At 55.1% G+C, this 69,441-nt stretch overlaps 1 protein-coding gene across 5 annotated transcripts; it reads left to right on the top strand.

The window, feature by feature from the left end:
- Positions 1-38,029: 38,029 nt before the first annotated feature.
- CDK18 (cyclin dependent kinase 18) lies at positions 38,030-68,441 on the top strand. 5 transcript variants are annotated; one of them, XM_045182574.2, is made up of 17 exons: positions 38,085-38,210; positions 52,018-52,160; positions 53,994-54,143; positions 54,274-54,413; positions 55,019-55,144; positions 55,923-55,979; positions 56,733-56,847; positions 57,036-57,130; positions 57,380-57,442; positions 58,104-58,227; positions 58,327-58,447; positions 59,207-59,304; positions 59,501-59,606; positions 59,729-59,771; positions 60,463-60,553; positions 60,918-60,995; positions 61,631-68,441. In XM_045182574.2, exons 3-17 carry the CDS (start codon positions 54,020-54,022, stop codon positions 61,663-61,665), a joined length of 1,416 nt encoding a protein of 471 aa, XP_045038509.1. In that variant the 5' UTR covers positions 38,085-38,210; positions 52,018-52,160; positions 53,994-54,019; the 3' UTR covers positions 61,666-68,441. The 5 variants fall into 5 exon arrangements, with proteins under 5 accessions (XP_024427358.1, XP_071075823.1, XP_045038509.1 ...); XM_024571590.3 differs by lacking the exon at positions 52,018-52,160 and having other exon boundaries at positions 38,030-38,210; XM_071219722.1 differs by lacking the exon at positions 52,018-52,160 and having other exon boundaries at positions 38,080-38,210; positions 54,337-54,413.
- Positions 68,442-69,441: the final 1,000 nt, after the last annotated feature.

Below are 69,441 nucleotides of genomic sequence, written 5' to 3'. Positions count from 1 at the left end.
CTCTGACCAAATGCAAAGGCCATAAAAGCCAGTCTGATTTGACCTTCATCAGTGTTTGACACAAATGACTACTTTCCTCCCTGAAACACTCTCTTTGTTTGAAACACCTCCCCACCCCTCCTCACTGACCATTCCCTCATCTCTTCATGGGCTCTCCTCTCCTCTGAACTCTCTCTGACTCACTCTCTAGTCAACCTCCTCTTGTCCTATGGGTTTAGAAACCAACCTGCCCCCTAAGCTCTGGACCTGCATATCCAAATGCCCACTTGACCTCTCCACTAAAATGCTGTATCAGTTTTCTAGGGCTGATGTGACAAAGTAACACAAACTGGATGGCTTGAAACAACAGATAAGTATTGTCTCATAGTTCTAGAGGCCAGAAGTCCCAAATCAAGGTGTTGGCAGGGCTGCACTCCCTCTGAACCCTAGGGATGGATCTGTCCTTGCCTTTTTCTCTCCAGTCTGGCAGTCCCAGGTGCTTCTTGGCTCATAGCAGCATCACTCCTACTCCTGCCTGCATTGTCCCATCTCTGTCTTCCCTGGATCTGTGTCTTTGCAAGGTGTTCTCCTCTCTGTGGGTGTGTCCTGAATTTTCCTCTTCTTTTAGGGACACTAGTAATACTGGATCAGGGCCGCCCTAATGACTTCATCTTAACTTGATTGCATCTGCAAAAACCCTATTTCCAAACAAGGTCACATTCATAGGTATTGGGGATTAGGATTTCAACATATCTTTTTTGGGGGGACACAAGTCAACCCATAACCGGTGTCAACTAGGTAATTCCAACTTAACGTGTCCGTAACAGAACTCTCGATTACTATACCTCTTGCCCCCAACCTTTCTCCTCCTCTTCCCCATCTTAGTTAGCAGCACCATCAGCTCTGTTGAAAAGCCTAGAGAACATTCTTCATTCCTCTCTTTTCCTCACTCACTACATAGACTCTATCAGCAAGACCCATTGCCCAAAGCCAACCCCTCTTCCCACCTCCCCTGCCACTACTCGAGTCTAATAATCTCACCTCTTTTTGTGCCAGTCTCCTAACTGGTCTCTCTGCTTCCACTCACACTACAGACTACAGTCTATTTTCCATCTAAAAGCCAGAGGGACTGTTTTAGTGCATAAATCAGATTACATCCCTCCCACTGCTTAAAATCTTCCAAAGACTTCTTATTGGAATTAGAATAAAATCCAAGCTTCTTAACTTGGCTTATGAGGTTTTGTATGATCCGACCCCTCTTCTCTCATTTCCTACAATTCTCCCCCACACTCGCCTCATCTGCAATTGCACAGGCCTTCTTTCTGTCTCCCTTGAACACTCCAAACTTGTTCCTGCCTCTGGGCTTTGCTTTTGTTCTTCCTTTTGCCTGGAACACCCTTTCCCCATCTTGACATGAATAACTTGTTCTCTCACTCAAATATCACCTCCTGAGAAAACCTCCCACTGCAAGAGGGACTCTATCCCATTACTCTATTTTTCTATCCATACCTTTATTGCTAAGATTGTTTTATTTGCTTTATGTACTTGTTTCTGTGTTTATGATCTGATTCTCCTGTTATACCACAAACATCATAAGAGGGAGGACTTAGTTTGCCTTTGTCACTGCTTCATCCCCAGCATCTACAACAGAGCCAGTGCATAGTAAGTATTTATTTATTAAATAAACAAACCACTGCTATATGCCAGGCAATGTATTAGGGTCTGAGGATTCGGCAATGAGCAAAAGACAAAAATCTGTTCCTTCTTCATAAATCAGACAGTGACCCTCCCATGAGGAACCTGTCACAGAGCTACCAAATGTCTTGAACAACTTGAATAGTTCTTGACCAACTTCTTTGCAATATTCTCTTTGAGGATGGGTAAGCCCTCTCTCTCCACCCAAGGAAGCTTCTCCAAAGTACATCACTCCAGCCCTGGTCACTGTGGCCCAGTTCGCTGGAAAATTGTCCTATAAACCCAAAGGTTGCAGGTTTGATTCCCAGTCAGGGCACATGCCTGAGTTGCAGGTTCCATGGGGGTGCATGTGAGAGGCAACCAACCAATATTTCTCACTCATATCAATGTTTCTCTTCCTCCCTTCCCCTCTCTCTAAACTCAATGAGCATGTCCTCAGGTAAGGATAAAAACTAAATAAAATAAAATTGGCCTTGGCTGGAAAATTGGCCCTGGCTGGTGTGACTCAGTGGACTGGATGTCAGCCTCCAAAGTGAAAGGTCGATGGTTCGATTCCTGATCAGGGCAAGTGCCTGGGTTGCGAGCCAGATCCCCGGTTGGGGGTGTGTGAGAGGCAACTGATTGATGTATGTCTCATATACCGGCGTTTCTCTCCCTCTTTCTCCTTCCATTCCCCTCTGTCTAAAAATAAATAAATAAATAAACTAAATTTGCAAATAAATAAATAAAATAAAATAATCTGTTTTGAGTATACCGCCCCAGAGGCTTCCCGTCCTCCTCATCTCAGTAGACGATCTAGCTTCCTGCTGCTGTCTCTCAAGACAAATCAGGCCCTCTCCTCCCCCTTTCCCTCCCTTATCCCCTTTCCACCTACCCTTTGGAAAGAGGGTGGGCTTTGCATTTGGGCAGATGTGCCAACCCTGGGTCTGTGCGTGACCTTGGACCTCCGAGTCTCAGTTTTGTCACCTGTAAGATGGCCGTGATAACACCTACCTCATGAGGTCGTCCTGAGAATTAAACAAGGCATTCGGTGTCACATGTCTGTCTTTTTACAGGTTCTCAGTAAGTGTTTCATTCCCTTCCTTGCCCCTCTCTTTCCCCATCACCCTGTAAGTGTTACCATTCCTGGTTTACAGATGGAGAAACTGAAGGCAAGTCTACTGATGCTCACGTCTATTGGTTAATTTAACCAGAGTCGCACACTGCTAAGTGGCAGCCCTCAAATTAAATCTCAGATCCCGGGGCTTCCTGCACTGCTTCAACAAAAGCAAAAGTAATCTAGTGACTTTTTAATAAAGCCAAATTAATTCAATTTAAAAGATTGTCCTTCGTTCAGTCTGACATTTTGTTCCCTTTCTCTCTCTTCCTCTCTCTCTCCTTTAATGTTAGAATGTCCTTTATCTTAAAAAATGATAGTTGTATTCTTTTCTCACTTGGAAAGAAAGCTAACTAACTACAAGACATCCACCCCTGCTGTTACAAAACAGCCTCCAATATCCCCATAGGCTGCTGCCCATTCCCTTCCGGCAGAGGGCAGGCCCCAGCATTTCTTCATCAGAGGGGCTAAAGGTTTGGGTGGAAGGAGGAGTTTGGGGAATCGAGGTGAAGCTGGTTGCATAGCTATTAACCTTGGTTTGGAAGGACTGATGGAGATTTTGGAGAAATGAGAGCCCCAGCCCAGCCGCCCCCTGTCACTGCAGTGTCCTGGCGCACAGGCACAGCCTCTCCTGGGAAGGGCCACCCAGCTGCTCAGGCATGCTGCACCCTCCCTGTAGTCCTCCTTCCCTGGCCGGTTCTAGAAAGGTCTCTGCCTTTTCCTCCCAATAGTTTCCAGCATGCCCCATGAGGAAAATTTTAGATCTGAATGAGGATTATAAAAATGTGATCAGCATATTGACCCTGCTATTTTATTATTTTTTCCATGCAACTGGCCCCAGGAGGTGACTGACAAGTTGGGCCAAGTGCACTGAAAGCCCTGTCTCTGTGCGCCCGTAACTCCTGAGCTGCACTGGCCCCTGAGGACCCCACAAGACAGCGGAGAGCCATAAATCCAGCCAGCTGGAGCCTGGGAGCTCACTGATTGTGCTGGGGAAAATCGGCCTGATTTGATTGCTACATGAGCTGGAGAGAGAAAAGGTGGTAACTGGAGTGCTGGAAGTGCAACCACGTTGGAACAAAATGAAGCAACACAGGGGTGGCAGGAGGGGACTGTGTGTGTGTGTTTTAATCTGTACAACAAAGGGGCCAGATTAGACCAAATCTAAGGCCCTTTCATCACAAAAATTCTGGGTTCCATTTTGTAACGAAAGGCAAGCATGATGTAGCAGCTGTAAGAGATGTGAGGGCAAGAAGGAGGGATTGGGAGACCCAGGGAAGCCGGAAGGAGGCAAGGAGGAGGAAGAGACATTTACAGACCAGTTACCATCACATTTAATCCTCAGAGTAACGAGTAAGGTTGATACACTTATCCCCATTTTACAGGGAAGAACACTGAGGCACAGAGACTCAACGAATTTCCCAAGGTTATAGAGCCAAGTGCTCAGGCTAGAATTCTAGCCCGGGAAGTCTGACCCCAAGCCTGCCCTCCTGGGCATGAAGTTGTCTTGCCTGCCTGTGAGATGTGGCGAGGGGAACATGGGAAGAAGCATATGACGACTCCTGTGTCTCCACTTTGCAGGGAAGAAATAGAAAAACGATGGTCTCCAAGGAGTGAACTGTCCAAAAGCACCTGTGTTCCAGAGGAGAGGAGTGTGGGTGTGTGTGTATGTGTCTGTCTGTAGGGGATGTGGCAGGCAGAACCACAAAGCACACTGGGGAAAATATCCATAGGAGTAAATGGCAACCCCTGGACCTGGGCACAAAACCCCCATTCTATAGAATAGGAGGGAGTGTCAGGACCAAAAAGCATCCCTTTAGGGGTCTCACCTGACACCAAGCTCAGGTGGTTGAGTCATGGGTGTGGTGAGGCTTCCAGAAAAGCCCACCACAGAGCTGCATCAACAGAAGGGCAGCATCTTTCTTTTTTAAAAAGATTTTATTTCTTTATTTTCAGGGAGAGGAGAAAGGAGGGATAAAGAGAGGGAGAGACACATTGTTGGGTGAGAAGAATATCAATTGGTTGACTCTCACACACCTCCAACTTGGGGAGACCTGGCCCACAACCCAGGCATGTGCCCTGACTGGGAGTTGAACCGGCAATCTTTTGGTTCCCTGGATGGTGCTCAGTCTACTGAGCCACACCAGCCAGGGCCAAAGGGCAGTGTCTTGAGCCAGGGAGGTGAGAGTCCCCTGGGACCCCCGTGCTGGGTTGTGTTCCAGGCCACTTGCTCTAAGAAGGGCAGGGACAGGCTACAGAGGATACAAAGGAGAGTGGCTGGGACTGAGAGGATTATCTGGGAAAGAGATGAAACACTCACCAGATGAAGGAACTAGGTGACCTTGCTTAAGTTACGCAATACAGGACAACCTCAGTTTCCTAATCTGTAAAAGGGGCTCATAGTAGATCAGCATGAAGAATGAATGAGGTAATGCATAGAAAGTGCAGAGCTCAGGGCTGGAGACAATAGATGTTGGCTGCAGTAGCTGTTATTATAAACACTGAGCGTGGTTGCCTCAGACACGGGGACTCACCAGAGACACACTGGAGGGATGATGACAGGCTCTCCATGCCATCCGTCTGGCCAGAGCTACTAGCTTTGTGGAGCAGGCGAGTGCATCCAAAGGCCCTGGGGCTTGCTCCTCCTCATCTGACATTAGTCCGGGTAAACCTCGACAGCCCACTCATCTTGGTGGCTCGGGGAGCCCTCTGGCGATCAGAGCAGAGAGGTGTCTAGGTAGCAGTGTCCCCTTCTTCCCTGGCTGGCTGGTTGGGTGGGCAGGGTAGTGGGAGGCCTGGGACCAGCGGGGACCAAGTGACTGCCGGCAATAATTACAACTCCTACTTGCCCACTCAGCCCCTTCCTGCCCTGGTCTCTCCCCCTCCCTGCGCCACTGCCCCATCTCACCCTCTCCTCCACCTCGCTGCTTTCTGGCTGGGAGCAGGAACGGTGACGCTAGTCTCCTCTTTGGCTGTTTTCCTGACCCCTGGTTGAGCTTCGGTCTTTTACATGAATGAGGCACATGGGAGGCTTTCAATGACTGGGAGGATGGAGAGTAAATGCTTGGAAGACAGGAATGTGCATCACGGGCTGTTGGGATTGGAAAGCACCTACGGGACCACCTAGCTTAATCCTTAGCCTCAGTAGTTTTCAACTAGACTGAGCACAGAATTATTTGGGGAAGCTGTTAAAATGCAGATTCCTGGCCCCCAGCCTGGGCCCTGGAAGTACAATCCATACCAGGCATCCTCCATGGAAGAGATTTCTGGGATACCTGGGCATGGCCCGCGTAACCAGCTCCAGCAGGCGACGGTCGGTGCAGGTGGTTTGGGCGGGCACTTTGAGAAACACTGTTCGGATTCGTGACTCCCCTCCACCTTCCTACTATCCACCTGGACCAATGGGGAGACCACAAGAAGCTTACAGAGCGCCCTGCCCTCAGACAGGCTTCGGGCCGGCTGGAGAGGGAGACTTCCACAGGAGCAATCAGGGCTCTGTCCTGACCGCCGGCATGTGCCGTGAGAGGGTAGGTAGGGGCTGGCCCAGTCGGAGAAGGCTCCAGGGAGGAGGCAAGCTTCGAGGACAATCAGGCACAGTTTTTCTTCCCTAGGCAGCTAATATGCTCCACTGTGGAGGTGCTCAATTAGCCACACTCAGGAATTCTGCGTTTTTCATCCACCGTCCCCTCCTCCCTCCAGACAGAGCCCTCTGTTCCCTAGGACGCAATTACAATCTCCGGCCTGTATTAATGAAAGCAAACACATTCAGTGTTTGCATGCGGCTTCTCCTGTGCTGGAGAGGCTTGGAGGGGGCAGGGTGGGAGGCTTTCCTGGGGAGAATGAGAGAGTAACAGCCTCACCTCACTCTCCCATCAAGCATCTCAGTTCCCGAGGGCCATTCACGTAGATTTTCTCATCATCTTCTCCGCCCTCTCACTGTGGCCGCGCCTTTTAGCCCTGTTCATGCCAGCAAGGTGTGCTCAGGTGGTTTTCACCGTGATGTTGACGTTACGTAAGTTCAAGAAAAATCGGTATTTCCATTTCCACCAACTCGTTTTGTTGGCAGTTTACTTACCAGGATACAGGTTAACTTACGTGATCCTGCCATCAAATCTGTCTCATGAGGGAGTCAGTTTTTATTTCTTTGATTGTTCGTAGTGATATTCACTACCCTCTGCCTAGCATACGACACAAAACTTAGACTATTGACCATCATAAGCACACCTATTTTACAAACCATTAAGAAACCAAAGAGCGTCACCAATCACTACACAACCACCGGTTGAGTGATGCGCGCTGATTTCACAGATACTAAAACCTGAGAAATAAGGTGTGCCGCTCGCAGACTTAGTGAAATGGTGTAAACGACGGTGAACACAACAGTGTGTATGCCTCCGTCCACTGGCTCTGGCACACAAATCTCTTTATTGAATGTTTACCCCAAGTTCAGCAGGAAACGGAAAGATGGAACAGAGAGAGGTGAGAGGCGTTTCCAATGTAACAAGCTAGAAGGCCATAGCTCATTTTTCTTATTCCCTAAAAGGGCAGAGAGATTTAAAGTTTTATGGTTCCATTTTATAGGTAGGTTGTCAAGACCCGAAGGTGCCGCTGTGCGGCCGCTCAAGGCCACATTGGCAGGAGTGGTGTAGGATTCGGTGCTGGGGCTTCTGTCTCAAAATTCGGTGCCTGAACAAATGTCCATCGACTGATGGATGGAGAAACACAACAGGGTGCAGTGGAATATTACGTAGCCAGCAAGTGGAATAAAGTACTGACACATGTTACTACATGGATGAGCCTTTGTAATATTATGCTAAGTGAAGCGAGTCAGACACAAAAGCCACATAGGGTCTAATTCCATTTATATGAAATGTCCAGAATAGGTAAATCTATAGACACTGAATGCAGACTAATGGTTGCCAGGGGCTAGGGAGAGGGGAGTGACTGCTAATGAGCATGGGGTTTCCTTTTGGGGTGACGGAATATGCTAGAATTAAAGAGCGGTGATGGTGCATGGCCTTGCGAGTGCACTAATGGTAAGTTTTACGTTGCGTGCACTTTACCACAGTAAGAAAGAAGGACTCAGGCAGGACAGATTCCTTCCCCCCCCCAGTCCTGCTGCAGCCACGGTCTGTGGGCGGGCGTGGCCGGTGCCTGCCACACAGTGGCCCTCCATACGGGTGGAGAGAATGGGGGCAGGGGGTGGCTGCTGTTTCGGGAGTGGCCAGGGGACAGAAAATCTCCAGAAGAAGGACTCCATGCTGCTCTAGAGGTCACAGTCAGGATGGCTGGGGTTGAAGAGGGGCAAAGAAAGACAAATGAGGAGGGAGGGCTGCAGAAATGAGTGAAGGGAGAAACGGGATAGAGGGAAGAAAGATGAGCAGAGGAAGGGGAAAGGGCCCAGGCCCAGGAGAAAGCAGGGCAGGAAGAAGAGAAGAGGGAAGACCAAGGTGAATGGAGGGAGGACGGGTGGCGGGGGCGGAGAGAGGATGTGGGTGCCAGTGGCAGCTGGAGAGCCTCCGGTGCCAGAGCAGAGGACATCCAGGTACTTGGCAAGCCCTCACCCCCCTCACCCCCACCCGGTTGTGATTCTTCCCCTCCAGGAAGATGAGCAGAGTTGGCCTGGGATCATCTGTCTTCATTACACCGCCCCCACCACCTTCGTCACTTCTTGCCAGAAAACTCATCAATATTCCCCTGTGGCTTGGCAGGCCCAGCCCTGCCCCCTCCTGGCCCCTCCTCCTCCTCCTCCTTCTCCTCCTCCCAGGCCCTGCTCCTGGACCAGTGATGAGCATGCCCCAGCCCTCCACTCTGGGGTCCCTGCACTCCTCTCCCTGGCTGCAGGGTCCCTGGATCCATTCCCTGGAGGTGGGGAGGAGGCTCCCAGGAGCCAGGCAGGATGAGAGGTGCCGTCTCAGTGTTGCCAGCCCCCTTTGAGAAGCCCCCGAGCCCTCTATCTGAAATTCCTAAGCGCCCCCTAGCACTCTGTACTTACCGTGTTGACTTCATTTTTCTCCAGTCTGAAGCATTGATCCTTTTCTAATATGAGTTCCATGTTTATGGCCCACAGTACGTATTTACATTGCTTTCTCGCCTCTTCCTGTTCGAAAGCGTGCTTCGTTAGCGCGGGGCTCAGGCCAGATGTGCTCACTGCCGAGACCAGCGCCTGGGGCTGGCAAGTGGAGTGAACGACTGTGGGGCGCTGGGTTTGGATGTCCATGAGGAAGGTGTTAGGCCACCTTCGGGGCCTAATGGGCTCACTGGCTGCTGGGTCAGGGTGTTTCCATACTTCCGGTCCCGATGGCCTTGACGGCAGCAAACAGAGGTGGAAGTCAGGTGGGAGTTCCCCTGCTTGTACTCCTCTAGTGGCTTCCTTAGAACAAAACCCAAACTTACGTCCACGTTGGCCCCTGGCTGCATCTGTTCTTTCCGACTGCTGTCTGCCTCAGTCGTTCCACTGCAGCCACTCTGGACGCCCCGCATTTCCTCCAGCACACCTCGGTCACCCCTGCTCAGGGCCTTAGCGCTTGCTCTTCCCACAGCCTGGATTCCAACGCTGTTTCCCATGGAACATGGAGCTGGCCTTCAGGTAGCCTGTCCCTCGCTTCACTCAGGTCTCAGCAGAAATCCATCTCCTCCAAGAGGCCCGCCCTGACCACCTGCGCTAACACAGCATCGCTCTGTGTTCCTCTACCCCCTTACCCTACTTTCTCTTCCTCATGGTCCTACCTGACTACGGGCTACGGATATTTTCCCTCTCTCTCCTTGGAGTGCAAGCTCCCTGAGGGCAGGTGCTGTTGGCACCTGGCTCGCCCTGCTGTAGTTAGTGCACACAGGCTGGACTCCTGCTGCCAGCATCTGCTTCTCTTTGCATGACGGCTTTCTCCTGCTGTGCTGGCTCTGCTTGCGTCCGCACCAAGCCAAAAGCAAACAAACAAACAAAGGGGTTTACTGGAAATCCACACACACAAGCACTCAACAAAAACTCAGGAATTGGTGTATACATCTGCCTGCCCCACTGCTCCTTGGGTTGGATAATTCCGAAGTGCAAGTTCTATACTGACTCCCAGAGCTACAAATGGCCTTAAGCTTCAATTACTCTCTGTGGTAATTTGCTAAACAATGGTTCTTTATTGGCTGCCTTCCCTTCTCTTTTTCCCTTCCCTATTTTCCTGCTGGTGTTCCTGGGATCATTTCCCAAGTAAAATCCTACAGTTAAAATCTTCTCTCGGATCGGAATGCTCATACATGGCTGGTGGGGATGTAAAATGGTAGAGCTGCTTTAAAAAATAGCCTGGCAGTTTCTCAAAGTGTTGACCGTGGAGTTCCCACATGACCCAGCAATTCCACTCCTAGGTATCTACCCAAAAGAACCGAAACATGCACGAGTGTTCCGAGTAGCATAGTTTAGAATACCCAAGAAGTGGAAACAGCCTAAATGCCCATCGACTGATGAATGGGTAAGCAAAAGGTGGTGCAGCCAAACAATGGAATATTATTCAGCCATCAAAAGGAATGAAGTACTAACACATGTTATGACATGGGTGAACCTTGAAAACATGCTGAATGAGAGCAGGCAGTCATGAGAGGCCATGTATTGTGTGATTCTATTTATACAAAATGTCCAGAATAAGGAAATCTGCAGACAAAAAAGTAGATTCATGGCTGCTGGTAGGCAGGAGGAGAGAAACATTTGGAATGTCTGCTAATGGGTATGGGTTTCTTTATGGGGTGATGAAAATGTTCTAAAATTGATGGTGGTGATGGCTGCTCAACTCTGAATGTCCTAAAAATCACTGAATTATACACTCCGAATGGGTGAATTATATGGTATGTGAATGGTACCTCAGTGAAGCCTTTTGATTTACTTAAAGCCCTTGTCTCAAGGTCTGTTTCTTGGGGAACCCAAACTAAGATCCCTGGAACCTAGAACCTAAAACTGTGTCTAGCACGTAGTAGGTGTTCGGTCAAAATGGAAATACATGTTGCATGACTAAACGAATGGAAGATGACTGTACACACAGCTTGCAGTTGATAATGACAGAAACAACTTCAAAAAGAACTACAACTACCCTTTGCAACAGCGTGGGTGGAACTGGAGAGCATTATGCTAAGTGAAATAAGCCAGGCGGTGAGGGACAAATACCATGTGATCTCACCTGTAAGTAGAACCTAATCAACAAACAAACGAGCAAGCAAAATATAACCAGAGACACTGAAATAAAGAACAAACTGACAGTGACCAGAGGGGAGGGGGGAGGGGGATAAAGAGGGAAAGAAGGGGAAGGGTTGTCAAGGAACATGATAAAGGACCCATGGACACAGCCAAAGGGGGTAAGGATTGAGGGTGGGAGATGGGGGTTGGAGGAGCAGGGGACAGTGGTGGGGGTGAAATGGAGACAACTGCACTTGAACAGCAATACAAATAAAAATAAACAAATAAACATAACCAACAAGTTTTCATCACAGCAAAAAAAAACCACCAAAAACAAACCCCAGAACAACAACTACCATTCCCCCAAGCTTGTCCTGAGCCTTTGTCTCGTTCCCCACCAGAAAGAAATCACAAATCTCACATGTCTGTTAGGAATTGTCTTAGGGTGTGAAGGGAGCAGAGTGGTGTGCGTGTGTGTGCCTAGGAGATGGTGAGGGTGGGGGAAGTGTGTGTGCATGCGTGGGTTTGTGTGTGCATGTCAGTGTGTATGTATTTGTGTGTGTGAGTGGGGGTATGTGTTGGTGCGTGAGGATGTGTGTGTGAGTTTGCATGTGTGGTATACAAGAGCGTGTGTGTGAGTGCAAGCGTGCGTGGTGATGCAGGAGTCGTCAGGAATCTAACAACAGGATCGTCGGCGGTGGTGAGGGCACCCTCTGAGCAGCAGATCACCTCCTGACATCTCAGAGCAACCAGCACCTTCCCACCCCCTTCATGCCTCCCTCCCGCCCACGAAGCCCCTCCTATTGGAGTCCCTGCTGTTGGGGTCCCTACGGCAGGTCACTGTCACTTCTGCAAGATATTCCCACCTGCAGCAGCTTGGCCAACACGGTTGGCTGTTCATTGCTTGGCTGGTTGCATTGCCAGGATTGAGGGCTGAGAGGAGAAAAACGAGCCGAACTCTAAACAGATTCAGAGAACAGAGGGACGCCCCTTACAACACCGCAGACCTGTTCTTGTCCACTGGCAAAAAGACCAGTTCTTTTTTTTGGTTGTGGGAGGAGGCACAGTGTGTCTACCTACGCCTCCATCTTGCCTGGAAGTCCCAGTTCTTTTTTTTAGAGATTTTATTTATTTATTTTAGAGAGAGGGTGAAGGTAGGGAGAAAGAGAAGGAGAGAAACATCATGTGTGAGAGAAACATTGATCAGTTGTCTCTCTCACACACCGCATTTGTGGACCAGTCCCGCAACCCAGGCATTTACCCTGACCGGAATCAAACCGGTGACCTTTTGCTTTGTGGGATGACACTCAACCCACTGAGTCGGTCACACCGGCCAGGGCTAAAATTGGTTCTTAATCAATTAAGAACATAATTCCTATAAGAATGTGCTTCGATTATCCTGACTCATCATTGCATTCAACTGAGGCTGCAGAGCCCCTGCCCCACCCTCGCCTCTGCTGAGCTTCAAGGCTGGGATCCGGATGGCTCACGTGCACTCTGCGAGGCTGTGCACAGCGTGGGCAACACACCGGTGACCCGTGTGAGGCCTGGCCCTGACCCCCGGGAGGCGTTCTCCCACCCCGTCCCGCCCCCCACCATTTCCTTAGTGTGGTGATGTTCTGACATAGGACAGCCCCCCAGCCCTCCATCTTGTCGGCCACCAGGACCGCCCCTCCTTTCTCACTCTCTGACAGTTTCAGGGATACCTGACCAGCTGTCCCAGCCGCTCTGCAGGACCGCGTGGACTCGCCCACTCGCTGTTCCCAGGCCAGGAGCCCAGTGGCAGAAGAGTAAACCCTCTGGGCTGGCTCCAGACTCCACCTCCCTGGGCGCCTGCCCTTGCTGCCCTTGCTGCCCCCGCAGGTGGCCGCAGTGCCCTTGGGAGCTGCGAGCAGGAAAAGAAGAAGAAGCGTGGCATCCAGACCGGAGCAGACATCCCCTGATGGTGCCTGCTGGGACCCTGGCATCCTCTCTCCCACCCCTCCCCAACAGAGAGCCCCGCCCACGTGCCGCAGTGTCTGCCCCAGCCCACCCCAGTGCCCCTCCTGACTGGTTAGTCAGTCCTCACTCAACAAATATTTTTGGCCTCTTTGCTCTGAGCCAGGCACTGTGCCAGGCCCTGGGGTACCAAGATGAATGAGAGAGTCAGACGGTCCCTGCCCTCACGGACCTCAGGAGAGACAGACAAGTAACACATAACACATCACGATAAAAAAAACAAAAAACAGAGAGCTCACCGAGTGTTTGCTTGGTTTTGTGAAATTACTGCTTTCGGCACTTTGCTTCAATTAAGTCATGTAATTTCACAGGAACCCCATAGCGTGGATATTACGAATACAGAAGCCGAGGCTCAGAGAGGTTAGGTAACAAGTCCCGCCAGTAACAGGGCTGAGGAGGAACTCTAGATTGCTTCCAGGTGAGTACAGGGGAGAGGAGTGCAGGGTCTGGGGCATCTCACTACCTGGAGGGGCAGTGAGGGGTTGCTGGATCGTCCGCCTGCTCTTCCCAGTCTCCGTGACTACCTGCAACTCGGCTCTAAACACAAGGGGCTGGCAGAGGCCTTCGTGGCTCACAATATTAAGTCCTTAATGGTCGAAGCCCTATCATGCAGTGAGAGAGCAGTGTGGGTCCTTGGCTGGGAGGGTCGGGGGAGTGGGGTTGTGGAATCTGTGACCAGGAGAGACTGCTAAACACCACGTCTTTGCACCGGCACTGCGGCATGAGCAGAGGGCAGCCTTGGGAGCCCCATTGAGGCCCGTCTCCCCTTTATGTCATTCATTCCCACTACACGCCACACGTTCTCAGTCATAACTTACCACACTTCAACCTCATGGTGTCATTGTCTGTCCGTGCATCTCTCCAAGTCTACTGGGAGCAGGGATTACAGGTGCCTTAACCAAAGTCATGCCCCCTGCAACCAGGGCCATGCCTGACCTGAAAGATGCTGAGTTATTGAGTAAATGGGTGGGTGGACGACCAACGGGTGTGTGGATAAATCTGAGCCTTACAGTCACCCGGGAAGACAGAAGAGGTGTTGTTGTCCCCACCCGCGGGCTCGGGGGCCCTGGCGTGGCACAGCCAGGGGGCTTTGACCCCAGCCCAGGGCACTTGTTGGCTCACACTAGGGGCAGGGCCCCAGGGCCACAGGAATCGCTGAAGACCCAAGGAAAGGTAGGGGACAGCAGACTTCTGGCCGCCCAAGTCCCACTTTCCTTCCTCTTTGCCTCCTCCCAAGGCTGGTCCCTCCAGCAGCGCATCTATCAACCCCAGGAAGCTCCAGGCCCTTCCCCTGTCCCAGCCATCATTGTGTGCTTGATGCTTATTGTAGGGGATTGGACATGTGCCTGGGGGAGGGACACAGGTGTTAACCTGTGTCTCTGGGATCACAGTGACACCCACAACATCCTCCCACATGAGCACCCTCACTGCAGTGGAGACCCAAACCCAACATTCACGCATTCATTCTTTATTCATTCAACACATATTTAGGGAGGGTGTGCGTGTACCACGCAGAGTTCTAGGTGCCAAGCATCCAGGTCTGCCCTCAAAGGGCTCTCAGTCTAGCTGAGGAGCAGAGGAAGTTACCTCTTTCAGGACCCAGCCACTGAGGTGAGAAAGAGCACAATTTGGGGAGGGGGGGGCTTCAAAAGAAAGGCCAAGCTGCTGAAGCAAATGTGTAAGGCAGGGAGGGGCAGGAGAGGAAGCAGGAGGAGGAGGCAGTAACAATCTCAGTTCTCACCACTTTGCACAGAAAACTCATTTAATCCTCACAAGTGTATGAGGCAGGTACTCCTAAAATTCTGATTTTACAGATGAGGAAACAGTGGGGCACAGAGAGGCACAGTTGCCCCTCGTCACACAGCAAGAATGTAGCAGGCAGGATTGGAACCCAGAACATCAGGCTGCAGCATCTGTGCTTCTGACTACACATTGCAGTGCCTTGGTGAGCAGGAGCCAACCCAGAACCGCCTCTCAGGTCATGCTGAGGAGCCCATGGCGATCCCACAGGCATGGGGAGACTCTGATGATTGAAACAGGAGAGCCAGCGGCTCAGGCTGACCCAGGAGGACCCAGAAGGACCGGTGGAGGATGGGCTTTAGGGGCAAGGCGAGGGGATCTGTCTGGGGGCCGTTGTTGTGACCCAGGTGAGAGGAGGGCCGAGGGAGCTGGTTGGAGAGGAGGGGGTGAGTTTGAGAAAAACTGAGAAGGTAAACTTGGCAAACTGTGCTGACTGGCAGGAAATGAAGAGTTGGGAAGGAGCGGGTAGAAAGGGGGGATTTCTGGCTAAGAGCTTGGGGGAGGGTTCTTTACCAGCCGTGATACAGGACCCAGGAGAAACGTTGGAAGTAACAATGAGTGCGGGTTGGGCCATGCAGCCTCTGTGGTGCTATGGGACACCCAGGTGGAGAAGTGTGGCAGTTTCATAAAGAGCCCCACCGCCCTGCTCCCTCAAGGTCCCACTTCCTCTTGTGCACCTTCCCTCTCCCAGCAAACCCTTGCCGGGCCCGATTTCCATGGTACCCCAAGCCATCGGCCTGTGGAAGATCCCAGGGCTTGGTCTGGATTCCCAGCCCCTGCCCACCACGCAGCCTGTGGATGGGCGGGCACAGACCCTCCCGGTTTCCCACCTGCCCTCAGGGAAGGATGGGACTTTTCCACTCTGGTTTCCCCTGCCTAGTGTGGGAATGTTAGCTCCTGCTTTTCGACAAGACGACATGACATTGAGACAGGCCAGTAAGTGGAACAGGGAAACTGAGACAGATATTTAAATGGGCCAAGCTGTTTACAACCATCTAGTAAACGCAAAATCCTACCTTCCCTGACCAAGGACACTTAAGAGTAAAGGGTTTACACTTCTCCCCACCCATAAGGTAAATAGCTGAAATCACCCTACTCAGGGAGATAGATGACAAAAACCCAATTAGTGCCCTTTGTGCCCATCAGACCCCAGACTGACGAAGTTGGGGGTTGGGAGGGATAAATCTCATTTTGGCGCATCAGCATAAAGCTGATGAATATTCTATTGAGATCCTCCCCTGAGACCTCCCCTAAAATTCCCGCCTTTAGAAAACAAATAAGAACCCTCAAGTCAAAGACCAGCTCCGACTGTCTCAGGAGCATGCCCACGCCTTTCTTCCCTCGCAGGGGGGCACCTTTACTTTTCTCTCCCGAACTCTAAGGGTCCCCGTGAGACTTGCAACCAGGGGAGCATCGGGCAGCGGCAGATCATTCCAGGCTAAACCCCTGAACCTGCCTCCAGGCCCCGCTTTTCTCTGACTCTCCAGTGAGCTAACAGCAGCCCCGCCTTGGCTCACCCCTTTCCTATAACACCTCTAGAGAGCCAAAGCAGAGCACTGCCTGGGCTCTCTGCTGTTACCTCTTCTACCCTATGTCCTTCCTTTGTGTCACTGTCCCCAGCCTTAATAAACATACTCTCAAAATCACCTGGACTCATGTTGTGAAATCTTTACTATGTGAAATCAAGAAACCGTACACCACTGGCTGTCCAGCAGACCCGCTCCAGGCCTGGTCCCTTTCCGGTGTCAACATGACCTGTAACTCTACCCCCAATAAGGGAACCAGAGCCAAATTGAAAAAAGACCCCATGACAGTCCATGCCCAGATGCTGCCAGTCACCCATCAGGGCTCCCAGAGGTCAGTCCCAGGTCTGTGATGGGAGACGGGGAGAACTTGAGTGTGGGTTGGGATGGGAGGGGACCCAAGCTGCGGTCAGGGGACCAAAGTGTTAATCCTGGCCCTGCTATGGACTTGCCATGTGACCTTGGGCAACTGGCTCACTTGAGCAGGTCTCCTCTGTGACCTTATCTGCACCCTTCGGCTCTCACCCTCCTGGTGGCAGCTCAAGGAGAGGGGTCGCCCACAGGGACATCAAGTGAGCTCTGGAAGAGGAAGGTGCATTTGGCAGAAAAGTCAGCAAGGTGTTTTGGCAGCGAGCAGGACAATAGAGCGGCGTAGTGCGGGGAGCTGACTCTGCCCCTTCTCCCCATCTGCGTGTCAGGGCACGCCAGGGCTGGGTGTCTGCGTCTGGTAAGCCTCTTGCTGCAATAGAATTCTCCGCAGCTTCGGCTTCTTAGACCACAACAGTAATCTGCTCACGACAGCCTGGCCCTGCCTCAGCCTGGGGGGCCGTGTCTGGCGCAGGGCACCTGCCTGCCTTTGCAACCACTCCCACTCGCCTGCCTCCCTCTCTCCCCTGCCCCAGTGCGTCACCTTCAGATGTGCCACAGGCCCCCCAGCCAGTGCCAGTCTGTGGGAGGGCTAATGGGTCACTCACAACTGAAAGGAATCTAGTCAGATACCAGGAAAAGCTGTCCAGTGTTGGATGGCTGACTAAGGAGGAATGTGATCTTTCTTTGTCTAAAGAGTTTTTAAATATTAAATATTTTAAAATATTTCCTTGTCTGAGGTAGAAGAAGTAATGTTACTGAACAGCAAGTGGGGTCTTGCTGCCCGTTGCCACCTTCTAGGGAAAATTCTGGAGGCAACGATTTGGTGATAAAGGAAAGGAGTCTTTATTCAAAAGCTTTACAATTTTGGAATAACATCTTTCCACAGGCATTAGTCACCTAAACCTATGAATTAAGGCTAAACTCTTTCACTCTTTGGTTACAGCTTTAATCACTTAAACCTATGAATTAAGGCTAAACTCTAACACCTGAGTTCTCTCATCATTCCCGTTAGTTTTTAATTATCTTATTTCTATAGGGTTAGTTTACAAACTAAAACAACATAAGATACAAAAGCTACACAATTTTGGAAGAATGTTAGGCTTCTTCCTCAGAGGTTGTCCCCTCTAGAACACCCGAAGAAGAATAACCCTGCCACCCTCTGCCAAGGCCCGCCCGACCCTAGGCTGGACCAGGAGTTCCTTCTCATCCAAAATATAGTCCATTGGGAAACGCAGGCAGCTGTAGCAGGATCATCCAGGCATCCTCGAGGAAGAGAGAGAGCCAGCGAATCAGCCCAAGAGCCTGAGAACCCTTCTTTTATTTCGAACAGCCCACAATTCTATGTGCTCTGGAGGCATTCAGCTTCTCAGCCAATCCTGTCCTAGACTGTTTACGGCTGCCTCAGGCAAGGTCCTCCTGTGGTCCCTCCCTACTCCTCCCCAGGGATCTGATCAGATCTCTTTGTATCAGTAAGATGAGTGGAGATTTGGCATGAGGGCATTTAACCTCCAGAACTTTCTGGAATGCAGTTGAGTGGAGGCTGAGGGAGGGAGGACTCCACCAAAGCCATGGATGAGGGTCTCCAAGACACAGCTTTCCTTTCCCCCCTCGAGGTAATGAGTTTGTGAACGCTGAGTCCTGGGTGTGGGGCTGTCTGACTATGGGAACCACTCTGACGCACTGTTTCCTCTTCTGTCACACAGTTTTGGGCCAATAAAACACCTGACCTCACACTCTCCGCATTTGATACTCTTCACCACTCCCTCTTTTGAAATCTTCTCCTCCCTTATTACCAAAAAGTGGCATACTTCAGGAACTCCTTTTTCCTGAGGATGTTAGGGTTTTCCATTTGCAGGAAACAGAAAGCCCTACCTAACTGCCTTAACACAATAAAGGATATCTGTTTGTTTACCCATGGTTCAGGCAAGGATTGATGAACCAACTTGGGATGTCACCGAGGGCCAAGTTTCTCTCCATCTCCTGCTCTGTCTTCCTCAGCCTAAGGCTGGCTCCCCACGGGGTCCCAGATGGGCATCAAGGGCTCTCAGCCCTACCTGCCTCTTTGTTCACATGCTGATGGAAAGATCTTCTTTTTCCCAGCATGGCCATGTAAGGGCTAAAATTCTCATTGGCCTGACTCAAGACAAATTGATACGGGAACTCAAGAGTTAAAGATTTTAGCTTTGTTATCGTTGAGAGGCTTAAGTGATTAACTGATGTGGAAAGCTGTTGTTCCAGGAACTGGGATGCATGACTACCCGATTCCAGGAGGTCAACAAGCAATTCAGCCTTTGTGGTCCAGGGGATCTGCAAGCAATTGATCAATCCCTCGAGATGGTTTCTGAGCCACTGTGTTCCAGGGAGGGAACGTCTGTGATACAGATAAAGAACTCTTGATCCGTAGAGAAAGAAGTGCTGGGGAAGTCACTGCTGGACCACAACTCTTACCTGATTCACCTTTTCCAACCCCCTTACCTACCCTTTTCTTCTCCTTATAAAAAGGTCGGCTTGAGATGAGATGTAAGATGGTTTTTAGGGCACATAACCCGCCATCTTCTCAGATTGCTGGCATCTGAATGAAGCGCCCATGAAGATTCAATCCTTGGCTCTACTTACTGGTGTGGGTGGTGACAGGCAGCATGAACATTGACTTTTCCGGTTTCAAAATATCACCCTGAACCAACCCTTGTTGCTGGGGGTGTCACGTGCTCCACCTGGGAGTCACTGGATGGCAAAGGGGGTTGACTAGTGGGAAGGCTCCTATGCACACCCTTCCCTGGACCCTCCCCTTCCAGCCCCTGCCCGTGTCCCGCCTCAGCCTCTCTCCACACCGGCCCCTGGCATCTTCACTCCCTCTAACGACTGAGTCCCTCCTTTTTTACACCTCAAGCCCTGACTCTTCCAACAGCCCCCCCTGCATCCTGCTGTATTCACAGAGCATTTCTATCTGATGTCCTCAAATTCGTCCTTATATAAAAAGAATAGTCATCTTTCTCCTAGCATTACCTCTGTCACACAGACACACACTGCTGAACTCTTCAGTTAGCCCCAGTTTGGGCCAGTGCTTCTCGACCCACCACGTCACCGCAGGCCCAACGCGCTGCTGTCTCCCAGAGCTCACGCCCTCTGCATCGCGTCTACAGTCCCCTTAAGCCCGGACCACAGAAACACCCTCCCCTGCTTCCTTCCCAATGTGCCTGTTTCCTCACTACTCTCTTTGTGTGTGTGTGTGTGTGTGTGTGTGTGTTGCAAATATGCCATTTTTATATATACATTTAAAAAATATTTTTAACCACAGTTTACACTCGACAGCATTTTAGCCCATTTCAGATGTACAGTAAAGTGGCCAGGAAGCCGTGCCCTCCAGAGTGGTCCGGTGTCTGGTCAGCTCAACGTCATCGACTCCGTCCCCCGCCGCCGTCCACACCTCCTCACTTTCACACCAGCCTCTCTGAGGACATGCTGAGACACCACTGTTTCCTGCCACACCCATCCCCCAAAGCCTACGAAGGCTCCCCATTGGTTAAACCCTCCTCCCTGAGCCTGGCATTCAAGGCTCCTTGTGAAGGAGCCTCCCCTAACTTTACCGGCTCCCATTTTTCTCTCTGCTGTGCTGTCTGGTACAGACCCCTGTCTGGTTTTACAGACCGACCCTGAAAAACCATAAGCATGCCTGCCTCTTCACTCTCCTCCCTGCAGCTTCCCGAAGGCCATCTCTGGCAGCCTCCCGGTCCCTGTCACATACGCGTATAAGTGTGTGTATGGGCCCATCTGCCCTTGAGTTCACAACTGCGTCAAAAGCCCGTGGACACAACAGTCACTGTCCTCAGATATCCTGGAGGAGCCTGTTCTTGGTAGAAATGAGCTCATGCGTGTGGAAGCACTTGGGGATAGAGGGGAGGTTTCATGTTTCACCAGCCAGGAGAACAGAGACGGGAATGCTGAAAGAAGCCGAAGGTGGAACCTCAGGGAGATGGGGTCATTAAGGACAGTGTGGACAGCCTCTGACAGGAGAGAGCCACACCTGGCATCAGAAGATAGGATACAAGCTACAATCCCAGGCACCCTGCTAACCAGCTGTGAGACCTAGGGCAAGTGGTTTACCCTCTCTGAGCTTTGGTCCCCTCACCTGGGTGATGGGCATTGTCCTTCCTGCTCTGCTCTGCACCCAGGGCCATTGGAGAGTGACTTGAGGTGATGTGCAAATAGACTGGGGAAGGAGTGTGTGCCCAGTGACCTGGAACCTGTCTGGTCTGCCTCTCAGGGGACAAAGGGTAAGGAAGAAGTCTGGCCCTGCTCCAGCGGGATGCTCTGCACCAGTCTGGCCCCCCAGCAGGCTTCAGGGGGAACAGGAGCTGATCAAAGGCCAGGGTTGAGAACAGCAGGGCCGCACCTCTCCCTGGGTGGGGAACGGGGGACCAACTCCGTGACATCCTAGTGGCTGCCAGCAGGGCCTTCCTGCCCTCTAGTGGGCACAGTTAAGAGGTGCACCCACCTCAGTAACAGCAACAAGGTCTGCGGATTTCAGAATGCCACCTGGAACCTATGAACCTTTCTCCTGTCTTAGAATTCTCAACAGTCCTTCCAGATCTGTGATAGCAGCTCCCCACCCCATATCATAGATGGAGATCCTCCGCTTCAGAGGTTATGGAATTACACAAGCTCCCACTGTTCACGGCGGTGGAGCTGGGACTCCCAGGCCAGAGGTGTGTGCAGGGGTCTAGCTCCCTTTAGGACCCCCCTGGGGAGCTAGCTGAGGGCTGGGAAGATGTGGGTTCATTGTTGGGGGAGCTTCGTGGAGGGAAAACCAGGCAGCTGGCTCTGGCAAAGGCTGGAGAATCCAGCCCCTGCTGCTGCTGCTCAGGCTGCTTCCCCTCCAACACAGGCAGGGGGCGGGGGTCCCGGGGCCCAGGGCCCTTTCTCCGAAGGTGGGGTCTGCAGACTTTTCTGCAAAGGGCCAGATATTAAATAGTTTAAGCTTTGTGGGCTGTACAGTCTCTCTTGCAATGACTGGACTCTGCCAGTGTGGCAGGAATCAGCCCTAGACAACGCATAAGCAAATGAGCATGGCTGTGTTCCAATAAAACTTTATTTATCGATGTCAAGATTTAAATTTCATGTAATATTCAAACACCATGAAATATTCTTCTTTTGAATTTTTCAACCATTTAAAAGTGTAAAAACCATGGGAGTGGGGGGCAGGCTGGGTGGAGGGGGGCAAAGGGGGAAAATTTGGGACAACTGTAACAACACAAACAATGAAATATTTAACAAAACATGTAAAAAACCATTCTGAGCTTCAGGCAGTACAAAAGGATGCAGGCTGTGGGCCGCGGCATCCCAGCCCTTCCTCTAAGATGTAGGCGTCTGTCTTTACAGAGTTCAGGCTCAACTCTCTCCACGTAGCCAGAACCCCAGGTCCTGCTCTCAGGTCCCCCCTTCTCTCAGCTGCTCTCCCCCGGCGCTCACTGGCACAGTGTCCCCAAGGTGCGGCTGAGAGTCCCAGCATGCAGCACCCACTTTCCATCACTCCTCAGCCACCCCAGACAGCTTGCCAGCCTCCAGCCGGTCCTACACTCCCTACCTGTGTGCTTCAGAGCCATTTCTCTTCTCCAAAGCCCAGGAGGGACGTGCTCCAGGAAGCGCATGGGGCTGCCACCACGCTGACTTGGCTCAAATCCTGAGTGTGGCACCAGCTAGCAGGGGATTTCTATCTCGTCCGTCTCCGGGCGTTCACCTGGTCCATGTTTTATGCTAAGCTGTCGGAGAAGCAGCGATGAGAATGGTTAGGAGCCCGGACACCTGGGCCCTGGCTCCAGCTCTGAACTCTCGGGTGTCACAGGGCCTGGGCTGTGAGAGCCATTTGCGTCTGAATACACAGACCCGGCTCTCAGAAGAGAGGAAGATTCAGGCAGAGACTCCTCCTCCCTCCCCCCCCCCAAAGTCCCAACTGTGTGAGGCATCGAATTTGTTGACTGAACTTATTGTGATCATTTCACACATACATATTTCAAATCACACAGCACACCTTCAACTCACAGTGTTACGTGTCAACTACATCTACCTAACTCTGGGGAAAACTGGAATAACACACGATATGTACGTGTGAATCAACAGCATAGAGCAGGTCACATACCCTGGGAGGGTGCCCTCACTGAGAGAGGAAATGTAAAGTAAAATTGAAGAAGAATCCTGAAAAAATACCTCCAGAGTCAATCTCAACCCTCTGTGGCCAGGAGGTGGCAGCATAGGCCATAAAGGGGTGTTCTGAGGGGCTGGAAAGAGGCGCTCAGGAGAGAGAGGTAGGCTCCCCAAACTTTAAATAACTTTCTGCTTGGGTAACAGTACTTGGCGCTGAGTGTGGGAGGGAAGGGGAGCTGAATCAGAGGGTGTATGGGTACATACATTTCTGTATGTGTACATACGTGTATGTAATGAGGTCTCTCCAGAAGATACCCGCCTTAATATAACGAGAACAGTTTGTGCGACACCGATGTAACCAGGCGGCCGAGGAGGGTGGACTGGAATGTGCATGTGTGAACAATGAGGACTTCACTGTTCTAGTCAGTGCGGGCGGTAGACGCTGTTGAATGAACATGTGTGCTGTGTGGCCGCCGCATTCAAAGTGACTGAGTAGAGCAGCGAGTCTGCACCAAATTTTGCGTTAAGCTTGAACACTCCTCCATAGAAACTATTCGGATGATTCAGAAGGTCTCAGCTATGGGCACCTGGTGATCGGCAGCTTCATCACCACAGCACACCTGCTCACGCATCACGTCTCGTGCAGAGTGTTTGGGCAAAACCTCAAATCACCCAGGTGACTCAGCCTCCCTACGGCCCAGATATGGTGTCCTGCAACTTCTGGCTTTTCCCAAAATTAAAATCACCTATGAAAGGGAAGAGATTTCAGGCTGTTGATGAGATTCAGGAAAATATGACGGGCAGCTGAGAGTGAATGGGAGAACCGTGTGAGGTCCCAAGGTGCCTGCTTTGAAGGGGACAAGGAGTCATTGTCCTATGTACAACGTTTCTTGGATCCTGTATCTTCTTCAATAAATGTCTCAATTTTTCATAGTACACGGCTGGACACCTTCTGGGCAGACTTCATATACATACACATATGTACACACACATAGAGAAGCATATGTAGCTTTTCCAACTAAAATTCCCTGGGTGGGGATCAAGCGATGTTATATTTCCAAAAGCACTGAACTTGGAGCCCAAATAGCAGCACTCATTGGGAGAAAATTGGAGGAGCACAGGTTACCTACTCCCAGCATACCTCGGTTCAAATCCCATCTCTACTGTTCATTAGCTGTGTGACCTTGAACAAGTTCCTTAACCTCTCTGTGTTTCAGTTTCTTTAACTATAGAATAGAGACAATGATAGTATCTATCTCCATAGGGTTATGTCAGTATTAGATTAATTGATACGTGAAAAGCTCTTAGAACAGTGCTTAGCATGTCAAAAGTGCTTAATAAATATTAACAGTTCTATTATCTTTAAGATCCCACACTGAACGGGAAATCCTCCAGGTCACTCCTTTCCAGGAGCAGGTCCCAAGATCGCAACCTGGTGACTCAGAAAGGTAGCTGCCATGTTAGGTCAGCCACTGGGAAAGGGTCCTGGCAGGAGCGTAGGGCGGCATGCCACCCCAAGAACCTCAGGTTTCAGAGGCCGTGCTAACGCTGGGTCAGAGGGCACAAACCTTACCCTGAAACTCTTTTTAACTGACTGGGGTCTACCACCTCTAAACCCAGCAGGAACTAGCTCCAGAACACATGTGTGCTTGTGTGTGCAGAAGTGGGGAGGAGTTGGGGGGCTCTCTCTTTCCCCTGCCACCCAAGTTTGTCTCTGATCCTGCACTCAGACGATGAGATGGAAAGACCCCTGGGCTGGGCGTCAGGTGACTCACGTTCCAGTACTGGCTGTGACACTGAGCGACTTATTTCTGTCTCTGACCTCCAAGGTCCCTTCAGGCTCTGATATTGCCTGGTCTTGGGTGGGCTTGTGCTTCCCCTCTGCCAGTCCAGCAGCTCCACCTCAGACCCCTCTCCCTCCATCTTCTCCCTCGCTCTCCCCCACTGCACTCCAGCTTCCTCGTAAAAGGCTTCCAGACCTACAAGTGGGTTGTCGTCTTTTGAGAGAGGATGAGAGAAGAGAGACAGCCTCCTAGCCTGTCAGTTTCCATTTCCCCTACAGGATGCATCTCTGGGTTCAGGAGGTGGGCCCAGACTGTCACGCAGGGGCCCTGGGAACTAGAGTCTAGGAACAGTGAAGGGGCAGAGCTGTAGAGGTCAGATGCCTGGGAGCAGTCTGCAAGGGGGGAGGGGCCGGAGTCCAGCCCACCTCAGTTCCCCGTTCCTGTCCTGGGCCAAGCAGCATCTGGAGCGCCTGCCCTGGCCATCATTTCCTGTCTTTGTCGCTCAGAGCCCTGTCTCTGCTGTCACCCGCAGCCCTCACCCGGAGTAGCTTGCCCCCTAGTGGATGGGCAGGGGGGTCACCACTGCTGGGCCCCATGGAGGAAGTGAGGGGAGAGGCAGGAGGTGGGCAGTTAATACCTAAGGGGCCTGGGGCCTGGTGGCATCAGGGAGGCCACCTTCAATTGCCAGGAGCCAGAGCTCAGTTCTCCCCCCAAAGTGCCTCTCCTCAGAATGAGCAGGAATGCGACCTTCTCCTGCCAGCTAGAGGTGCTGGAGAGAGAGGTGGTTCTGTCTGCCCGTTCTCTGATTTCTTGTAAGCAAGAGCAAGGTGCAGGGCGGAGGGGCGGAGAAAATCATGAAACAATGAAATGGCGGCTTGTTCCGGAGCATGGGCACAGTTAGTCCTTTCTGGTCAGGGAACTGACCCGGAACCAATCGGCAGGACTGGCGAGATAATCTGTGACCCAGTGCAAAATGAGAACACAAGACTCCTGTTAGAAAAAAGTACTTGGAACTTCAAGAAGGCAACAACAAAGCATTAAACTAAGCATTGGGCCTTCGGAACACGGGGCGCTCCTGAGCACAGCGCCCCGCGAGGCTGCACGATCAGGTGCCCAGGAAGTCAGCCCCGCCGAAGGCTATCATTTATTAAGTACCTACTATGTGCTAGACATGGTACTTGCATGTGCATTATCTCATTTAATTTTCAAACAACTCCATGAAGTAGGCAGGATTAGGGTCTCTTTTTGGATGAGGAAAGCTCGAGTAGCAACCACCTGCCCAAGGCCTCATGTGCTAGTGAGTGCTATCAGAATGGGTTCTTCTGGGCCAATGCCCGTGTTCTTCTCCTGCTGCCTCTGTTCCTTAGTCTCCGGGGGCTGCCAGGAAGCATGGCATCTGGGCGGGGACACTCTGAGGTTGTAGCAGAGACTCCCCCCCAGTTTGACCTGCCCCATGATGGGCCTTGGGCATGGGGAGGGGCCTGCGGCCACCTGAGCACCCAGGTGCTGCAGAAAGCACCCATGCTCTAGACTCGGACGGACCGGGATGTGTGTTCAGCTCTGCTTTGCACCAAGTGACTAGGAAAGTCATTTGACCTCATTAATCCTCAGTTTTCTCATCTGTAAAACGGGATAACGATATGTACTTTCCGTTACCATGAAGATTAACTATGATCTACATAAAGTGCCTGACACACGATAGGTACCCAGTAGAGTCTGTTCTCATCAGAAAAACACACTGGCTCCCCGCCCCGCCCCACAAGCCCTAGTCTCCAGCCACTCTCTGCCCTTCTTTGAAGCAGCCCAAGTTTGCTCTCTCCCAAGAGCAGCTTCTCCTGCAGGCTGGTGAGGGAGCTCCCCGAGCAGCTTCTCTTTTATTTTTCTTAAAGATTTTATTTCTTTATTTTTAGAGAGAGGGGAAGGGAGGGAGAAAGAGAGGGAGAGAAACACCGATGTATAAGAGAAATGTTGACCAGTTGCCTCTCACATGCCCCAGCCGGGGGCCAGGTCTGCAACCCAGGCCTGTGCCCTGACCAGGAATCAGACCGGGGACCTTTCGCTTTGCAGGACGACACCCACCCAACTGAGCCATGCCGGTCAGGCCGGCAGCCTCTTTTTTAAATAACTTGGCAGGGTACACTGGGTTTCAAGATTTATTGTTAATCCCCCCAGGGAGAATTAAAATGCCAAATATGGGGAAATTACCAAGTTTCTCGATTCTACAGAGTCTCAGCGGGCCTAACCCCCTTCTGAGGTGGCAGCCCTGAGGTTCGTGGCCTGCCTGCTCTCACCCCTCCGTGGGTCTTACTACTTTCCTCTTCCCTTTCAGGGAAGAGCAGGCTGACCGCTCCCTGCAAGAAGGCCTCCTGCCTTGGGAAGCCTCCTGCTGGGGCGCCTGGGTAGGACCTGGTGCCTTCTTATCTCAGGGGAGGGCTGTGCGTTTCTGACCACTCCTGGTTGAGCTCCCTCTACTCGACTTTCACCCCTCTCAGGGACAGTTCCCTCGGGACAAAGTCCCCTTCCAGTCCCCCCCGGCCCATGCTGGGAAGCGGACAGACATAGATGGTTCAGTGGAGGGATAACTAAGGTCTGAGAAATCCTCTGGTATCTGAGAAAAGAGCAAATTCTCCCTTCCCCTCCCTCCCCCTCCCCCAGAACCCAGCCAACCGCAGCTTCAGGCTGTCCGGGGTGACGCCTGCCCCTTTGCCCTCTCTCCAGGAGTAAATATTGGATCAGGTTCAGTCACCAGCTGTTCAACTAAGAGCAAAGTTGTGGGTTCATGAAAGGCCGAGATCCTAGGAAAGAAATGCTGAACAGCACTAATGCCCCAGAGGGACCCTGGGCAAGCTCCCTGCACAAACGGCGCAGCTGGGGTCCAGCCTCTGTTCCTTTCTTCCTCTAGTGGCACCAGACGCTGCCAGACACAGACCTGTGAGCCTGGGCCGCCACCTGGAACAGCTTGTCCCCTGGAAAGTGTTTTCCTTGCCAGGGCATGTGGCGAGATAGTCTCATTTGGGGCGGTCTGGTGTATTCAGGAATCGTACCCGGCCCCACCTGTGCAGACGTAGCACTACTGCCGGGACACAAGTACATCTCGCCTGGTAGCACGTGACACATTCAGAAGTATTTTGATTGGACATACCTGTTCATTCAGGTGTAGGGTCGCTGGACCTAGCTGACCACTCAGGTGTGTCTGGACTGAACAGGTTCAGTATCTGCCCCATCGTTCAGACAGGGTGTGCTTCTGGGAGGCCCAGGTAATCTACACTGCTCTGGGCCCGGGCTCACACCAGAGAAAAGGGGATTGTGAATATAACCCCCTACTTCTTCCTCACTCCTCCAGATGTGCCCCCATCTCTGGGCTTGTCCAGATTGCTTCTGGTTCCTGACCCATCCGCCCTGTCAGGCCCCACTTTCATCCCTCAGGCCACACCTGGCTGCTCTGGGGCCCCAGCCCCTCCCAGGAGGCAGGAAAAGGGGAAGCTGGTCCGGGAGGGGCCTCCAGGGAAATTAGCTGTGACTCCAGGGAAGCGTGGTCCCCAGAGCTGGGTTCACAGAGTGTGGTGGCAAAGGCCATAGATCTGGGCCCAGAAACTTGCATCCTCCAGGCTGAGGTGGGAGAGAGGTAGCTGCTTTCCCCCTGCCCTGGACACGTGTCCCAAGCCTGGCCAAGGACTGCCGGAGAGCTGAGGTTTTGAGAGAGGGGGAGAGGAGCACAGCCTGCCCATGCATTTCTCCGGGGAGTGCTATCCTCAGGGACCAGGCTGTTCTCATCTCTCCCTCCCTCCTTATAGGGGGAAACTGCAAGGGTGGCAGTATTGGCCTGGAGCGCGTCAGAACCAGGATAACCCAGGGGAGAGGGGCTGGCCCGAGGAGTTTCCGTGCACTTGCCTGACCGTCAGCAAAGTTCGTTCCCTGGGCTCTAGCTGGCCACCAATCCAGCTGCTCAGTTCGAACACGAAGTGCCTTGGAAATGTATGCCAAATAGCATCCACGTCTTCCATCCACGCCCTGGTTTTAGAGGCTCCGGCCTCGGGTCTCCCTCTCTCTGCCCAGTGAACTTGCCTTCCTGTCTGTGCTGAATGATTCTCTCTGTGGCTCTGTCCTTCTCCATCAGGATCCCACTGTGGGAGCATGAGCTCAGAGCATTGCATCATCTAGGCCCGAGCTACTCAGGCCAGGGGCGGGGGTAGCAGAGCGTTGTGGAACGGTATGGGACTTCTACAGGAGGTTTTGTTCTTATACCTCCTCTTGACCCTTCTGTGCACCTCCCCAGGCTCCAGGCAGCTGCCCTCCCTGCAGTCTGCCCTGTCCTCCTCCTCCATCCTCCCCCTGGGCCCTGGGCAGCAGCATGAGGTAGGATGCAGAAGCCCAGGAGCATCTATCTGCTCTATCCTGTGGCTGGTGGTCATGGCTGGCTGGAGACATAAGCACCCAGAGCCGGCCAGTCATTTGCAATTCTTCAGCAGGATATGTTTTCAACATATTTGTTTAACATGGATTTGGCAGAGTGGCCAAGGGCTTTGTGGAGGCAGGCGGAGAAGCACTGCTGGGCCCAGCCTTGGCCCCTCTTGCCTTCCCAATTGGTTTGTGTTCCCCACTCAGCCAAGCAAAAGCTTTGCTGCTATTTAGTCAACCTTCTTGTCACTAGAGCAGTCTCGACCACGAGGGGAGCTCACCTCTCCCCTAAGGTATCATCAAATGATTTCTCCCACACACATCTCCTTACATTTATTTCCACCTGCAGCCAGCCCAGTGCTTACTCCAACTGTGGCTAGGGGGCCCTCTGGAGACTCCCTTGTCCCCCCAACCCCCATCCATCCCCGTCAGCTCCCATCTGGTTGCAAAGCAGTGATGTGTGTGTGGGCGGAGGGAGGGTGCTTGGATGTTCTCAGACAAACCTGGGGGAGCAAGGACTTCAACCTGCCTCTTTCTGGACCTCACTTCCTGAAGTCCAGCTCACAAGCTCCTGCAGAAGCCAGTTTGGCCTGTTTGCTCTCTGGGTGTCTAGCAGGGAGAAGGCAGGGTCCTTCCTCTCATTCCATGACCTTTCACTTCCTTTCCCTGAGACTTCCCAAATCTCCCTCCAAGGTCAAGGGAGGACGCTGGGGCATCTCACTCACATCTCACATCCGTTTAGTTTCCCTCCCCTCACCCTGCCCTCTGTCCCCAGCAGGGCCCAGAGCAAGGCCTCATCCTTGCTATGCCCCTCCCCACCACGTCCTTGTCCCCCAAAGAGGGGCAGGCGGGTGCCTTGAAAAGACTGGGGTTTTGTGTTTAATTATGGAGCAAGCACTTGACAATGAGGCAGCTCCCTGGAGGGTGTGCACTGTATTTCAGCACCCCAGCTAATGAGACAGTGCAGAGCCAGCTGACGGAGGCAGGCTCTGTCATTTGTGGGTGCCTAATGGCTGTGGAGGCTATTGTTTTTTAATGCGATCAGGAGCAAAAGCTGTCTTTTCCTCCCCCTCCTCCTCCCCCTCCCTCTCCCCCTTCTCCCTCCTCTCCCCACCTTCTTGTTTTCTCTAATCCATCCAACTAGGAGAAATGGAGTTCTGGTCTCTCCTAACATGCTGTTCCAACCCAGACGTGCTACTCAGTGGCACCGAGGGTACATTCACTCATTACTCCCCAGTGACTTGTTTGGAGCAGGGTCCTGATGCAATAGTGCTTGGGAGCCGCAGAGAGGAAGGTCAAGGTGCCCTGACTGCACCTCAGACTGTCTCCCCTGCAGCGCCGTCACAGCACGCGACCACGGCAGCGTACAGGCGGGTCTCAACCACTGGACCATGGGCTCCTCATCTGCTCTGGTTCATAGAAGCCTCTGAGGGTCTCTGTACCTCTCTCTTTCAAAAAGAACAATACTTAACAGTCACTGTCCTCTGGTTGTGTTCCAGGAACTGTACTAAGTTATTTACTTGCATTTAACCCTCGCCCTGACCCCATGAAAAGGCGCTATATTGTCCCCATTTCAGAGATTAGGAAACAGGCGCAGAGTGGTAACCGATTTGCTCGTGTCATCCAGACAGAGCTTGAACCAGAGGGCTGACTCCGCTTGACAATGGTCATTTGTAGAGACTCTCCTTTAGAAACATGCAGTCTCTCCCATTTTCTCCCCCTCTCTCTCCCATTCTCTCTCTCTCTCTCTCTCTCTCTCACACACACACACACACACACACACACACACACACGCACGCGCGCGCGCGCGCGAGTCGATATGGGCGTACAATGTTATGGGTTTTCACAGACTCACTGAAGCCCTCCTCCTGCTGGGAGGTAGAAAACCCCCATGTCTAGGAGCCCCAGGTCTGCACTGTAAGAGCCCCGGGGGGCAGGAACTGGGCCCACCATTGTGGCCGCTGGGTGTGTCAGCATTTGCTGAAGGAAGAAACTGGGAAGTGAGGGAGAGGGAAACTGGGAGGGAGGGCATGATCCCTGCCTTCAAGAAGTTCAGAATCTAATTAGTTGGACAAGATATGCAAACATAGAGACATCTAGATAACAGCTGAAAGGAAGAGAAGAGCCGCTGCCCGTCTGAGCAGGACCCACTATGCAGGGATCAGGGCAGGGGAAGGAAGGCAGGTGACAGAGGTGGCGGGCTTGGGGTGCTGCAGGAATAAGTCACCAAGGCGAACATGCTGTTCCTGACGCCAGCTCTGTTTGCTTTCTCTCCAGGGCAGTGGGGGCAGCAGAGTTGGGCTGGGAGGCTGGCACGGTCCTCAGGCTCCTGCCTGCTCTGCCTCTTCCCAGCAGAGCCTAGCAGCTCGGCCGTCCTCAGTACTACCAGTGGCCCTTCCCCACCTTTCATTCACCCCTCAGCCCCCCACAATCAGGCTTATGCCCCACCCACCTCTAGAATTGCCCTCATCAAACTCTCCAATCTCAGGTGACTGACCATCTCCATTTGACTAGGAATTTCAATTCTAGATCTGACAGTCCCCAGAAAACCTGGACAGTTGGTCACTCTGCCAATGGCTCCCTAGTGGAAGAATTCAGTCACGCCTTTCATCTTGACCTCTAGGCTCCTCCCAAAGCCTCCTTCCTGCTTGACACCCTCTCTTCTCCTGGCTCCTGTCTTGTCTTCCAGTTTACTCATGGGCCTTCGTCTTTGTCAGCTCTCTTTCCTCTGCCAATTAAGCTCTGCCATTTTGGTTCTCCAGACCTATTCTTTGCTGGGTACTGGGGCTACAAGGCTAAAGATGTGGTCTCTGGCCTCAGGAGACTCAGAGCCCAGTAAGAAGACAGATGCGGAGGCCCCCACTTGTTGGGAGACACAATGAGAGAAGCATGTACGGAACAGCTGTGTTCTGACCGCAGAGCGTCAAGGGCTCAGACGAGGAGGTGGCAACTCCTGAGCTGGGCTTTGGAGAATGAATAGGAGTTTACTAGATACCAGGTGAGGGAGGAAGTCTCTTCAGCCGGTGAGAACAACATGGGCAAAGGCATGAAGCAGTGAAATACAGCAGCGTGTATGAGGAAAGTGCATGTGGTTTGAAGTGGCTGACGAGGGAGGCAGACGCGGAGTTACGAGGGCCCACATGCTGGGGCTCCACGAGTGAGTCCGTGAGTGGGCTTCAACAGGTTCCTAGGTCCCAAAAATGAATGGGAAATATGCATATATTTTTGATACTGGTGAGTGAGTTCCCTAGATTTGCTCGATTCTGAAGGAGGTCTTAGGGCCCCAAAGGCCCGCTGTGGGAGAGCTACCGGAAGCAGCTGGCAGCAGAGCCCGGTTGCCAGGTTTTCATTTTAATTACGACCTCTCTGGTACCTGAAGGGAGGATGATGAGGTCTGGAAGCTGGAAGCTAGAGGCTGGTTTACAGAGGCCCGCAGGGTTCAAGCTTCAGCCCTCTTCCCTGGCCCTGAGTAAAGTCCTCCGGGGGCCATCTGCCATCCCTAAGACACCAGCCCCCAGGCCTGTCCCACAGGCCTCTTGGCAATTCCGACATCACCACCGACCTGTTCCAGAGGTCCCTCAAAGTCCCGACCTGGCCACAGCTGAAGCCAGCACCTGTGCCCTGCGCATGCCAGGTGCCAGAGGAATGGTTTCAAATGGAGCTGAGGCCCATCTGTGTGGGGCGGGGCATGAGGAGGGTTACAGCTGTGAGTGTGCGGGAAAGAGGTTCTCCTCGTGTTATCGTTGATTAATTATCGTATCATTTTCCATGTGAACAACTGTAAACCTGCCTTTGCCACACCCTGTAGGATGAGCTCAGGAGCTGGCTTTCGGGCTCTGGTTTTAGATCTGTCTGGGGATCAATCAACTCTCTTTTGCCCAGAAGTCTTGAAATTCTTAAGGTTTTCCGAAAGGAAAATCTACAGTTCCTAGCCTTACTTGTTAGTTGAAGAGTAATTGTATACTCTGAGCACATCCTATAACACAAACAGGACTCTCGGACCCCACCTGTGGGTGAGCATACTGAGGCCCGGGGCTAGAAAATAGACTTCGGAAGCCCGGGTGAAGCAGCTCTCTCTCTCTTCTCCCCCAGCCTGTGTGGGGTCCCTCTCCGGGACCTAAACCTGGCCAGTGTTGCCTGCATCCTCACCCCAATGCCTGGCCCAGGCTTGTTGCTAAGGGCCCCTTTCCCCTTTTCTCCACTCTGTGTGGTGGTTTCCTTTCTGTGGCAATGCAGCAACTTGAAGGATTGTGGTGTGTTTGGGAGGCACTGCTGGATGCGGGTGTGGGGTTCTAATTGGTTTGATGGTTGCTAGGGTCAACAGGGCTGTGATTGGCTGGTTCTGTTTATGTGTCCGCCCTGTCCCAGAACCCTCTGGGGATGCAGCTATGGCCCCTCTGAGGTCTGGAGTGGCTGTGCATGGTGTGTGTGACAGGGAGGAGAGGGCACAATGCTCGGTGCGGTGATACTCTACCGGAAAGCAATGGCCTGGGTTTGCTCAGAAGAGGAGTAAGAATTGGCTGAGCCCAGCCAAGTCCTGTTGACCCTACTGACTTTACGCCCTAGGGAGCCAGCCCACGGGTCAGTCCGCCGGCTCAGGTCTCGGCTGCCGTCCTCCCTCCTCCCTGCCAAGGACATACCTGCCCTGGGGAGAGTTTCACTCTGTTCTTCCTTAGTTTCCCGTTTCTCCTGCCTTTACTTGTCTCCTAGAACCCTGTGAAGGGCTTTTGGCTCGGCACTAGTGACCTCAAACACATGCAGAGGTTTTCACAATTCACAAAGCACTTGCTCGTTTACACTCTCATTTACCCTTCCTGAGAGGACAGGGTTCACATTATTCCCATTTTGCAGAGGAGGAAAACAGAGGCCCAGACACACTGAGGCCCTTAGGGGCAGAGTCAGGCCTGGGGCCTTCCCAGTGCCCCTGCAGGGTGGGGCCGGAGAGGAGGAGAGCAGGGAGGAGATGTCTGTTTGATGAACTCTCCTGTCTGGATGCCGAGCTTCCTGGGGGGGGGGAGTGTGGGGCGGTCTTGAGCTTCGGTTTTCCAGAAGCCATGTCAATACATTATGCACACAGCCTGTGAGCGAGGGCTCTTTCCAGCTCCCCACTCGGCCCTCAGGCACGCAGGACCGCGCATCCTGTCTGCAGGGCAGTGGCGTGTCACTGGCAGCAGGGAGGAGAGGCAAGATCAGAGTGGGGCAGTGGCCTGGACTGCTGCTGGCCCTTGTTGTCACGAGGCTCAGGCTGGCCAGCATCCTGCTGCTAGGGGACCAAGGCCTCCCAGGATGCCACAGACGGTTAGGCTAGCAGAAGGGAGGGGCCCTAGGAGCTAGGGGTCCAGGGGAACCTCCAGCCAAGAGTTTCCTGTCTGACCCTGACAGGAGGCAGTTACTGGGCTGCAGAGAAGGGAAAGAGTGTGGATTGGGTGCCAAGTGTACATCTCCCTGAAAGCTCGCAACGGCCACACGAGAGCAGGACTAATACCACCTCTGTGGTGCGGATGGGGAACCGGAGATGTGAGTGACCGCCCAAGGTCACAGTGCACGTGGCTTTAAAGCCCACGGTCTTCTTGGTGGGGCAGCAGGACAGGAGTCCCTCCTCAGTGGGAGAGCCAGGTGGTGCTGCGTCTGCTGAGCTGGGCTTGTCGACAGAAGTGTGGGGGGAGCACTGGCATGGGGAGAGGGCAGGGACACCAAAGGCTTCAGAGGGAATTTTCCAAAGGGCACACACAGGGAGAAGAAAAATTAGGACGGCTCAAACAGTGAGGTTCCCTATCCCGCCAGTAAGCTCTGCCTACCTGTCCAAAGTCACTCTTACCTGGTTCTTCCTTCCACCTGCCCATCTGTTCATGCCTGGCCCTGGGCCTGCCAAAGTTGCACCTGCCACTTTCTGAGCCCCAAACAGACTGGATTCTGCAGTCCATCACCCTTAGAAGGAGCAAGGAGCAAGACAATGCCTTCAACATGGAAGATTTTGGAGATTCTGAAACATAATCCCATGTCAGGGTAGGGGGTGAGGTGACAGTCTCTGAGCAAGTGGGTGGCCCTACATTGTTTAAGGCATCACCTCTCCTCTGTGAAACTGTCCCTGACTCTCTTGGGAACAGTTAAGGGATTCTTCCTCTGCCCCGGCCCATATTCCCTTGTATGTGTCTGCACCTGTGCATGTCCCTCTCCCACTGGCTGGTGACCCGCTTGAGAATAGGGATTGAGGCTTAAAATCATCCCTCTACCTCAAGGATCCAGTACAGCCCCCGGCACACAGCAGGTGCTCAATAAATGTTTGCTGAACGGGCGAACAGTGGTAACTGTGTCTACTATTTATTGACTTCCTATCATGAGTCAAGTCTTATGCTTTGGTGTACATTGTTTTTAATATGCACAACTACACAAGATTGATTTTAGTATCTTTGTTTTACAAGTGGCAAAACTAGGCTCAGAAAGGGTAAGCCACTTGCCCCACGCCACACGGCCAATACAAGGAGGTTCTGGGAGTCAAGGAGTCCCTAAGAAGCTCCCAGCCTGGCCTGTCACAGCGGTAGTTCCAACCTTGATGTTCGTCGCCACCTTACCATCTAGTCTCAGACAGGCACCAAGTCCTGTGACCGTTTCCTAACTATCTCTCATGTACCGTATTTTTCAGACTATAAGACACACACACCCCTGCCCACCCCGCCCCCCGCCAAATTTGGGAGGAAAATGGGGTGCATCTTATAGTCTGAATGTAGCTTACCTGGCTGGCTGGAGGGGGGGGGTGGCGGTGGAGTGGGGTCACAGGAGGCAGGAGCAGGACCACATTTTTTGCTTCAAATTTTTTTTTCCTATTTTCCTCCTCTAAAACCTAGGTGCGTCTTATGGTCCGGTGCGTCATATAGTCCAAAATTTATGGTAAGTTCCCTCCTCTCCTCCTTCCTGCCACTGCTAGAATTTATTTTTCACCATGATTCGTCTCCAAACTGGGGTTCTCATCTCCAGATTTACCCACAGCGTCAATCCATCACTTGGCTGCCGGAGAGCTTGTCCTAAATCGCACGCAGATTGGCGACGTCTCTTTCCTCTGAAATGTGCCCCTATGTGCTTTCAGGTCTTCAGTGGAAGTAGAAGGGTCTTCAGAACCCAGCACCTTCCCCTCTTTACAGCATCACCTCCAGCCCCACCTAATCTGAGTTGGGGCCTCACAGAACTGAGGCCGTGTTCTCTCGCCCCACACTTTGTACGTGGTGTTAGCCTGGAGAAACAAAACAGAACAAAACAAAAAAACCCTCCCTAGTTCTCTTACCCCATAACCCTCAGCTCAAGCAACAGAACGACCCCCGCAGGCAGCCACAGCCCTAACCTCAGTCCTGCAGCGGCACAGCTGCTTACTCAGCTGCCCCATTAGACGGTGAGCTCCCAGAAACTTTGTACCCAGAGACCTGTCTATTATTTGGCACGTAAGAGATGTTCAGAAACCTCTTGACCTCATCCATCTCCCTGGTTCCTTGAAACTCTACCCTTTGGCTCAATTCTCTCTGACTGTCTAAAACATGGTTCCTTTGCCACAGCCCCTCTCTCTGCCCTTCTGACCCCTTCTCTGCCTTTGCACGGCCCGCTTGCCCCACCCCCTACCCCTGGTATTCTTATCATAAACGTGGGTTATGGAACCAGGCAGATTGCTTTCTCTTCCCAAAGCCTGAAAGTTCTGGATCCAGCCCTCACTGCACCCTTCAACCCTCAGCAGTTTTATCTGATGAAGGGCTGCGTGCCCAGGACATCTGCACGCCTGGCAGAGAGCATGGGGCAGCAAAGAGCTGGAAAGCCCTTCGAAGGGTCCCCTGCGGAGCACCCACCGGACACTCCTGCTGGGCGCAGTTGCTCCCTTCGCTCTGCCTTGCCTGTCCCCTGGGCAGTCTACAGAGACCTACTGCCACGCAGGCTAACGCTGGAGGGCAGGTGGCTGGCTTGAGGGGAAGACCTCAGGTCCATGTCTCCTGGAAAGGAAATTGTTCTACTCTCAACAACTCCTTCTCCCCAGGGAAAGGCCCCAGGCTCAAAGCCACGGACCTAAAGGGTGTTGGCCACTTCAGATCAGCCCTGGGAAAGGGTTCAGACAGGAACATGTCCACACTGTGTACGACCCCTCCTCAAGAGACTCCCCCCACTGCCAGGGCCCCCAAAGTAAAGAGGCCTCGCCCACTGGCAGGGCAGAGGAAGCAGACCTCCCTGATTTGGGGCCCATCACACTTGAGGCACGAATCAACCCCTCTCCTCACAGCCTTCAGGGGGGAGCAAGGCTGGGAGGGGCCTACATGGGGCCACTGTGCCATTGACGTCTCATCGCAGTTGGCTCTGCCCCTGAAGCCCAATGCTGTGGGCAGAGTGGTCAGTGGCCCTAGTCCTAATGACAGCTCGTCACTAACTCCTGTGGGGCTTTGGGCCAGTCCAGCCACCTCTCTGGGCTTAGCTAGTCCGTGAGTATTCTTGGATGATTCTCGGTTGGACCTGCAGGGTCCAATTCTAGAAGGACACACTGATGTAACCTTTCGGGGCAGGAAGTGGGGGTGATGGCTCTTGGTGTGGCTCATTCAGGACTTGGAGAGGTGTGGTCAACCAGGTGGGAGCTTTGTACCTGAAGGTAAATGACAAATCCCATTGGGCAGGGGAGAGGACAAGCTCTAAAAGCTACTGTTTTCAAGAACTCTACCAGTGAAAATGGCCAACAGGTCCTGTCTGTGCACATTAGCTCCCCGGGTGCCAGGTGCTGGGATCGGGGTCGGACTCGGAAGGTGGGAGAAGTACATTTGGAGACAGGCCCTCTCAGCAAATCACCCCAGTGCACTGGCCCCAGTCCTGGGGGACTCCAGTCCCGAGGGTCTCACCCCTTACTCAAGGCTGCCAGGGCCAGCCCTAGGACCAACACTGGAAATGGTGCGGGCCAGGGCTCTCAGAGTGGGAGAAAGGGGTGGGCACCCAGGCAGAGGCAGCCGGGGAGATTGGCAGCAGTTGTGGGCAGCTCGGGAGGGACGGGGAGGAGTCAACTTGTACACGTGAAAAACTCCAGCAGGGCCGGGCTTTCCCCTTCCTCCTCCTCCTCCCCCTCCGTCCTCTCCCCTACCTTCCTCCACCCCTCCCCTTCTCCCTCCTCCTCCTCCTCCACCTCCTCCAGCTCAGGTTGCAGCTTCTCTGGGGAGCTGCTCACCTTTCGGGAACAGGGCAAGCAGCTCCGAGCCGGGCAGGGACCCGGGCGGAGCGCAGGACGCAGCGCCCGGCACCGCGGCCCCTGGACGCGGGCAGTGAGTATCGCCGGCTGGGAACCGAGGCTGGGGGTGGGTCGGAGCTGGGGGCACCGTGGCGCCGGCAAAAAGGAGCAAAGGTAAGCCGGCGGCTCTTAAAGGCGCCACTGCGTTTGCTGGGGGGCGAGGGGTTGTTAGAGATTGCCAGGACGGTGAGGAAGACAGGGGATCGCGAGGCGTGCTGGGGGGCAGGTGTGGGATGGGGAGGGGGGGCGCGTGATGCCCTTGCAGAGGCCACTCCCAAGTCCTAGGTGCTTAGAAAGGAGGGCGATTTCGCATTTTCAGACCCCCGCACACACCAGGGAGTTTGTATCCCGGCTCCTTTGGGCCCCCAGGCTCTGGTCTGAACCCTGCGAAGCAAAGTTTTCCACCCGGTGGCGAGCCTGGGGCTTTCTAAGTGCCCTTCCTTCTGAGAAGGGCAAGGGTCAGGAGTGTCCCTGAGGAGGGGACCCGCGAGGGTGGGGCCAGATTGCTGCCTCCAAGGGCTTTCGGGCTTTGGTGAACTTTGCAGAGCTCCAGGCTAGGGGTGGGAGGCCAGAGCCCTGGGGTGAAGGTGGAAGGACACCCATGAAGCCCCGCAGGTTCCAGCGCTAGAAGATGGTAGTGGATGGGGGGAGGTTGAGGGCTGGCATGTGGGGATTGCTGCCCCTTCTCCCTCTGCCCACCCAGGGACCCGGCGGGTCTGTGGCCCCCCACCCCATGGCAGCCACTGGCAAAGGGTGAATGCAGCCACAGGAAAGGGTGGGCTGCCTGTTGGGCTAAGGAGATGGGGCTTGAGGATCCGCTACTGGCGAGAGGTGCCCAGGGGTGGAGGACTGCGCAGGCCTTGGTGGATGGAGTGGGGCTGTTGAGCCAGTGGCTGATTTTCTGGGCTTTGGGGTGACATCCTGCTAGCCACCAGCGGCGTCTTTCTGATTCTGTCTGAGCCCCTTCCTGAGGCAGGGGTGGGAGCGCTGGGGCTGGGTCAGTGAGCAGTGCATATCAGCTCCTTAGAACCTTATCCCCACCCCCAGCCCAGCCCTCAGGAGTTCCCCAACTGTGGCCGGGGCCCTGGCTGACTCACTAACACCGCTGGCTTGCGCCTACTGTGTCAGCGTCCTGTGAGGTTCTGAATGCTCGTGTGGCGTTTTCCACTGGGGCTGGGCACACAGCACATTCCTGGACGCGGCCTGAGGGAGCAGAATCCTCGAGAACGCCTGGGAAGTCCAGCCCACAGGTGTCCTAGTCCTCAGAGGTTCCCTGCCTGTAGCCTGGCCCTGGAAGGGCTGAGACCACAGTGGCTCAGGGGTAGGGGACTTTGAGCATGACTCCAGGCGACGCTGGCTCCTGGGTTTGGGCCTGCGCCCAGGAGGCCTGCTGAAGAGAAGACAGGGTCGCCTTGCTGCAGCCAAGCCACTGTCTAGGGCTACCCTGCCCCAGCTACCTCCTGTGTAGCTGGTGAGGCTGTGAGGCTTGCCCCACCTCCCTGCCCCCCCCCCTCCAACCTCACTGCCCATTAGGTTCCTGGGAGTCTTCCCGCCCACTGCCCACACCCCTGCGGGAGAATGGAGCCTTTATTCTTCCCAAACTTCCTGGGGTTTCCAGAGCCAGAGTAGGCTTCAGTGAGTTACATCCAATTTCTGAATGCCTTAGCGGCTGCCATTTACCAAGTATCACTCTGCTTTATGAAGTAAGTGTTTTTATCCCCATAGTACAGGTGAGGGGACAGATGCACTGGAAGACCAGCTTTTCCAAAGTCGCACAGAGGTGGGACCCAGCCCCCTGCTCTCAGTCCCTGCCCCATCACAGGAGATCCCAGCGCACCCCGGAGTTCTCTGGTTCTATCTCAGCCCTCAGGAGAAGGAAGGGTGGGGATGGTGCTCCAAGTAAGAGGCTTCTGTGTGTCCTGTGCCAGGCACAGCCAGCCTCTCCATGGGTCGCAGGAGAGAGGGCACCAGGTCTGTGGAACAAGCAAGTTCCTGCTCTGAGAGCTCCTGAGATCTGCTCGTCTCATTTGGAAGCCTCCCCTGGGCCTCGAGGACACGAAGCTGCCTTTAAGGCTGCATTTGTGCTCTCTGCAGAGCCAGACTCTGCCCTTTGCCTGTGCCCAGGTACACATGCCCCATGCTGTGGGGCGGAGCCTGGCTTGGCTCCTCCCAGCTCTGACCCCAACCTTACCTCTCCTTTCCCCGGGGACACCCCATTTTGGACTTTTGTCCAGCATCTCCATTTATCCTCCCCCGATTCCTTCTTTCCTGCCCTGAGTTTGAGGCCTAGACGGTGGGCCTTGGTGGCGTCCAGCTTCAGCACACACTAGCTATATGCCTCCCGTGTCCCCAGCAGACTCCTAAGCTTCTCCCGGCCTCAGTTTCCTCATCTGTGAGGATTGTAATAGGGAGGGTTGTCATGTGAATTAAATGAAAGAACGACAGTGCCTGGCATGTAGCACATGCTAAGTCACCAGTGGCTGTGCTGTTGGTGGCTACTTGGAAAGGGATTCCCTAGCTATGGCCCCGTGCCTGGCTCTGGGGGAGAGACCAAGGCAGGCTTCCCTAATCCCATCAGGCCAGGATCCTCAACAGTGTCTTTCCTGCTCTTCCAGTTGGGGAGCGGGGCTCTGTGCAAGAGAATGGGGGTGGGGTACAGGTTGGATAGAAACCTGCAAGAGGGAACCAGGAACCTGTGCTGTGGGGACTCTGCCCTCCAGCTTCTAGGATGAGCGAGGTCTGCACCTGAAGCTGCAAAACCTACAGCCTCCTGCTCTGAGGGGCCTCTGGCAGGGCTTCCTTCCCCTGGGGAACGAAGACCTCCCTCCCAGTACTTAATTAATTGCAGTCTCTGCCATAGCCCTTCCCTCCCCCACCCTGGACCCTTCACCTCTGCCCTCCTGGCATTAGCTGCCAAGGGGGCACCTTCCCGTCTCCAGGGATGGGAGCAGACCAAGGGTAGTCTTGTCTTGTCCTGGTCTCCCAGCTGTGGGTACACCCACAGACCACACTCGAAGGTTGGGCTCACGGTGGACCAGGTGGAGGGTCTCAGACCCAGGGTCACAGCAGAGCCAGTGGCTGGGCCTGGCAGGAGGCGGCCAGTGGCGCAGCAGCGAGTCGGAAAGAGGAGAGTGGTGGCACAGCTCAGCCAGACCTGCTCTTTGAAGGCGAGCCGTCTGCTCCTGAGATCTCCATAGTGGTTCCGTCTGCAGAGGAGGAAGGATTGGGAGGTTTGGTAAGGACCTGGATGCTCTCTGATCCCTTGAGTGGCCCTGGTGAGACAGGACATCCCGGTCTCAGAAACGCTGGACAGAACTTTTGAAGGGACAGTGATGACCCCCCGCCCCCCGTCTTGGAACTCTGGATGATGGTCTCATCCTGTGCTTCTGCCTCACCCTACAGATATTAAAGTCTTCCCTGGAAATGGAGGGGTGCTCCCTGCTGACGGCTGGCTGGTGCAGGCGTTCCGCTTTACTTGCTGAGCATGTGTCCCCTGTCAGCTGGGGGTGGAAGCGGGGTCTGGACTTTGGGGTCAGCTCCAGTGCTGCTGCTGACACTCAGTGAGTGGTTGCCTGGATGAGGGAGCTTGCTGCCCCACGTTTGTTTCCGAGTTTGGTGACCAGGGAGAGTAACAGTGTCACTTCGCCTGGCTGTGATGATCCCATGAGATAATATCCGCAAGCGCCTGGCTTCCCGCCCTGCCTGCTGTCGCCAGCGACGGGCGGCCGCAGACGGAGCCAGTAGCCACATTTGATGGTCTCTGTAGCCTGGGTGCGAATCCTGCAGAAACCAGGGCTCAGGCCCCAGCCTGGGAAGGAAGCTGTTTTTCAGCCCAGTCCCCCTCCCTCACCCCGAGCGCCCCCCGCGCATCATCCTTGTCATGGGGCGTCCTGATGAAGCCCCCGAGTGAGCTGTCCTCATCACTTCCCTAAAGAAGCCCCCCTTCTTGCCTTTGGGCGTCCCCTCAGGAACCGAGGCCTCTTAGGGTCTCCTCAGACCCTAATTGTCCAGCAAAGGAAGCCCATGCGGGTTGACCAGACCCAGGAGGGGCATGGCCGCCCTTCCCCGTGTCCTTGCAGTGCCTGGCAGCAGGTGGGCAGTGGGTCAAGCCCTGGAGAGTGTCGCTCATGACAGCAGCAGCACTGGGTCCCCAGACCACCTGTGCCAGCAGGGCACGGGACGAGGCCGGGGAAGGGGTCCCACAGCCGCTCCCTGTTCCTGGCATGGAACCCCCACCATGGCCGGGCTGGGTGCCACATTCCAAGCTGGCGCCAGACCTGACCCGGCGCCTTCTCTGTGCAAGGCGGCCCTTGAGGGCTGCAGACTTCCCTGGTGGCGGCGCCTGGTGGGCCAAATGCCATCTCTGGGCAGGTTCTTGCAGTCCCCTCCAACCCTGGGGAGGCACAAAGGGCACTGAAGTTGAAGTTATAAGCCCTTGGTTCTAGTCTCACCTCTGCCCTGACAACCCAAGTGGCCTTGAGCAGGTCACTTCCGCTTTCTGAGTCTTGCCTTCTTCACCTGCAGAATGAGGGTGCAGACCAGGGGTTTTCTAAAGCCCCACCCAAGACTGCTGGGGTGCGGTTCCAACTTCTGCTGGTCCTGTTGACAAGGGGGGCTGTGTGCTGGGACCCGGGGAGGGCCTTCCTTCTGTCCCTCCAAACTCTGGGGCACAGGGTCTTCTCTCAGCTGAGGCCTGGGTAGCTGGTTCCTCTGATGGGCAAGGAAAGCCCGGAAGACCTCCCCGCAGTCAGACAGAAAAACACCTCCCTAACAGATGGGTGCTAGATTCTAATGCCGTACAGGCACCAGAGGCTCAGGGCCAAGGCTTGGTGAACTGTGGCCTTGGCCACATCCAGCCTGTTTTATTTACTTGTTTATTTATCTATCTCTTATTTAGAAATTTTTTTTTATTTATTGACTTTTAGAGAGGGAGGGGGAGAGAGAAACATCAGTTTTTGTTCCACTTATTTATGTGTTCACCCGTTGACTTCTGTATGTGCCCTGGTAGGAATCGAACCTGCAGCCTCGGCATATCAGGACAACGCTCTAACCAACTGAGCTACCTGGCCAGGGCCCAAATCCAGCCTATTTTGGTATGGGCCATGAGCTAAGAATGTTTTGTACAGTATTACATGGCTGGGAAAAATCTTCACAGAAGAAAACAATATTTTGTGACACTTGAAAGTTATATAAAATTCAAATTTTAGTGTCCACAAGTAAAGACTTTCTGGAACCCAGCCACGCTCAGTTGTCCCCAGCTGGCTGTGGGCTCCTGCTGCCAGAGTAGAACCGCGGTCGCTGCGGAGAGCGAGCGGCCCGCAGAGCCTGAGTGCTGGCTGCCTGGCCTGGGCAGGAAACGGGCACCAACCCCTGCTCCAGACAACTGTGGTTCTCCCACGGCTTGCGCTGCGCAGCTCTGGGGTCTCAATCTAAAAATACCTTCTTTTCACTTAAAAAGAAGTGTTACTTCTTTTAACATGAGTGATGAATGTTCGTTATGGCACTACTAGGTGATGCACATAAGCAAAAGGAGGATCTTAACATCACCCACAACTCTGTGCGAGGGGTAACTCCTGTTAGCATTCTAACGTCTGTCTTTCTTGATTTTATGCAGAGTTTGTATGTATCTGTTACATGTATGACACCTGTGTACATCTAGCACACATAACAGCTTTTATAAGTTGTACACATCTGTCCTTTTTACCTAAAAACACATCTCAGCCCTGGCTGGTGTAGCTCAGTAGACTGAGTGGGAGCTGCAAACCAAAGGGTCTCCGGTTCGATTCCCAGCCAGGGCACATGGCTGGGTTGCAGGCCAGGTCCCAGTGGGGGCCACATGAGAGGCAACCACACATTAATGCTTCTTTCCCTCTCTTTCTCCCTCCCTTCCCTCTCTCTAAAAATAAATAAATAAAATCTTAAAAGAAAATACATCTCAAACTGTTTGTGACCCCTGACTGTCCCCGGCGCAGTGGGGTTATCCAGACAGAGGTGCCAGGCCGGCAGTCGGCCCTGCCTCGGTGAGACTTGGGCTTGGTGGGGCCAGAGTCATGAGCACATGGGCGGTGGTTTCCACCACTGGGGAACATGAGGTCACCAGGAAGAGTGTGTGGAGGTGGAGGAACAAAGGGCCGAAGCGGGAACTCTGGGGAGTGCCCACACTCAGGGGCAGGGAGAGGAAGTGCGCCCACCAGATGCAGAGGGAGTGCAAAGTAGGAGGAGAAGCAGAAGGCCAAGGGAAGGGAAGACAAGGTGTAGAGCCCAGGACAGCGCCTGGTGCCAAGCAGCTCATTGTGAAATGAGAAAGTGACTAGAAGAAACCAGCACCTCCCTCAAGAAGCCTGGGCTCCTGCCTGATCTGCGTGGCTCAGTGGGTTGTGCGTCTTCCTGCAAAGTGAAAGATCACTGGTTCGATTCCCAGTCAGGCCACATGTTAGGGTTGTGGGTTCCTTTCCATTTGGAGTGCATATGAGAGGCAACTGGTTGCTGCTTCTCTTCCACATCATTGTTTCTCTCCCTCTCTTTCCCTCTCTCTAAAAAATAAGTAAAAAATGAAGCCTAAGCTACAGGTGGCAGGTGCCACTGATGGGGGCAATTAGAGAACAGTTGGCAAACTGGAAGATGTCCAGAGGCTTCCTGGAGTGTGCCTTAGAGACAGAGAGGAGCAGGGAGGTGGTCCAGGCTGAGGCGGTTGCCTGGGCCCAGCCTGGTACGAGGGAGACCAGCCGAGTATGAGGAGGCAGCTTGCACAACGTTGGCCAGAGGGTTCTGGGGTTCTGTTGGAATTCAGGCATGGGGTAGTGTGGGCCAGACTGGGGCGTGGGGGCTGGGAGTGGAGTATAAATAGGAATATGGTCTAGAGATGCTGGGAAACCCTTCCCTCTGCCCTCCCTCTGCCTGAGACTGAGGGGTCCCCAGGGACACCAGAGTTCAAAGGCCCCTGCAGTTCTGTTGCTAAAGTTGGGCATGGAAAGAAAGCCAGGGAGAGGTTAACAAGGGTCCCATGACAAGTCCTCGTATCTGGAAGAGGGAAGGCCAAAGAGTGGGTGAACCTGGTGCTTTTGTTTTCTCCTCCCACTGATTTGTAGAAGATGGTGAGCATCGGCGTCTGTGCTTAAGCAGACAGAGAGGAGACAGATGTGAGCGTTCTCCTTTGGGATTTAAGGAAGACCTAAGAAAAGTTTCTGAACTTTGGAACTTTGAAAGGCCTGGGCGGTAGGTGAGGGTCCTCTTTGGGGGTCTTTAACAAGAGCTGCTAAAAGAAATGGGGAAGGGCCTCCTGTGCCTAGGAGGTGAGACTGGCCTACCTGGAAGCAGGAGGATGTGGGGACGGAGGGCATGCTTCAGCTCTGGTCTGGGAAGTCCTGTCGGCCAGGACCCCAGCCGACACAGGGCGCCTGGCCCCATCTTCTCACTGGGGGATCCAGAGCCTCCCCGAAGATTGCAGGCCAGCTTCAGCCAGGCCTCCAAAAAAGGTCAAAAAGAAAATACCAGAAGACAATCAATGTGCCTCTATTTCCTGAGCCTTAGGAAGCCAAAGAGAGCAACAGAGTGTCAGGAGGGCCCACAAGAGGGGCTAGAGATGGGGCAGTCAGAGAGTTGGGGTCGGGGGCTCATCTGTATATAGGGGTCAAGGCCAAAGTCTGAGCTTGGGTAGTGTACTTGACCCGTGAGTCTCTGGGAGTCGACCCTGAGGGATGGGAGTCCAAGAGGAGGGCCCCAGGGGCCCACCTCTCCATGAGCCCTGGAGGCCTCAACTTGCTGTATTCTGGCTGGAATCTCATAGGGTTTTTCCCATCCCTAGTCCATCCGTCACTGCGGTGTGGCACCTGCCAGCCAGAGACCTCTGCGGGCCTCATTTAGGAAGTTGCTGCCAAGCAAGAAGCTGCCCCCTCTGCCCCAGCGCACCATCGCTGGGTTAGGGCATGGCGGAGGCTTCAAGTCCAGTGAGGAGCCCAGGGTCTCCTGTCTGTCCTCTTGCCTCCAAACAGCTCCTGGAACTAGGAATTCACAGCTTTTGCATATTCACTCACTGAACAGGTGCCAGGCCCTATGTTAGGCCCAGTCCTTGCCCTTAACGAGCTCGCAGGTGAACCAGGAAAAGGGACAAGTGAACAGGACAGGGAGCAAGGGCTCTGCTTGGGCATGTCCAAATGCTGTGGGAGCACAGAGGGGGGCTGGCTGGCTGCGGAAAACAGGAGGGGCAGCACGGCAGGGGTTTAGGGGGAGAGAGGTCGTGCCTGGGTTAGCTGTGCCTTGAAGATGTGAGTGCTTTGCTGGCTTTTCCCGAGTCCCTGGCCCATCACCCTAGTGTCCCGCCCAGAGCCAGGACAACCGAAGTGGAATCATACCCCAGGGAGTCTAGGGCTGGTTGGCTTGCTTCAGTGTGTGCAGAAGGAGGGCAGAGCCAGGCCCTCCCCCAGGGTGCTACCTACAAAGAGTGGGGCTGGCCCCACCAGCAGATAAACCGAGACACAGGTCCCTGGCAGGCCAGAAGTGCAACGAAGGGAGCCTGCATTTATTGTACATGGTGCCCTGGAGGTTCGGGTGACTGAAGGTCTGTCCTCAGTGGGCCTAGTGTTTATGCATCTATAGAGGAAAGAGTCTTTAACAGACCACTACGACGTAGTGGCCAAGGTCTAATGCAGCCATGGGGGCACGCGGTCCGCAAACACGGACTGAGCACTGGGGAGGTCCCTGATGCTGGCGGAACGAAGTTGGCCGCTCTTGCCCTGAAGGACGTCACGGTCTAGTTTCAAGTGTGCACCGGCTGCTCTGGAAGCCATGAGGAGGGAGCAACTCGCTTCATGTAGAGGAAGGAGGTGGTGTCACATACAGCGTCTCAGGGGAATGACAGTTGAGTTGAGTTTGGAAGTGGTTTTACCAAGGAGGGGCTGGGCCAAGGAGACAGCACGTGCAGCGCTGTGGGGCGCAAGCGCGGTCTCCTCTGCGAATGCCCAGCATGCTCCACAAGACCGGACCCTCCAAGGACGGGTGAGAGATGCCATGGGAGACAGGGTCACACGCAAGAGGCCTGGTCTGCTGGGCCGAAAGTGTGGACTTTTCCTGGGGGCAGTATTGTACTGAAGGCTCGTGAGCAGGGGAGTGGCATCGAGGACACTGAGGTACGGGCGTCTGCCCAGGTCTCGGTGCTAGCAAGTGGCAGAGCTGGGATTTCTTCCGTGACTCCAGACTGCGGAGAGTTTTGGAAAGCAGGCCTGGGCGGCATGTGGCCCTCACTGTAGGATGTTCCATCGGGGGTGGGTGGTGCTGCAGGGGTGCCCCTGTGTCCCAGACACCTTGTCTCCTGACCAGTCTTCCTGTAAGTTAGCCTAACTTGCTCCTGAAGACCTTCCGCACCTGCTTCCTACATTCCACAAGGAGGCCGTGGGGATCGTCTCTGAGGTCCGTCACTCTGCACGGCATCTGTGCATTGGCAGGATGGCTGCGGGCCTCGCTGTCTCCCTAGATTCCTGCCACCCAGAAGGCCCCAGGCTGGCAGCTTCTCTCATCCAGGCCGGAGCTGGGGTGGGGCGAGGTCAGCGGTGAGGGCTCAGGGCTTCTGCTTCTGCCCTTGCCTCCCTGCTTCAGGCAGCCATGGGGTGACTGGCTTCCCCTGCGGTCTCAAGCTAGGGAAACTAAAGCCTCCAGCTCCCTGCAGGGCAGGGTCAGTTAGAGGATGAAGGAAGCGATGCTATCTGCAGGCTCCCTGCAGGCACCGTTCTCCCTGGGAGGAGGGAGTGTCTGAAATCTCAGCTCATGACGTCTGCAAACTTAGTCAGCTGTGGCCTCTAGTTCTTTTGAAACCTGCCCAAAGCCCCACGTGGCTGAGTGACCGAGGTGGGGGCAGGGAGCAGGCAGCAGAGGGTATCCTAAGGATCCTGGCTGGTGGTCAGCCTTCAGGACTCAGGGTCAGACCCCTGGGCTTCAGAGAGAGGGCAGTTGGAAGTTACATCCTTCAGCCCCTGCCTCTGGGCCCACAGAGACCGAGATCCAGAAGGAAATAAACCGGAGTTGAGGAGGCATCTGACATGTACCTGGAACACAGTGCACGCTCCACGGGCTGTGAAGCAGGCAGCCATGCCTGCTGCATGTCACCAGCGCAAGGCAGGGGATCAAAGTGGTCCTGTGAGTTCGTGCGCTTTGCAGGGGCACCCAGTGGTCCTGGGGGTGCAGGGAAGCATCCGAAGATCTGAGACCTGAACTGCACGCAGGGGTGTGGCCTGGTGCAGAGCTAAAGCCGTGGGGAGGCAGGAGAGCAAAGCCAGAGAGGAGGGCACACCCAGATCTGAAGATACCTTGAGTGCAGGCTGGGAAGTGAGGCTTTACCCAGGAGGAAGGCACTGGGGCTGTGCGTAAGGGTTTGCTGGGGAATCTCCAGGCCTGCTCTCTGGAGGCTAAGAAGTGAAACTGACCCCTACCCCCCTCACCAGGGTGCAGCCAAGCTTCTGTGAGGTGGGGACTGCTGCCAGCTTCCCTGGATAATCTGCCAACCTCCTTCTCGGTCTCGTGATCTCCTGGTCGGGACCCCCAGGTGTCCCAACCCTAGGGCAGGTGTTAGGTCTGGGGCCTGGCAGAGGTTGTCTTGGACAATGGCCCTGTGGGGCCAGCATGGCCTGCTCTGGGGAGACGTGTCCCCTCCGAAGACAGGGTGAGATCTGTCCACCAGGAGGCCAGGTCCCCTGGCCTGCGTGCACCGCAGTCTGAGTGGGGGAACCCTGCCTGCCTGGCCTTTCCTTCTGGTGGCTCCAGCCTGCTGATAGCTGACCACATTCCCTGCTTCCCACCCCTCTTCCATGCTAGGGTCTCAAAGCACCTTATGGGCTGTGCAGATGGCTGTGAGGGATGTGGCTGGTGAGCTCTACGTGCGGCCTCTTTTCCGGCACGTCACGCTGGAGCAGGTGCTTGAGAGAAGAAAAGTAGAGGAGAGAGCTGACATTCACTGGGCGCCTTCCTTGCGCTCATGTCAGGGCACTCAGCACGTCCGTTCAGACGTCCGCTGGACACGAGACACTTGGTCCAAACCCTACTCCTCCCCACCCCACAGCAGCCTCTGCTCTCAGCTCTGTCCTGGTTGCTCAAGCCCAAACCCTCAGGGTCCTGCTCAGCTCCCACCTCACAGTCCACAGGCAGTCCTCCCGCAAGTCCCCCCAGCCCCTCCTGGCAGACTCCTCCAGAACCCCACACTTCCCACCCCCAACGCTCCCACACAGGCCCAAAACTCCACCGCCTCCCTCTGGACGCCTGCATAGCCTCCTGCCCACACAGTCAGTTCTCAACACCGCAGCCAGAGGGAGCCATTTAAAATCTGCGGTAAGTGGGATCGCATCACTCTTCTGCTTGAACCCTCCCAAGTCCCAAGGGGCCCGACGGGATCTGCTGTGCTTGGCGCCTCCTTTCCAGCCGCCCCACAGACACTTCTCTCCAGGTCTCACTTCTGCCTCAGGACCTCTGCTCCTGCCGCCCCTTGCTGACCTGCTTCCCCAGATTCCCCATGACCGGCTTCCTCCCCATGCCTACTTGGGACTTTTCCAAGAAGACGTCACCTCCTCAGGGGAGCCTTCATAACTACCCTGTTCACCATCGCCATCCCCCTCCCTCCTTCGTGCTCTGTTTCCCCCATTGCTCTTCTCACCTCGAACATTGCGCATTCTATTGACTTTGTTGTCCGTGCTGCCCCTCCCCACCTTTGTTAGAACGCAAGGACTGCGAAGGCAGGAATGAACCACCTGTTTGGTCCACAAGATTCTCAGGGTCAGTAACGCTTCCTGGCACATAGTAGCTGTTCAGTAAATAATTGTCGAATGAATGACCAGAGCCAAAGCGAAGAGATTATATAACTTACTCACCATCAGACAGCCTGCGGGTGGCAGCACCAGGATCTAAACCTGGCTTTGTCTGGCTCCTAATTCAGAGAAGGGGTGGAAGGAACCGGGAGGAAAGCAGAGTGCTTATAGCCTTGGCCACCGGGAGGGGTGGGTGGGGGGCATCCCAGCCAGGAGAAGAAAGGAGTGATGTGGTCTCGGAGTTTGCGCACTGGGCCCCACCAGGAAGTGGCTGCATGATGCTGAGCAAGTCAGTTCCCCTCTCCGAGCCTCAGTGTCCCTGCAGGCCAGCGAGGGGCTGGAATGGGGATCTGTAAGCGCCTTCCAATAAGGTTCCAGGACTCCAGCTCTTCCTCGATGGGGCCACAGTGGCCTCTGGGCAAGTGGCAGTTTCCTCCTGGCCTGACTCCTCCTTCCTCCTGTGCCATCCACTTCTCTGGTGCCAGCAGGACGTTCTAGGCAGGCCAGTGTGTGCGCAGGAGGAAATGACAGGAGGCAGGCTGAGAACTTTTCGGACTTACCTGGGCAGGGGGGCAGGAAGGAAGGCCTGTGGGGCAGTCTGCCTGCCCACCCACCCCACAGCTCCCGAGAGGGCTGTGCTTCCCCCATCCCCCACAAGCCCCGACCAGGCCAGCAACCCTGGACGCCCATCTCCCTCTTCCCCTGGCACCAGTTGCACGGGGACAGCCCCAGATGGCTCTCTGGCCTGGGGACAAAGGCCACACTGTGCCCAGCCCTGGGGTAGCCTCAGGCTGGGTCACACTGAGCCCTTCTGTCCCCATATGGGGGTGGGGGCAGACGGCACAAGGTGACAGGCCATTTTCCCGTCTCCCTTCCCCCTTGACCCCCTGATCTGAGGAGCTGACTCTCCCAAGGGAAAAGTGACAGAGGCATCTGTGTCTCGAGCTGTGGGACAACAGGCCATTCACTGCCCAGGCTGCCCTGTCACACCCAAGACCCTGCTGGGCTCAATGCCCCGATTGTCCCCTGCAGAGAGTGGCAGCTACTCTGGGCTGTGGTCACCACCCTTGCCACCTGCCCCCTGTAACCATCCGGAAGTCCATCCCCACACTGGACCTCCATCGCTCCTACAACACTGACAGCCACTTCCTCCTGGTCTCTTCTCAGGGCAGTGGAGACCAGCTGGTCCCCATCCCTCTGCACTGCCCGGCCCCACATTCCCGCCTGAGTGAGCTGTCCCCAATTTCACCCTCCCTCTGGCTCCCTGTCCCATCATCCCCTGCCCCGCCCAACCCAGCTGGTGGCTCCTTGCTCCTAACTGTACATGAAGAAAGCAGGTACGGGCTAGGTCTCCTTGTTCCTGTAGAAATTGGGGGCCTCTTCCCCAAAAGGCTTTCAATGAGCTCCTCCTCCCCTCCTACACGGGCAAGACATGAGATTGATGGTGGCTACTGGTGGGTTGCTGAGTCACAGGCCCACTGCTCCGTCCCCTAAATCTCAGACTGCAGGACCACTTTTCGGGGGTTCCCTATTGTTAGAAGCAGGCGTGGCTGGCCCCTCTTAGTAAAGTGCAGAGCTCAGGGAGCCAAGGGCCTGGCTCCGCCCACCCCCACAGACCATCATGATGGGGCCTGGGCTGTCGACATTTCCTTCTTGGGGGCGCTCCTGCACCTCCCCAGCTTCGAGGAGTCGCCGTCTCAGCCAGTCTGTCAGCCCAGAAACCTGGACAGATCACTCTCCCTTACCTGGACCTCAGAAGCTTCCCCACCATGGCTCCATGTCCAGATCATTGGGTGCACTTTTTAGTTTTTGTGTTTTGTTTTAATCCTTCCCGAGGACATGCTTACTGATTTTGGAGAGAGGGAGAGAGAAACTTCGATCGGTTGCCTCCTGTACATGCCCTGGACACCAAGCCTGTAACCCAGGCATGTTCCCTGACCAGGAATCAAATCCATGACCTTTTGGTTTGCAGGATGATGCTCCAACCGACTGAGCCACAGTGGCCAGGGCTGGGGATGTTTTTAAAAACTGCATTTTCCCGGTTGTCATCCTCAGAGCCTCAGTTCCAGAATGTGAGGGTGAGACCCAGGAATCTGAATTTTTACAAAACGTCCCGGTGATGCTGATGTTCGGCCAATGTTGTAAACAACTGGCCCATGTACTAGGGACATCTCCACTCTCCTGTCACGCTGGGAAGTGTGAGTCCACAGGGAGGGTGTGTCTGGGCCCCTTGTCACTGAGACTCATAGGCTGACCCCTCTATTACAGGCCCCCCCTGGGTTGGCCGCACACAGACTGCGAGGTGGGTGGCAGGCCCGAGACGTTGCACAGAAGCGTGAGGCGTGGCTGAGGTTGCTGCAGGAATGAGCTCCAAGGTGGAGCGTTGGGAAAGTGCACGGCCGGTGGGCTTGGCCGAGGCAGCTGGAAGATGAGCTCTTAGCTACCTTTGCATCTGAGGAGGCCTCACCAGCCCCTGGGCTCCTTGAATAAGGACCACGCTTTACTTACCAATGTAACCACAGTGCCTAACACAGTGCCTGACCCATGGTAGGTCCTCCGTCCTTGTTTGCAGAGCTGAACTGGGTGAGACTTCAGGGCCCACTGACAGGGAGGCTTAGCTGGCAGTGCAGACCCAAAGCCTGCATTCTGAGAGGTGCAAGCCTGAGGTTGGAAGTGCCCAGTCTCGGGGCTCAGGGGAGCTGGGGGCCAAACTTAGGTGCATTGGGGGCAGCCAGGAACATTCAGGGTCCTTTCTGGCTGAGGACAGAAGGATGTGATCATTAAGCAAAGCAAACATGTACTGACCCATAATCCCTTAAACCAGAGGATTCAGGAGGCGCCTGGTTGCCTTGGCAACTGGGTAGTGGCCAGTGACAGTGCTGAGAGCATCCTCTGGAATAGGCTGTGCCTGGTGCGTGGGTAAAAGCTGGGAGAGGGTGCAGGGTGGCCCCTCCCATCACAGGACTGGCACTGATGTCTTCTTGGCAGGTGAGGGTGGGGGCCCTTGTGGGACCTCTGGGACCCAGCCCCACTGCAGCTGGGGGATGTGGGCAGAGCAAGATGAGAGGGCGGCCCCAGTGGGAGCTTAGGAAACCATGGAGGGGAGGAGGGACAGCCCCACCCCGGGTTTTCAGGGCAGGACAGAGAAGGAAGGGTCTGCGGGAAATAGCAGCTGCACAAGTCTCCTTGGGAGGCCAGCGGGGTGTCCCCTCGCTCAGAGGGCAAGAGGACTGAGGAGATGCAGGGAGAGAACCCCTTTTGGCTGGGGAAGGGCCCCAAGGGTGAGCGGAGAGGCCTGTCCCTCCCCCACTGTTTTCTCTCCTCTGGGTCCCTCTGTCCAGCCAACTTCTGTGTTTCCTCTGAGACCTTCAGCTGCCCCTGACCTCCCAAATTTCAGCTGGAGAGATGAGGCTGGGCCAGCTCAAATGCATACCCCTCCTCTCTCGTCTTTTTCCTCTCTTTTCTGTCTCCTGGGGACCCAGGACAAGCCAGAGAGGGACCTCCAGGTATTGGTAGTAGACGAGATGGGGTTTGGACCACTCTCTGTCCCATTGATGCTTAGCTTCTAAGCATCAATTAATGAGGCTTACTGGCTGCTGACGTGTCCAAGCTCTTGCACACAACTTGGTAAAGAGCTGCTGGCCAGAGAGCCACCTGGTTCTGGTGCTCTCCCTGCCATGCAGCCTTCCTTCCAGAACTCTCTAGACCTCCAGCAACTAAAAGGTCCCGACCTTCTGGCCCTGGGACAGCCTCCAGGATCCCCTTGTCACTTCATGCTGCCATTATGAGCAATCCTTTGTGGTTCTGACTGATCCATATTCTGAGCATTTCCCCAGGGCAGGGAATCCTGGGGGCACTCCCAGTGCGGCAGAGGGCCTGGACTTCCCCTCCGGGAGCTTATACCCTGGCTGCCCAGTGCAGGGTGGCAGAGCTTGCTGGGAAGATGAAGACTGAGGTCTGGAATTCACTTTTGGGGTCGACTGCCCCCCCCTTGTTCTCACGGCTGGCTCTTCTCACTTCTCGCTTCTCAGGACCTGCTGCCTGGTCCCTGCTGATCATGAATAAGATGAAGAACTTTAAGCGCCGCTTCTCCCTGTCCGTGCCCCGCACCGAGACCATCGAGGAGTCCTTGACTGAGTTCACAGAGCAGTTCACCCAGCTGCACAACCAGCGCAATGAGGGTGAGGGGCTGGGGCTGCTGGCCTCGGCATCTCCCCCAAAGCCCGTTCTTGCCCTCCTTGACCACGCCTTCACTGCTGGCCTTGGGGGAGAATGGAGGGAGGACACAGACCCCCCTCCTCTCCCTCGCAGACCTGCAGCTCGGTCCTCTTGGCAGAGACCCCCAGCCAGACTCCAGCACCTTCTCCCCCACAGACAGCGGCGAGGAGCCCGGGCAGCCGTCCCCTGGCGTGCAGTGCCGGCGGCAGAACCAGCGCCGCTTCTCCATGGAGGTGAGGACTCGGGCTCCGTCCCATGGATGTGGCAGCATGCGTCCCCTACTGTGTGCCCAGAAGGGTGGTGGCCTGGGAGCCAGACTTCATGGGTTCAGGTTCCAGCTCAGCCATTGATTAGCTCCGTGACCTTGAGGAAAGTTTGTCAACCTCAGTATACCAGAGTCTCCTTGTGTTAAAATGGTCATTGTGAAGGTTAGGTGGGTTAATATATGCCAAGGCTTGGAACATTCCTGCTGCATAGCAAGGGCTAGACAACTTGACTGTTGTTCTTATGACCCAAATGCACGCACCCCAGTGTGTGGAAGATGTGCTTCCGGAATCGTGGTGTCTGCGGGGATCTCAGTTGGCAGTTGGTGATACTGCTGGCCCAGAAAGGGAAAGGGGCCTCCAAAGGTCACACAGCCCCCAGTCCCCCGGGCGTTCACGTATGTTTCTGAGCACATCATTGAAGTGGCCGTGAGCCTGGGGTCACAGCATGTGGCTTAGCCCTGCCGGGGTTGCCCTACAGGGAGAGCCAGGCCCAGGGTGAGAGGCAGGGATCCCACAGCACTAGCTACCCTGGAGCAAACACTGGTGTCCATGTCTTATCCCAACTACTGCAGGACATCAGTAAGAGGCTCTCTTTGCCCATGGACATCCGCTTGCCCCAGGAATTCCTGCAGAAGCTACAGCTGGAGAGCCCAGACCTGCCCAAACCGCTTAGCCGCAGGTCCCGCCGAGCATCCCTGGTGAGTCCCAGGGTGGACACCACAACAGCCCTGCAGCGGTTCTGGGAAGTTCCTGAGTGTCTGGCGCCACCTGCTGGTCACAACAGATCCACATAGACCATGCCCTTGGTCAACATTCACTCCATAGATGGATCCCACCAGGGGTGGGGCTGACCCCTAAGCCTCCTCTGGGCCCCAGGGTCTCCAGCGGGATGAGATCAATAGACCAGCTGGTATGTGCTGCCCAGTCCTGGCTGCCTGTCAGGTTTCCCTGGGAGCATCTTCCAAAACAGACTCTGGTCCCCACTCCAGATACCCACAGTGTCAGACTCTCTGGGTGCAGGGCCCAGGAATCTGTATTGTTAAGGGTTGGGTGTCACTGAGCTACAGGAGGTGTGCTGATGAGAGAGGCTATTGGGGTGGTGGCTTCTGAACTGGACATCGAGGTACAGCAGAGAGGAAAGACAATTCCTGGAGCTAGTAGCCTGAGCAAGATGGAGACAGACTGGGGAAGGTGTGCTGAGGCCACCCGAGACACTAGGGCCCTGGGCTCCACACCCTCTACCCCACCAGGGCAGGAAGCAACTGCCCACTTGCAAGGGCTTCCTCCTGTACCACAGGGACGGCAGGGAGGAGAAGAGGAAGGACTTGTGGCTGTCCTGGCCCCTGCAAACCTCAGTCATTCCTTCTTCCCAATGGGGCCTCAGTACCTGTCCTCCCAGAAGCTGGAGCAGGGGAGGTGTAGTCTTGGGGCTGCCGGGCCCTCGAGCTCACAGGACCCTATGTCTCTTCCTCTCAGTCAGATATCGGCTTTGGGAAACTGGAAACATATGTGAAACTGGACAAACTGGGGGAGGTAAGAGGCTGGGTTTGGTCTTCTCAGGGCAGCCAGGCAGGCTGGCTAGGAGAAGGACAGGTGCCCCCCAGCCCTCCCCGACCTGCCCTGTGAACGTGGCTCTCCAGCCAGGCTCAGCCTTTGGCTGGTGCTGAGGTGGGCCCAGGTCCTGGAGGAGAGCGTGAGGATGGAGTTGTCTGTGGGTCCTGTGCAGGATCCAGGCTTTTTTTCCCTGCAAGTATTTCTTGTTTGAGTTCGAATCCCAGCTCTACTGTTTCTTAGCTTGGTGACCTTGGGCACGTTATGTGACCTCTCTGCTCCTGCCTTCCTTCCTTTGTCAAATGGAGCTTGTAACTGTTCCCCCTTACAGAGTTGTTGTGCAGATTGAAGAGGTTCCTATAATAAGCTTTTGTACAGCAAACACTTAGTGCCTGGCATGTAGTTCAGTGCTGTTAGCTGCTTCTGTAGTCACCGCCCCAGGCTTTTTGTTGGAGGCTGGGGTGGGCAAAGGTTTACAGAGAGGAGGAAGAAGGCCCTTTCCCTATAGAAACCCGGAGAGACCTGCACAACTTCAGCAAGAACCAACTGGCATTATAATAGAGGGGCAGCTGGCCTGGGAGGAGTTAGGGACAGTTTCACAGAGAAGTGAAGGGAGGAGAAGGGGGAAGGGCCCTCCAACCGAAGTCACAGTCACAGCAGAGGCACAAAGAGGGGGTGCTGGACAGAGGAGAGCTGGACCTGAGTGTTGCTGGGGCTCCTGGGCTGCTTTCCCAGGGCACCTACGCCACAGTCTTCAAAGGGCGCAGCAAGCTGACGGAGAACCTTGTGGCCCTGAAGGAGATCCGGCTGGAGCACGAGGAGGGGGCACCATGCACGGCCATCCGCGAGGGTACAGCACCCTAGAGTCCCCAGCTCCTGAGCACCCGTGGGAGGAGGGGTCCATTGGCCGGAGCCCTGGTGGGAGCCTGGGGTGGAGGGCCACTGCAGGAGTGGGGACTCAGGGGGCTGATCTTGGGAAGAGAGGACATGAGGGCCGCTTGGGGACCCAGGGACCCAGGTGGGCCTGTCTCCCCACAGTGTCTCTACTGAAGAACCTGAAGCATGCCAATATTGTCACCCTGCATGACCTCATCCACACAGAGCGGTCCCTCACCCTGGTGTTTGAGTACCTGGTGAGTTGGGACCTTCCTCTCCTTGTGGTGGCGGTAGGGTGGCCAAGGTGAGGGAGGTGGGGGGTGTCCCAGGCCTTGTTATAAAATCAAGTTCTCAGACATTTCCAGACAGGAGTGGGCCAAGGCCCAGGCCTAGGGGCAGCTTTGAGCCAGGGACCTGTCCCACTCCTGGGCTTCGGCCTTACCCAGGGAGGGGCTTCCGGCCAGGGGTCAGGACAGGCCATGGCTGAGCCAGGCTCTGTGTTCCAGGACAGTGACCTGAAGCAGTATCTGGACCACTGTGGAAACCTCATGAGCATGCACAACGTCAAGGTGGGGGACCCCACACACTTAGGCCTCTGTCCATCTTGGCATGCACCTGTTCTCAAGCCCAGCATGGGAACTCACCCTCCCCACCAGGGCCCAGGCTGCCGAGTTTGCATAGACCTTCAGTGTAGGGCGGAGGGAGGAGCAGCACTGTTCAGAGAGGACCGGGCACCGTGCCGAGCCCTCACCCCACCACCCAGACACATACCCTCGGCCACCACCTAGCTGTGGACACAACATGACCCCCAACTCTGAGCATCAGTTTTCCCATCTGTCAGATGAGAGCCGCAGTTACCTCCTAGGGTGAGGGAGGCCCCTGGGGAGCTCAGAAGGATGAATGATCTCTGGTGTTTACCAGAATCAAGCTCATGCACCGCCATGCGGCGGGCTTCCTGGCCCTTTGTGGCCCCTCAGCTCCCAGGCTAGAGAACTGTCTGTTCTCCCCTGTCCTTCCCACCTCCTCTGCACACCTGGTGCCCTTCCCTCTGGACGGGGTTCCCTGGGGTGATGGGGCTGCAGAGTGGGCAAGGCAGCTCTCCAGGTACCTCACCCCTGCCCAGTCCCTGTCCCCATCTGAGTCCCAGCCATGGGGCAGAGGCGCAGGGTCTCCCAGATGGGACACATTCCCACCTCACACTGCTCCCCCTTCTCTTCCCTCCTGCCTCAGATTTTCATGTTCCAGCTGCTCCGGGGCCTTGCCTACTGCCACCGCCGCAAGATCCTGCACCGGGACCTGAAACCCCAGAACCTGCTCATCAACGAGAGAGGGGAGCTGAAGCTGGCTGACTTTGGTGAGGACCGGAGTCCCCAGGGCCAGGTGGGGGGTGGACAGTCTCCTTAGAATGCAGGTGCCGTTGTGGGGAGAGGTTCAGTGACCTGTCTGTCCCTAGGATTGGCCCGGGCCAAGTCGGTGCCCACGAAGACCTACTCCAATGAGGTGGTGACCCTGTGGTACAGGCCCCCTGATGTGCTGCTGGGGTCCACAGAGTACTCCACTCCCATTGACATGTGGTGAGTGAGTGTCACGGGACTTGGGGCGGGGCACCTTCCACACCCCCAGACTCCCTGTTGCTGCCCAAGTCCATCTGTGAAGAGCGGCCTGGCCCCCTTTGACCAGAAGCCATGCGGCAGCCTGTTGGACTGGCTGTCAAAGGATGAAGTCTGAACCACATTGGGGTTTCCTGTGTCTAAATAGACCCTCCAAGCCGTGCTTCTGAGACATTCCCCCGGGGCCCCCAGGGGGTTATGGAGGGTACAGGAGCCACATACCACCCCCCGCCCCGCCCCAGTGAATATGATGGCTCTTCCCCAAGCATCAGTTCTACTGAAAGTTTTGGAAAGAATATATTCTTAAAACAAGCATGGGTATTGTTTATTGTTGTAGGATGAATTTTAAAACTGAAGCACAGGTTTCTGATGAGTGGCCCCTGAGCCCTGTGCCAGGTCCTTTAGGAGAATGGAGAATGGGTTTAAGATTTCTCTTCCAGTGGGAACACACCACGTGGAAAACGTTTGAGAACACCACTTAAAGAAGTATCACAGGGTGAAAGGGGAGTGGGCAGAGTGTCCTAGAGCCCAGAGACGCCTCCAGAGAGAGGCTTTTGTGGGGGGCTGGGCTGTACTAGGAGCCTCTGCTGTCCTGGGCCACCCGCCCCAGTGCCAGGACGTGTCTGAGCCACTGTGGGACAGGGCACTGCGGTGGAGCAGCCCTCGGAAGGGTGGGTGTGAGCAGGCCCAGCCTGACGCGCCCCTGCCCATTGCTCCCCGCAGGGGCGTGGGCTGCATTCACTACGAGATGGCCACAGGGAGGCCCCTCTTCCCGGGCTCCACAGTCAAGGAGGAGCTGCACCTCATCTTTCGACTCCTCGGTCAGTCTGCTGCGCTCCCCCAACAGGGCCACCAGGGGCGTCAGAACTCTGTCTAGCCCTGGCGCTTAAAGGGACTGGGAAGAGCGACTGCACCTGTGGCCTTGGCCATTTTCTGCCTCACCCTACTTTGCACGCCTCCCAGTCGCCCTTGGCCCTGGCTCCTTACCATGCCTCCCACCCCTTTTTGTTTCCTCAGGGACCCCTGTAGAAGAGACATGGCCTGGAGTGATGGCCCTGTCTGAATTCCGTGCCTACAACTTCCCCCGGTACCTCCCCCAGCCGCTCATCAGCCATGCTCCCAGGTAGCCTGCCTCCCCACATCTCTCCTGCTTGTGGTCCTGGCTGTCCCCTCTTGAGGTGGCCACCCACCCCAGCCTCCCCACCCCGCCCAGGCCAGGCCTGTGCCAGCTCCTTCCTCCTGCAGGTTGGACTCAGATGGCATCAACCTCCTGACCAGCCTTCTCCTGGTGAGTGTGCCCTCAGCTGGGTCCAGGAACGGGCACCAAAGACCACTGAAGCCTTAAGACCCCACTGTGGCCCTCTGCCCACCTCTGTGCTCACGCTCACAAGTCTGAACTGCCCCCCACCCCTTACCCTCCACCCCATCCCCACCCAGGCCCAGAGGAGCGCCGGTTTCCCCAGACTTGGAGTGGGTGCGCTCTGAATTCAAACCGCAGTTCAAACCCACTCACTAGCTATGTAGCTTGGGCAAGTTACAGACCTCTTCTGTGCTTCAGTTTCCTCAACGGCAGAGGGGAATTAATCATCCATGTTTTATAAGGTGGCCGTGAGGCTGAACTGAGATTGTGGGACACACTTAATATGGGGCGTGGCATGGAGCAAGCACACCACAGAGGATGCTTGTTGGTATTCCACAGTGATATTACTATTATTAGTGGCATGGTTGTGGTTGCTTTAGCATCTGCATTTCTATCCCAAGAGGAGGTCACTCTCCTGAAGTCCCATTTCCGGTTTTCTCCTGGTGGGAGCCTTGAGCTGGGTTGGAGGTGGAAGCAGGCACAGTTGACCCCAGGGGCTTCTCAGCTTAGACTCAGGCCCCTCCATTTTTGGCTGTCTAACTTAGCATAGGAGTAGCACTTCCCAAAGGGGTCCCTGCAGCCCCCCAGCCAGGACCCAACAGACCCCTGTGCTTTTCAGTATGAATCGAAGAGTCGCATATCAGCAGAGGCAGCCCTGAATCACCCCTACTTCCGGTCTCTGGGAGAACAGGTGCACCAGCTCGAAGACAGTGAGTGTCAGGGGGAGGCTGGGGGAGGGAGCAGGGCCACCCCAGAACTAGGAAAGGTGGCAGCAGGTGTGAGTGCAAGAACTGTAACAAAAAGGCCAGAGGCCCTCGATCCAGCTGAGCAGCCTTGGGCACGTGGCTTCCCCTCCTTGGGTTCTCATTTGTGACTAAGGGGACAAACTGTGGCTCTTTGAGTTTTTGCCTGAAAGGCCCAGTTAGCTGCTCCTGGCCAGTCCTAACTAAAGGGGTTCCCCAGCCAGGGGGTGTCCCCAGCTCCAGGCACCTGATGGGTGTGGGGGCCACAGGCTCGAGGAGCAGGGCCGGCTCCACTCAGTTCTCTCCCTGCCTTCCTCCTCTCTCACTGCAGCTGCCTCCATCTTCTCCCTGAAGGAGATCAAGCTCCAGAAGGACCCAGGCTACCGGGGCCTGGCCTTTCAGCAGCCAGGTAGGGCCTTGTGCCTCCACCACCGCCCCTTATTACAGGAGACCGGGCAGGCTGCTCCTCCTTCTGGAGGAACAGAGATGGGGCCCAGCAGCCCCTCGTGTGATGGGAAATCAGCATGGCCTCCTTTCCGGGGGCCCATGGGGAGCAGGGAAGGGGCGGGTTTCCCTATCTCTGGCTCAGGCTTCCTCCTCTAGTGTCTCCCTCCTCAACCCCCACCCTAGACAGAACTGGGCTGCATCTAACAAAGCGCTGATGAAGGCACATGCTCTCCCTGGCGTGTTCTCTCCGCAAGTCCTGAGCTCTCTAAGTAGCCTCCACCCTGGAGAGCTGTACTTTGTCCCTAAACCAGCTGATGACCTTGGAAGTGTCAGGCACTTTCCATGCATCGTCTCACTGAATCCTTAGAACCGCTTGAAGTTGGTACTATTAATGCTCCCCAGTCAGTGAAACTGAGGCTGTGAGCAGTTAAGACACGATTTCAGGCAGCTCCTGAGTAGCCGAGACAGGACTTGAATCCAGGACTGACCAGCTTCCACGCACGTGCTCTTGCTTGCTCTATCCGCAGCTCCGGAGCATGCCCTTCCCCCCGGCCCAGCGTCCTCCATGCAGTCCCCCTCTTCCCCTCTTTTCTCCAGGACGAGGGAAGAACCGGCGACAGAGTATCTTCTGAGCTGTGCCCACCCCACTGCGGCTCGCGGGATGAGAGGTTGCACTGACCACAACTGCAGGCTGGAGGGGGCTTCTTCGGCCCTCGGAGGACCGAGAAAAAAGGGCTAAGGCTTGCCCAGAAGACGTCTTGCAGCTCTGCTGGCCACAGCTGGGTCCTGACCCTGCTTTCCACATGTTTCCCCAGTGGCCTTTGCCTAGACACCAACCTCTCCATTACCTGCCCTGGGAGGAGGTGAGGGGGAAGGGAGGGACCTTGGACTCTTTCCCTCCCCAAAGTCCTCGGGCATCCGCATGGGATCCACAGGGATAGGAGAATTCAGCCATCAGGCCGAGCACAGTGCCCTGGACATGGGTACCAGCATGCCTCCCCCAGGGGCCCGCCCATCTCACCAGTTTGGTGGAGCCCCTTATGGGAACCTTGGAGCCTACACACCTTTCACCTTCTTCCCCTCAAAGCAGGAAGTGATGTGGCACCTTTTCCAGGACCCTGAAATCCTGGGTACCAGTGTGTGTGCCAAAGCCCACCCCCCACCTAAGGAGTGGGTATCCCTGTAGCAACAGGGGAATAGCAGCCCATCCCCACTCCTAGTCATCTCCCCACCCTGTTTCCGTTCCCCGCTCCTTGCCAGAGTCCCCCCATGCTGCTGGATGCCCAGCTGAGTCCGGAGGCAGCCTGGTACGGCCAACTGTACTCCTGTGCCTCCACCGGCCCCGCCCGTCACCCTAGCCTGAATGGGTCTGCCTAAAGTTGGTGGGTGGTAGAACACTCTCTGCCCTTGGAGCTCTGACCCAGGCTCCTACCTTTCCAGCCTTTCCCGAGAGCGGTTCCTGCTTATCACGTCCGAGTGCTGATAAGCCAGCCCTGGGCCAGGGTCCTGAGGACAGCACCCAGAAATGCAGGGTCACCCTGACACTGGTGCCAGCCTGGCCTTGGCTCTTGAGAGCCAGCACAACCTCCCCTGTCCCCTCCTTCCCAGCCATTGTGGCCCTGTCCTTGCCGCACCCAATCCTGGCACCAGCCTCCCCAGAGGGTGTTCACGAGAAGGCAGGTGTAAATGCTACTGTGACGTAGAGGAAGGTGGGATGGGATGGGACAGGCTTGGATGCTGAGAGCCCCTTCAAAGGGGCTGGCAGTAAGAGGGGCCTTGGCCCCTGAAGAAGGCACCCCTCGGCACCCTTTGGGGCATGCCCATTGTGTCCCTATGGGCACCTCCACACTTGGCTGAGTCTTGAATAGCCAGGCTAAGCAGGGGCCAGACCCGACCTGTCTGGCCCAGCACTGGCCCAGTCCCACCCTCAGCCTGAGGAGCGGCCCTGGAGGGTCTTTGCCTCCCTATGAGTCCCTCCACTTCTCACCCAGGGTACTGTGAATGTCCTGTGACTCAGCCAAAGACAGGTGACGTATTTAATTCATGTACTGAAAGGAGCAGGCATTCGCATGCAGAAAAGCTCAATTTGACAGATGGATGCCAAAGATGGAGGCCTTCTCTGGGTCTCAGGAGTGTGGGTAGGCTTGTGTGTGTGTGTGTGTGTGTGTGTATAAAGTGCAGAGTTAGATTTGTGTGTGTCTCTGAACCCACCTGGGCTGTAGGAGGGTGCGCTCCCTGCTGTATTTTGGATGCTGCTTTGTTTCGGGCTGGAAGTCAGCCCGGTGTTGTGGGTGGGCGTGGAGGAGGCCTACATCCGGCCTTGGCCCAGGTGGTGCCTGAGGCCAGGACAGTGAAGTCGGAGTCTGGAGAGGGGTCTACAGTTCTGTCTGCTGTAACCAGCCCTTGTTCTCCCCAACCAAGTGGCTCCCTGACTTCTTGGGAGGGAGGAAGATTCAAGAAGGTTGACATTGGGGATGGCCAAGGCCAAGGGCAGCAGAACTAGGTCCAAACCTCACAGTGATTCTGGGCCATCTGGACTCCATGTCCCCAGAGCTGCCCAGACCTCCTCTTAGCCCGCATCTGCCTGCAGCCTCCTCTCACACACATCTCCCACAGTCCTCAGCACCTTGCTCTGTCCCCAGCTCAGTGTCTGGCTGTGTTCTCCCGAGACTGCTCGGAGAATGTGAGGCTCTTGAGCCACTCCTTCTGACCTCCCCGTTCGGTGGACTCATTTGGGGTGTCTGCTTTCCGGAGGAGGAAGCTACTTGTACTGAGGGGAGTGATGTCTCCCAAGGCCCTGGAAGGAAGGAACGGACAAGGACTTGATGCTTGGCCCACCAGGTCACCAGCCTAGACCTCCTCACCTTTTTGTAGACAGCCAGTCTCCAAACTAGGACAGTCCGTGCTCCATGAGAGGGCAGGGGCTGGGAAACCCAAGGGTGGGAATCAGAGCCTGGCCTTTTGAGCTGAGTTGGGGATGAGACTGGATGGGCCCTGATGTTCACAAAGCTCCGAGCAGTGCACCAGTCCACGCGTAGAGGCGTCTCCTGAGACATTCCCCGCCCCCCCCCCCCGCCCCCCCGCCTCTGCAGGTGAGAACAGTGAGCTTCCAGGCCTTAAAAGACTTGTCCGGGGGTCACGTAGCAAATTAGAACCCCAGGTCTGCCATCCCAGCCCTTGGTCTTCAGGGAGGGGTGGGAGTGGAGAAGGGGGAGGTGCAGACAGTGTGGAGTTCCAGGAATCCGGGCAACCAGGGTAGGATCCAGGGCAGATGCTGCTTTGCTGAAGCACCTTGCAAGACCACCACTGAGTTACAGGCAGTGGCCACCCGCCAGTTCACAGGGGCTCCTGCCCCTTTAAGAGTCTTCCTTGGGGGTCACTGATCTTGCTGCCTCAGCCTTGGGCCTTTGCTAAGGCTCACATGGGCTGGGGAACTTAAGAAGCACTCTGAGTTTCTGCCCTAGAAGCCTGAGGGGCTCAGCTGGACAGGCTTACACTATGTAGTTAGTGCTCACAAGCCTTCAATGGGAAAACAAAGGTTTCAGAGCAGGAAGCTGGAGGGGCCTGGCTGCTAGTTACCATTCACCAGGGCAGAGCTGTGAGGGCTGCCAGCGGGCTCTCCAGTGGGCAGACGGCCACAACACAGGGCCAGCGGCCTGGAGCCCTGTTTCCTGGGCAAGCCCCCCCCCCCCCAACCATCATGTCCTGCCTCCTGGGGGCTCTTACAAACAGGGGCCTTCCCCATTCAGTGGGGGTCTGGGGCTAAAGCCCCCTTTAGCAAGTCATTTCCCCCTTCAGCCTCATTTTTGCCATCTGCTCCTGGGATGGATCAGGAATGCCCAGGGGCCTGACTGGCCCTTCCCTTCATGTGTCCACTGGCAGGAGCCCTGCAGTGCCTGAGGGAAGGTCCTGTTTGCAAGGGAGGCAGTGACACCAGATCACACGCTGGGTCCTGACCCATATCAGGTCCCACACAGATGGGACCTGGGGCTGGCTCTCCTTTGCCTCTCCTTCCCCATTTCCTGTGGGCTCCCAGTCACCCTGTCCCTACGGTCTGGTCTGAGCCCTATGATCGGGGCTGATGCCCAACCCTTTGCTTTGTCCTGCTAGGCTACCTGGACACTGTTGCCAGACCTCCTCCCTTCCTTGAAGCAGCTCAGCCCCTTTGGCCCATCTTTGTCCTGACCCCCGGTTCCAGTCTCGACATTCCACTGCACCCCATGAGCCCCTCTGTCTCCAAAGCAAATGGTCAGCGCCATGAATTGGCCACAGCCAGGCCCTGTGGGGGCAACAGGACACTAAGATGTATGACTCCACCCTCGCCTTCCAGCAGCAGACCTGCTGGTTGAAATGGCCTTTCTTACAGCAGGTTTTTACCAAGCACGCACTGCGTGCCAGGCACTGTTAGGCACCACGAATGGGGCGGTGAACAAGACCACCACGTCTTCACTCTCAGAGCTTAGAAAGACACCACCCAGACGAACACATGGTCCATCGAGGGGTCAGGTGTGATGAAGCAAAAGCAAGCCGGGTCAGGGGATGTGATGGCACAGGGTGAGGGGCTTCTCTGATAAGTTTGGGGGTGAGCCCTGTGGTCCCCCAAGGACAGAGTATTCTCACAGCCATGGGCAGGGTGGCAGGCGGGCTGGCTCCCGCCTCACCTGGGGCGGTGGTTCTGCCCGGGAGGTCCAGCGAAGACCCATTCGCCCAGATTTTCTGCTGGGGGGACCAGGCATCAGTAGTTCCTGAAAAGCTCCCCAGATGCCCCTAATGTGTGGCCAGAGTTGAGAATCCCTCAGGTGGGGTCTTGTGGGGCATGGGAGGGGCTCCAGCTTTCTTTCTGAGATGGGAAGCCACTGACCTCGGTTTTTCCAGGCTCCAGAGGCTGACCGGAGCTGTCGGGGCCCAGCTCCAGTGAACTTGTCCCAACCTTCCCCAGACAGGACGGGCGGGGCGGAGGGCAGCTCCCATGGGACGGCAGATGCCCTTTGTCCACCACCTTCTGTGCTCATCGTCCTTTCCTCCTCTCCCTCCCACCCTCCATCTCTCCTTCTACCTCTCCCCCTTTCCCACTGTTACCAGCTTTTCCTGCCCCTCCCCTCCTTCCTCTTCTGGGAGTGGCCCTGGTCACACTGATACCCAGAGAGCAATCCTCTCAGCTGGCCTCTCCCCCAAGAAGGAAGACTGCAGCCTCTCCTCACTGTCCACCCCAAGCCTCACTCCCCAGAAGAGTTTTCTTGATATGCAGCTGTATACCTCCCTCCTGCCCGCTGGGCCGTGTCCTAGGACACCAGCACAAGGCATGGGGTGCCGTGGCCATGGCTGTGTGGCAGGTATGCGGCGCTGTCCTCCCGGGTGCAGTCAGCCCTCCGCCCTGCCTGGAGCTTCTAGGCCAGTCCCTCATCTTCCCATCTCTTCCCGAGCCCCTTTCCTCTCTCACTCGTCACTCGTCTGAGGAGTCCCGATTCTGCACCAGGCTGTTCCCAGGACGTGAAGTGCACACGTGACTGACTCGGGCCCTCCGCTCAGCGCCTCAGAGTCCCCAGGATGTGGTCTCTGCTTCCTCCTGTGAGGGCGCAGTCACCGGGTGGGGAGGGAATTGTCCGTTAGTCATTCTTTTAAAATTTACCAATTTTTTGAAAAAAAGCTCAGACTCAACAAAAACTCTTCATGCCATCTGTGTCTTCCCAGGAGGGGTCAGCTGGGTGCTGGGTTCCCGGGGAGGAGTCTTGCACATCCCAGGCTCCAACGTACACAGACCTAGATTCCAATCCCAGCTCTGCTGCTGGAAAGCTGGGTCACCTCCAGCACCTAACAACCTCTCTGTGCCACGGCTTCCTTTTTCAAATGATAGTGACAACACCTTTTTCACAGGGTGGAAGGATCCATGCCACAGAGCGCTCAGTGAGTGGTAGCATTAACATCTCCCTGCACCCCCCCCCTTGCAGAAATTCCAGCTTCGCCAGGGATCCCAGGCCTGGCACTAAAATTGGGTCATACTTTTGCTTTTCTTGCTTTCTTCACCCTTGGTAAGGTCTCCATTACAAGAACGTATTATGTGTATTCTAACTAAAAGGTTCTGTAAGACTTTAAGAAGAGGACCTCTGCCCCAAGTTTTATCTCTAAGAGAGTTTCACATGTAGCTGGCGAAGTGGACATGTGAGGAGAGTTGACAGTAAAAAGCATCGGGTCACAGGTGTCACTCAAAGTGGGTCAGTTGCCCTCTGAGATAGTGAGTCCTCTGTCCCGAGGAGCATCCAAGCAAGGGCTGGGACACTACCTGATGGGAACCCCAGGGGCACGCACTGCCACTGGGAAGCCTTACCAGGTTTCGGAGGAAGGGGCCCACTTGCGGTCGGCCTGGTCTGCACCCGGTCTGACCATGTGCCTTGGGTCTCGTCTCTGCCAAGAGGGCAGCAAGGTATGCCCTGCCAGTGAGAAGCGCTGCCCAGAGAAGCCGAGCGAGATGTGGCTTCTGGGCTGGCAAGAACCCTCCCCTTGGATTTCAAGGTGCCTGGGCCTCTTCCCGCTCTGGCCACTCACTTGGAGGCCAGACTTCCTTGGCCTTTCAAGACCTGGGACTGACTAGGGTGTTTGAATGAACTAACCTGGGTTCCCTAAAGCTGGAGCTGATGAGGGACAGAGGGCTACTTCAGGGAAGAGGGGACAGGCCCAGGGGTTTGAGCCCAGTTCTGTGTCCTGCCTTGGGCAGATGCAAGGTTTCCCTCAGGGTGGCTGGAGGTGTGACCTACACCTCCAGGCAAGTGTTGCACTTGGCAATGGAACTGGCTGCTCAGCTTCATGGCGCCAGAAGAGCGGGGAGGGTTGGGATCCTTAAGCAAGAGAGGCAGTACGGTGCAGGGTCAAAACTCAACTGCCTCAGCTTGAATCCTGGCTCCACCACCTCCTAGTTATGGGCCACATGCCTCAGTTTCCCTTCTGTGAAATGAGGTGATCATAGAGTCAGTGTGGAGATGGACTTAACACATGGAAAGCTCCCAGAAACTATGGCCACATAGAAAGCACCGTGTAAGCGCTGGCTGTTATGCCACCTGTCCTCCAGGGTGGAAGCTGGCCTCACTCACTGGACAGGGAGAGGGTTACATGGGGCCCAGGAGTGAATAAAAGCCCTTCTGTCTGTGGGGGGCTACCCGTCCTCCCAACCGCCACGACTTCAGAATTTCCATGTCTCTTTCCCTAGCAGATGTGTGCTAGACAAGTACTGTGGGCTTAACAAACATTATCTAAGTTTCAAAAAAATTCACAGACATTTAAAAAAAAAGTCTCCTTGGTCCAAACCACTCTGTGGAACCCTAAAGATTCAGAAATAATTAAAGAGCACTCTCTCCACAAGGAACTCAGAGTCTGCTCAGGGTCAGATAAGTCCGTTGCAGAAATAATAACAGTAATGGCTTCGAAGTGGGCTCCGTTATCTGTGTTCTCCAGATGCCCAGTGATAATCCCAGCGGGTGTGAGCGGCCGGCCCGGGGCTGCTCCTTTCTGCCACCCACCCTCCCCTTCCTCAGCCTCTGCAGGGGCCATCAGTCTTGCAGGCCTCGGAGAGTTGGACCTCCACCCGGCAGGCTCAGTTCCCAGCTGTGAGTTACACGAATCAGCCTCAAAATGAAACATCTGACACGCTGGGAACCTGCTGGAACCCACCCTTCCCCAGTCCCTCCCTTCTCTTCCCCTCTGCCTCGAGCTCAGCCCTCTTCGGAAGTAAGTGCCCCTTTATAGTCACGTGGTCTTATTTCTAGGCGTTTCCAAACCCTAACTCCCCACCCCTCTTTCTTCCTCCGCCCCCCCAGAATACACAAAAGAATGTAGCCACAATCTGCAAGGAGCTTCCAGACATCTCACTGACTGTCCCACTGCCCTCTCCAAGGGGCAGTGCTCTCCCAAGCAAGGTGCCCAGGGCCTTGGCGCCCAGCCCTGACTGGCCCTCCCTCCAGCTCCGTGTCTGAGCGCCCACTGCACACTCTGTACCCGTCCACTGGACCAAGGGTCCACCTTTCCCTGACGGTGCTTCCTCCCTCGAGCCTTCGCCCCTCCATCTGTGCATGTTCCCTCTGCCTGGCCTTCCCTCTACAGCCCCCGCTCAGTCAGACTCACAGGGCCTTGGCCAGGGGCCTTCTCCTCGCTGGGACTCAGGGCTGCTGTCCCTACAGTGAATGGGGGCCGCAGATGACCTTAGAGTGTCCTCCCTGCTCCCAGTTTTACATAAACCAGTCTGTTCCCACTTCAGCATTTTGTAGGAGCCATTTCCCTCAAACTCTCCTCCTCCGAGAAGCCTTTCTTGATCAACTGCATGAACACTAGGGGCTCAGTTCTATTGGCACAAAGTAGGCCTACGCCGATGCTGATGCAAACAAGAGGTTCATGAAGGCCTTATCCCCTCATAACCCCCA

The sequence above is a fragment of the Desmodus rotundus genome, chromosome 12 (genome assembly GCF_022682495.2).
Source record: "Desmodus rotundus isolate HL8 chromosome 12, HLdesRot8A.1, whole genome shotgun sequence".
Lineage (NCBI taxonomy): Eukaryota > Metazoa > Chordata > Mammalia > Chiroptera > Phyllostomidae > Desmodus > Desmodus rotundus.
Note: the sequence above shows the minus strand (reverse complement) of the source record. Positions and strands in the feature narration are given on the sequence as shown.

What these genes read in the sequence shown, in the direction of transcription:
- CDK18 (XM_024571590.3), top strand. Translation starts at nt 54,020, where the DNA reads ATGAATAAGATGAAGAACTTTAAGCGCCGCTTCTCCCTGTCCGTGCCC. An exon ending in GGTCCCGCCGAGCATCCCTG is followed by an intron (nt 55,145 to 55,922) that starts GTGAGTCCCAGG and finishes TCTTCCTCTCAG; the next exon opens with TCAGATATCGGCTTTGGGAA. An exon ending in GCTGAAGCTGGCTGACTTTG is followed by an intron (nt 58,228 to 58,326) that starts GTGAGGACCGGA and finishes GTCTGTCCCTAG; the next exon opens with GATTGGCCCGGGCCAAGTCG.